Source organism: Triticum urartu, chromosome 1A (assembly GCF_056163025.1).
Source record: "Triticum urartu cultivar PI428250 chromosome 1A, HENAU_Tu73, whole genome shotgun sequence".
Lineage (NCBI taxonomy): Eukaryota > Viridiplantae > Streptophyta > Magnoliopsida > Poales > Poaceae > Triticum > Triticum urartu.
The window spans coordinates 394,582,517-394,654,605 of record NC_141873.1 but is presented as its reverse complement, the minus strand read 5'-3'; positions in this window follow the sequence as shown (position 1 = coordinate 394,654,605).

Sequence of the window (72,089 nt, the reverse complement as noted above, 5' to 3'; positions counted from 1 at the left end):
TCAATGCTACCTCTTGAGCACTTGCGTTGGTTTTCCCTTGAAGAGGAAAGGGTGGTGCAGCAAAGTAGCGTAAGTATTTCCCTCAGTTTTTGAGAACCAAGGTATCAATCCAGTAGGAGGCCACGCACGAGTCCCTCGCACCTACACAAAAAAATAAATCCTCGCAACCAACGCGATAAGGGGTTGTCAATCCCTACACGGTCACTTACGAGAGTGAGATCTGATAGATATGATAATATAATATTTTTGGTATTTTTATGATAAAGATGCAAAGTAAAATAAAAGGCAAAGGAAATAAATAGGTATTGGAAGATTAATATGATGGAAGATAGACCCGGGGGCCATAGGTTTCACTAGTGGCTTCTCTCAAGGGCATAAGTATTCACGATGGGTAAACAAATTACTGTTAAGCAATTGACAGAATTGAGCATAGTTATGAGAATATCTAGGTAGGATCATGTATATAGGCATCACGTCCGAGACAAGTAGACCAACTCCTGCCTGCATCTACTACTATTACTCCACACATCGACCGCTATCCAGCATGCATCTAGAGTATTAAGTTCAAGAGAACAGAGTAACGCTTTAAGCAAGATGACATGATGTAGAGGGATAAACTCATGCAATATGAAATAAACCCCATATTGTTATCCTCGATGGCAACAATACAATACGTGCCTTGCTGCCCCTACTGTCACTGGGAAAGGACATCGCAAGATTGAACCCAAAGCTAAGCACTTCTCCCATTGCAAGAAAGATCAATCTAGTAGGCCAAACCAAACTGATAATTCGAAGAGACTTGCAAAGATAACCAATCATACATAAAAGAATTCAGAGAAGATTCAAATATTGTTCATAGATAAACTTGATCATAAACCCACAATTCATCGGTCTCAACAAACACACCACAAAAGAAGATTACGTCGAATAGATCTCCACAAGAGAGGGGGAGAACTTTGTATTGAGATCCAAAAAGAGAGAAGAAGCCATCTAGCTAATAACTATGGACCCGTAGGTCTGAGGTAAACTACTCACACTTCATCGGAGAGGCTATGGTGTTGATGTAGAAGCCCTCCGTGATCGATGCCCCCTCCGGCGGAGCTCCGGAACTGGCCCCAAGATGGGATCTCATGGATACAGAAAGTTACGTCGGTGGAATTAGGATTTTGGCTCCGTATTTGGTAGTTTGGGGGTACGTAGGTATATATAGGAGGAAGGAGTACGTCGGTGGAGCAACAGGGGGCCCACGAGGGTGGAGGGCGCGCCTGGGGGGGGGGGGGTAGGCGCGCCTCCTACCTCGTGGCCTCCTGGTTGATGTCTTGACGTAGGGTCCAAGTCCTATGGATCATGTTTGTTCCGAAAATCACGTTCCCGAATGTTTCATTCCGTTTGGACTCCGTTTGATATTCTTTTTCTGCGAAACCCTAAAATAGGCAAAAAAACAGCAATTCTGGGCTGGGCCTCCGGTTAATAGGTTAGTCCCAAAAGTAATATAAAAGTGTATAATAAAGCCCAATAATGTCCAAAACAGAGTATAATATAGAATGGAACAATAAAAAATTATAGATACGTTGGAGACGTATCAATCAACAATAACACCTTTTTGGAAGTGCATAGCATCTTGTGTGTATGGGTGATCAAGATGAAGGAACTGCCGATGTTGGTCAAAGTATACATACTTGTCACCCTTAGCTAGCCAAATGAAAGTCACACACTCTCGACACACTGGGCAAGGCCACTTCCCCTTTACACACCAACCAGAAAATATCGCACGTGCCGGTAGGTCATGTAGCGATGTGTGGTACCAGATATGCATATTGAAGTGCTTCTTTGAAACGGCATCGTATGTCCGGACCCCGTTGTTCCAAGCAACAAGTAAGTCGTCCACCAATGGCTCCATATACACACTCATATGCTTCCCGGGATAGTTAGGACCTGGAATTATCAACGTTAGGAACATGTGATGTCGTTGCATGCAAACGCTAGGGGGCAGATTCAGGGGGATAACATATACTGGCGAACAACTGTATATGGCAGCCATCAAACCATATGGATTGAACCCGTCGGTTGTTATCCCAACAACTACACTCTTCCAGTCATCTGTTTTCTTATGAATTTCAAAACATTTCTTCCATGCTTCACCATCCCATGGGTGTTGCATCTTTTTTGTATTGTACATCTTCCCTTCGGCGGCCCATCTCATATATTGGGCAGTTTCCTCGGTCATATAAAGCCTCTGGATCCTTTCTGTGAATGAAAGATATCGAAGGATATTGACGGCAATTGTGAGCTGCCTCTTGCTACCATCATCATCTATTACCTCAATATACCTAGAGGATTTGCACTTGACACAATAATTCGTATCTTTATGTTCATTTCTAAATAACATGCATCCGTTTGGACAAGCGTATATTTGCTCATACGACATCTTAAGTGAAACGAGGATTTTGTTCGACTCGTACATGTTCTTTGGCAATATATTTTCTTTAGGCAACATGCTAGCAATAACTGACAATAACTCATTGAAGCAAATTATGCTCATGTCATGGTTTGCCTTCAGGACCATTAGGCGTGCAATACAATCTAGTTGAGTAACCTCTGTTTCGGCGTGAAGCGGTTTTTGTGCCGCAAACAAAGCTGCATGATACTCTTCAGGGCTTTCCGGCGGCTCCTCGGAGTTCGGGTCCTCCCGCGGATCCGCACGGCGGATGTCATCTAACAGGTTTTCAATCCGAGTATCATATTTGCCGGTGCGTTGTCGCACCTCCTCCGCCCTGGACTGCTATGTCTCACCGTGAAAGATCCACCGGTAATAGCCTGGCGTAAACCCATATTTGCCTAAGTGTTTACTCATAGTAATCTTATCTCTTTCAGTATGGTTATCACACTCCATGCATGGGCACCAAATTCCACGAACTGGCGTTTCTCCAGCAAATACTAATTCCAAGAAATCATTGGTCTTCGACCTCCACTCAGGGGTCATACCCTCCATGCTGGGATGTCCAGTGTACATCCACTCACGTTCTTCCATCCTCTGATATAAAGTGAAACACACACATAATTTTTTTATGTAAGAAGTGGTTCCATCAAGTTTTACGACATGCACTGAGCTATGTAATAGGTAAAGATAGGTCCTAATCCCACCCGAGAATGTGTAGGCTGGGTCCGCTTTCATTACGTACTCTGACGCAAGACAAAATTTCGGCAGCACCTCCCCACTGTTCTCCAAATACACGTCTCAGCAATAAGCCAAAAGGATGTGTATCTAGAGAACAACAAGGAGACACTGTCGAAATTCTGTCTCGGATCTAAGTACATCATGAAAGCGACCCGCCTACACATCCTCGGGTTGTCCATGGAAAACGTGGACAATTCGAAAGAGTTGAGGTTATAAATATGCAAAGACTTGCATATTTATAGATACAACCCTTCTGAACGGGAGACACCTAGGTTATGCGACTACTTAGGTGATCTACAAATAATGAAAACCTACACATGAACGGGAAGAGATTCCCCTTGAAGCGTGCAACAGAATTCACTCTCTCTATTGTCAAAATAGATGCATGTCCTGCATGAAAGAATGAAGTTGTGTCAATCATATGTCAAACACACAAACATCAATAACACTCACTCACACACCCCCCACACACAAACACACTCACATATCCATGCACACACAACACACACTCACTCACACATGCACACACACACACATCAATATATAGCACCCCTCTCCCCCACACACACACTCACATGCACCATTCATTCTATATGCACATATATACATACCTAAATATGAAAAACCATTCATTATATATGCACACATACACCAACATCACTCACTGACACACACATGTACAAAGCACACACTCACACACATATGATGGGCCTCGCCTGGTTCTAGAGACCGGCACCCCTCTGGTGGCCCCGACGGTCCAGGGCGTTGATCGGCACCGAGAGGGTGTAGTCCATGGTGAATAACTGCTCCTCCGTGTTAGTGCATGTCATCGCGAGATGACATACCAAGTCTAGGCCAAAGCCACAACAAGATCCCATCCATGTAGACCCGTCGCGTCTGTTTCCCCCCTCCAAGTGCCGGCTGCGGTGTCGTCCGTGAGGGGGGCCACACCCCGGAGACATGTGCCGCCTCTTCAGACATGCCACCACACCGTACGACATGTATGAGGGCCCGATGCGATGCTTCGGTGGCATTGCTACCCCCAGGGCCCCCGTCCCGCCTAACCCTGTAGCGTTCGACCACGGGATCTAGCCCTTTGACTTGGCATGAACGGGCTTTGACCAGTGGAACTCTCCACCCGGTTGTGTTAGGTCAGCCCATAGGAACACTTTGGAGCAGCATCCGGGCCAAAGCCACAGCAAGATCCCATCCGTGTAGACCCGACGCATCCGTTTCCCCGTGTGTGTGGTTTGTGAGGCACGTGCCACGTCAAAGACATGCGTTGCTTATTCAAATAGCACACCACCCTTGCATGCATATGCATGGGCCACACGCATGTAGGGGTGCCCTCCCCCTCGGGCTGTCTCTATATTGAGCACCCATCCGGTGGCCCCGGCGGTCTAGGGCATTGTTCGGCACCGAGAGGGTGTACTCCACGGTGAATAACTGCTTCTCCGTGTTAGTGCATGTCATCGCGAGATGATGCTACCTCTTGAGCACTGCGTTGGTTTTCCCTGAAGAGGAAGGGATGATGCAGCAAAGTAGCGTAAGTATTTCCCTCAGTTTTTGTGAACCAAGGTATCAATCCAGTAGGAGGCTACGCGCGAGTCCCTCGTACCTGCACAAAACAAATAAATCCTCGCAACCAACGCAAATAGGGGTTGTCAATCCCTATAAGGCCACTTACGAGTGAGATCCGATAGATATGATAAGATAATATTTTTGGTATTTTTATGATAAAAGATGCAAAGTAAGATAAAGGCAAAGTAAATAGCAAAGGAAATAACTAAGTAGTAGGAGATCAATATGATAAAGATAGACCCTGGGGCCATAGGTTTCACTAGTGGCTTCTCTCGAGAGCATAAGTATTCTACGGTGGGTGAACAAATTACTGTTGAGCAATTGACAGAATTGAGCATAGTTATGAGAATATCTAGGTATGATCATGTATATAGGCATCACGTCTGAGACAAGTAGACCGACTCCTTCCTGCATCTAGTACTATTACTCCACTCATCGATCGCTATCCAGCATGCATCTAGAGTATTAAGTTAAAAACAGAGTAACACCTTAAGCAAGATGACATGATGTAGAGGGATAGACTCATGCAATATGAAGAAAACCCCATCTTGTTATCCTCGATGGCAACAATACAATATGTGCCTTGCTGCCCTTACTGTCACCGGGAAAGGACACCGCAAGATTGAACCCAAAGCCAAGCACTTCTCCCATTGCAAGAAAGATCAATCTAGTAGGCCAAACCAAACCGATAATTCGAAGAGACTTGCAAAGATAACCAATCATACATAAAAGAATTTAGAGAAGATTCAAATATTATTCATAGATAGACTTGATCATAAACCCACAATTCATCGGTCTCAACAAACACACCGCAAAAAGAAGATTACATCGAATAGTTCTCCACAAGAGAGGGGGAGAACGTTGTATTGAGATCCAAAAAGAGAGAAGAAGCCATCTAGCTACTAACTATGGACCTGTAGGTCTGAGGTAAACTACTCACACTTCATCGGAGGGGCTATGGTATTGATGTAGAAGCCCTCCGTGATTGATGCCCCCTCTAGCGGAGCTCCGGAACAGGCCCCAAGATGGGATCTTGTGGATACAAAAAGTTACGGCGGTGGAAATAGGGTTTTGGCTCCGTATCTGATCATTTGGGGTACGTGGATATATATAGGAGGAAGGAGTACGTCGGTGGAGCAACAGGGGGCCCACGAGGGTGGACGGTGCGCCTAGGGTAGGCAGGCGCGCCCCCTACCTCGTGGCCTCCTGTTTCTTTTCTTGACGTAGGGTCCAAGTCTCTCTCGTCTTATTCGTTGAGAAAATAACTTTCCCGAAGGTTTCATTCTGTTTGGACTCCGTTTGATATTCCTTTTCTTCGAAACCCTAAAATAGGCAAAAAAACAACAATTCTGGGCTGGGCCTCCGGTTAATAGGTTAGTCCCAAAAATAATATAAAAGTGGATAATAAAGCCCAATAATGTCCAAAATAGTAGAGAATATAGCATGGAGCAATCAAAAATTATAGATAGGTTGGAGATGTATCAAGGATTCCCAAGCTTAATTCCTGCTCGTCCTCGGGTAGGTAAATGATAAAAACAGAATTTTTGATGCGGAGTGCTACTTAGAATAATTTTAATGTAATTCTTCTTAATTGTGGTATGAATATTCAGATCTGAAAGATTCAAGACAAAAGTTCATATTGACATAAAAATAATAATACTTCAAGCATACTAACAAAGCAATTATGTCTTCTCAAAATAACATGGCTAAAGAAAGTTATCCCTACAAAATCATATAGTCTGGCTATGCTCTATCTTCACCACACAAAATATTTAAATCATGCACAACCCCGATGACAAGCCAAGCAATTGTTTCATACTTTTGACATTCTCAAAACTTTTCAATTTTCACGCAATACATGAGCGTGAGCCATTGATATAGCACTATAGGTGGAATAGAGTGGTGGTTGTGGAGAAGACAAAAAGGGAGAAGATAGTCTCACATCAACTAGGCATATCAACGGGCTATGGAGATGCCCATCAATATATATCAATGTGAGTGAGTTGGGATTGCCATGCAATGGATGCACTAGAGCCATAATTATATGAAAGCTCAAAAAGAAACTAAGTGGGTGTGCATCCAACTTGCTTGCTCATGAAGACCTAGGGCAATTTGAGGAAGCCCATCATTGGAATATACAAGCCAAGTTCTATAATGAAAGATTCCCACTAGTATATGAAAGTGATAACATGAGAGACTCTCTACTACGAAGATCATGGTGCTATTTTGAAGCACAAGTGTGGTAAAAGGAAAGTAACATTGTCCCTTCTCTCTTTTTCTCTCCTTTTTTTATTTGGGCATTTTCTCTTCTTATTTTTATGCCCTCTTTTCTTTCTCGCTCTTTTTTTATTTTTCGTCCGGAGTCTCATCCCGACTTGTGGGGGAATCATAGTCTCCATCATCCTTTCCTCACTGGGACAATGCTCTAATAATGATGATCATCACACTTTTATTTTTCTTACAACTCAACAATTACAACTCGATACTTAGAACAAAATATGACTCTATATGAATGCCTCCGGCGGTGTACCGGGATATGCAATGATGCATGAGTGACACGTATGAAAGAATTCTGAATGGTGGCTTTGCCACAAATACGATGTCAACTACATGATCATGCTAAGCAATATGACAATGATGGAGTGTGTCATAATAAACTGAACGGTGGAAAGTTGCATGGCAATATATCTCGGAATGGCTATGAAAATGACATAATAGGTAGGTATGGTGGCTGTTTTGAGGAAGGTATATGGTGGGTGTATGATACCGGCGAAAGGTGCGCAGTATTAGAGAGGCTAGCAAAGGTGGAAGGGTGAGAGTGCGTATAATCCATGGACTCAACATTAGTCATAAAGAACTCATATACTTATTGCAAAAATCTACAAGTTATCAAAGCAAAGTATTACGCGCATGCTCCTAGGGGGATAGATTGGTAGGAAAAGACCATCGCTCGTCCCCGACCGCCACTCATAAGGAAGGCAATCAAAAAATAAATCATGTTCCGACTTCATCACATAACGGTTCACCATACGTGCATGCTACGAGAATCACAAACTTCAACACAAGTATTTCTCAAATTCACAACTACTCAACTAGCGCAACTTTAATATCACCATCCTTATATCTCAAAACAATTATCAAGTATCAAAATTATCATAGTATTCAACACACTCATAAGAAAGTTTTTATTATTAATCTTGTATACCAAGCATATTAGGATTTTAAGCAAATTACCATGCTATTTAAGAATCTCAAAATAATCTAAGTGAAGCATGATAGATCAATAGTTTCTATAAAACAAATCCACCACCGTGCTCTAAAAGATATAAGTGAAGTACTAGAGCAAAACTATATAACTCAAAAGATATAAGCGAAGCACATAGAGTATTCTAACAAATTCTAAATCATGCATGGATCTCTCAAAAGGTGTGTACAGCAAGGATGATTGTGGTAAACTAACAAGAAAAGACTCAAATCATACAAGACCCTCCAAGCAAAACACATATCATGTGGCGAATAAAAATATAGCTCCAAGTAAAGTTACCGATAGAAGTAGACGAAAGAGGGGATGCCTTCCGGGGCATCCCCAAGCTTTGGCTTTTAGGTGTCCTTAGATTATCTTGGGGGTGCCATGGGCATCCCCAAGCTTAGGCTCTTGCCACTCCTTTTTCCATAATCCGTCAAATCTTTACCCAAAACTTGAAAACTTCACAACACAAAACTTAAAGTAGAAAATCTCTCGAGCTCCATTAGCGAAAGAAAACAAAAGACCACTTCAAGGTACTGTAATTAACTCATTATTTATTTATATTGGTGTTATACCTACTATATTCCAACTTCTCTATGGTGTATAAATTTTACTAGCCATAGATTCATCAAAATAAGCAAACAACACACGAAAAACAGAATCTGTCAAAAACAGAACAGTCTGTAGTAATCTGTAGATAGCGCAAGATCTGGAACCCCAAAAATTCTAAAATAAATTGATGGGCGTGAGGAATTTATCTATTAATCATCTGAAAAAATATTTAACTAAATATCACTTTCCAAATAAAAATGGCAGTATTTCTCGTGAGCGCTAAAGTTTTTTTTTACAGTAAGTTCAACAAGACTTTCCCCAAGTCTTCCCAACGGTTCTACTTGGCACAAACACTAATTAAACACAAAAAACACAACCAAAACAGAGGGTAGATAAATTATTTATTACTAAACAGGAGCAAAGAGCAAGGAATAAAAAGAAAATTGGGTTGCCTCCCAACAAGCGCTATCGTTTAACGCCCCTAGCTAGGCATAACAAGCAAGAATAGATCTAGGTATTGCCATAATAGTAAGATAGATTATTAAAACTAATTTCATATTCTCTAAGTTTGGCAGCAAGTTTTCTTTGAGGCAAGCAAAAGTAATCAAAAGGGCTAAATTTAATGGGACAAAAGTCCCCAAGATCAACCTTGGGAGGTATAGGTTCCTCCTTTGGTCCTTCATATTGCACAACCAATTCATCATTATAAGCATTCTTTTGACAGAACTTTGTGAGCCTATATTCAAGAGAATATCCTAGTTCATTATTTCGAATAGCCAAATCATCATTAAGTTCAGAGATTCTTTCAACTAAAACATTGGTAGGCACCCTTTTTCTAAGATTTTCATTGAAAGCAACATAGTCTAGAGATTGAAAACACATTATTTCCTCTTGATCAAAGAGGATAGACTCTATGGGTGGACGGCAAGCGTCCATCCTATAGTGTGCAAAGATTTCTTTGGCCTCTTTTATTATGAATCTAAACTCATGAGCCAAAAATATAGTAGCGGCACGCTTAACAGAAGAATGCTCAATATTAGAAAATTCCAGAAAAATCCTTTGTATGGAAGGATGCATGTGCATGAATTGTCTTTCAAGTTCAACTACAAGCATGGCAATAGCATCCGCAAGACTACTAGTTCGGTGAAGGATAGAACTACCCATAGAAGGTAAAGCACTGGCACAAGTAAAGAAATCTTGAATAACTCCTTTTCCAATAATATTACCACTACCAACACGAGATCTTTTTATATGTGAGATAGTGGGTTCTTTAGTAGGAGCATCAGAATTGTTATCGACAATAGTTTCCCCAATTTCAGACATAGAGGCAGAAGGTAAAGGACTAGCCATAACGACAAGCAAACAAACTAACACACAAGCAAACAGAAAGCAAGCGGGAAAAAAGAGGCAAATAGAGAGGGAGGATAGAGAGAGAGGGCGAATAAAATGGCAAGGGTGAAGTGGGGGGAGAGGAAAACGAGAGGCAAATGGCAAATAATGTAATGCGGGAGATAAGGGTATGTGATGGGTACTTGGTATGTTGACTTTTGCGTAGACCTCCCCGGCAACGGCGCCAGAAATCCTTCTTGCTACCTCTTGAGCACTGGGTTGGTTTTCCCCGAAGAGGAAGGGATGATGCAGCAAAGTAGCGTAAGTATTTCCCTCAGTTTTTGAGAACCAAGGTATCAATCCAGTAGGAGGCTATGCGCGAGTCCCTCGTACCTACACAAAACAATAAATCCTCGCAACCAATGCAAATAGGGGTTGTCAATCCCAATAAGGCCACTTACGAGAGTGAGATCTGATAGATATGATAAGATAATGTTTTTGGTATTTTATGATAAAAGATGCAAATTAAAATAAAGGCAAAGTAAATAGCAAAGGAAATAACTAAGTAGTAGGAGATCAATATGATAAAGATAGACCCGGGGGCCATAGGTTTCACGAGTGGCTTCTCTCGAGAGCATAAGTATTCTACGGTGGGTGAACAAATTACTGTTGAGCAATTGACAGAATTGAGCATAGTTATGAGAATATCTAGTTATGATCATGTATATAGGCATCACGTCCGAGACAAGTAGACCGACTCCTACCTGCATCTACTACTATTACTCCACTCATCGATCGCTATCCAGCATGCATCTAGAGTATTAAGTTAAAAACAGAGTAACGCCTTAAGCAAGATGACATGATGTAGAGGGATAGACTCATGCAATATGAAGAAAACCCCATCTTGTTATCCTCGATGGCAACAATACAATATGTGCCTTGCTGCCCTTACTGTCACCGGGAAAGGACACCGCAAGATTGAACCCAAAGCCAAGCACTTCTCCCATTGCAAGAAAGATCAATCTAGTAGGCCAAACCAAACCGATAATTCGAAGAGACTTGCAAAGATAACCAATCATACATAAAAGAATTTAGAGAAGATTCAAATATTATTCATAGATAGACTTGATCATAAACCCACAATTCATCGGTCTCAACAAACACACCGCAAAAAGAAGATTACATCGAATAGTTCTCCACAAGAGAGGGGGAGAACGTTGTATTGAGATCCAAAAAGAGAGAAGAAGCCATCTAGCTACTAACTATGGACCCGTAGGTCTGAGGTAAACTACTCACACTTCATCGGAGGGGCTATGGTGTTGATGTAGAAGCCCTCCGTGATCGATGCCCCCTCCGGCGGAGCTCCGGAACAGGCCCTAAGATGGGTTCTCATGGATACAGGAAGTTAAGGCGGTGGAATTAGGGTTTTGGCTCCGTATCTGATCGTTTGGGGGTACGTGGATATATATAGGAGGAAGGAGTACGTCGGTGGAGCAACAGGGGGCCCACGAGGGTGGAGGGCGCACCTAGGGTAGGCAGGCGTGCCCCCCTACCTCGTGGCCTCCTGTTTCTTTTCTTGACGTAGGGTCCAAGTCTATCTGGTCTTATTCATTGAGAAAATCACGTTCCCGAAGGTTTCATTCCGTTTGGACTCCGTTTGATATTCCTTTTCTTCGAAACCCTAAAACAGGCAAAAATAATAGCAATTCTGGGCTGGGCCTCTGGTTAATAGGTTAGTCCCAAAAATAATATAAAAGTGGATAATAAAGCCCAATAATGTCCAAAACAGTAGATAATATAGCATGGAGCAATCAAAAATTATAGATACGTTGGAGACGTATCAGATGACAGACCAAGTCTAGGCTCGTTCTGTCACGGGATCACCCACCGAAGACTCTGTCTCGGGGATGGACGCAGCCGGTCTTTGATGTTCCCGCCCGTGTGTGTGGTTTGTGAGGCACGTGCCATGTCAAGGACGTGCATTGCTTATTCAAATAGCACACCACCCCTGCATGCATATGCATGGGCCACACACATGTAGGGGTGCCCTTCCCCCTCGGGCAGTCTCTATATCGATCACCCATCCGATGGCCCTGGCGGTCAAGGGCATTGTTCGGCACCGAGAGGGTGTACTCGACGGTGACTAACTACTTCTCCGTGTTAGTGCATGTCATCGTGAGATGATAGACCAAGTCTAGGCTCGTTCTGTCACGAGATCACCGAATACAATGTCTCAGGGACGGACGTAGCCGGTCCTCGACGCTCCCGCTCGTGTGTGTGGGTTGTGAGGCACGTGCCATGTTGATATGTCCATTTTGCATCATGCTTTTATATCGATATTTATTGTATTGTGGTCTGTTATTACACATTATGTCACAATAATTATGCCTATTCTCTCTTATTTTACAAGGTTTACATAAAGAGGGAGAATGCCGGCAGCTGGGATTCTGGGCTGGAAAAGGAGCAAATATTAGAGACCTATTCTGCACAGCTCCAAAATTCCTGAAACTTCAAGGAAGTCATTTTCAGAATATATAAATAATACTGAGCGCAGGAAGTTCCGGAGGGGGGCACACCCTCCCGCGAGGGTGGGGGCGCGCCCTACCCCTCTGGGCGCGCCCCCTGCCTCGTGGCCCCCTGGTGGCCCTCCGATGCCCATCTTCTGCTATATGGAGTCTTTCGTTGAGAAAAAAATCATAAGCCAGCTTTCGGGACGAGACTCTGCCGCCACGAGGCGGAACCAATCTAGGGCTCCGGCGGAGCTGTTCTGCCGGGGAAACTTCCCTCCGGGAAGGGGAAATCATCGCCATCGTCATCACCAACGATCCTCTCATCGGGAGGGGGTCAATCTCCATCAACATCTTCACCAGCACCATCTCCTCTCAAACCCTAGTTCATCTCTTGTATCCAATTCTTGTCTCCAAGTCTGGGATTGGTACCTGTGGGTTACTAGTAGTGTTAATTACTCCTTGTAGTTGATGCTAGTTGGTTTATTTGGTGGAAGATCCTATGTTCAGATCCTATATGCATATTAATACTCCTCTGATTATGAACATGAATATGCTTTGTGAGTAGTTACGTTTGTTCCCGAGGACACGGGAGAAGTCTTGCTATTAGTAGTCATGTGAATTTGGTATTCGTTCGATATTTTGATGAGATGTATGTTGTCCCTCCTCTAGTGGTGTTATGTCAACGTCGACTACATGACACTTCAGTATTATTTGGGCCTAGAGGAAGGCATTGGTAAGTAATAAGTAGATGATGGGTTGCTAGAGTGATAGAAGCTTAAACCCTAGTTTATGTGTTGCTTCGTAAGGGGCTGATTTGGATCCATATGTTTCATGCTATGGTTAGGTTTACCTTAATACTTTTGTTGTAGTTGTGGATGCTTGCAATAGAGGTTATTCATAAGTGGGATGCTTTTCCAAGTAAGGGCAGTACCCAAGCACCGGTCCACCCACATACCAAATTATCAAAGTACCGAACGCGAATCATATGAACGTGATGAAAACTAGCTTGACGATAATTCCCATGTGTCCTCGGGAGCGCTTTTCTCTATATAATAATATGTCCAGGCTTGTCCTTTGATACAAAAGGAATTGGTCCACCTTGCTGCACTTTATTTACTTTTGTTACTTGTTGCTCGTTACCAATTATCTTATCACAAAACTATATGTACCTATAATTTCAGTGCTTGCAGAGAATACCTTGCTGAAAACCGCTTATCATTTCCTTCTGCTCCTCGTTGGGTTCAACACTCTTACTTATCGAAAGGACTACGATAGACCCCCTATACTTGTGGGTCATCACACGTCAAGGACGTGCGTTGCTTATTCAAATAGCACACCACCCCTGCATGCATATGCATGGGCCACACGCATGTAGGGGTGCCCTCCCCCTCAGGCGGTCTCCATATCGAGCACCCATCCGGTGGCCCCGACGGTCTAGGGCGTTGTTCGGTACCGAGTGGGTGTTCTCCATGGTGAATAATTGCTTCTCCGTGTTAGTGCATGTCATCGCGAGATGACAGACCAATTCTAGGCTCGTTCTGTCACGGGATGGCCCACCGAAGACTCTGTCTCGGGGGCGGACGCAGCCGGTCCTCGACGTTCCCGCCCGTGTGTGTGGTTTGTGAGGCACGTGCCATGTCAAGGACGTGTGTTGCATATTCAAATAGCGCACCAACCCTGCATGCATATGCATGGGCCACACGCATGTAGGGGTGCCCTCCCCCTCGGACGGTCTCTATATCGAGCACCCATCCGATGGCCCCGGCGGTCTAGGGCATTGTTGTTCGGCACCGAGAGGGTGTAGTCCATGGTGAATAACTGCTTCTCCATGTTAGTGCATATCATCGCAAGATGACAGACCAAGTCTAGGCCCGTTCTTCGAGATAGTGTATGGGTATCGAGAGGGAATGTGTCTGGTTTGTGCAGGAAGTGCGGGTCCTGTTGCTCCGTTGGCCTCGAAACTTCTTGTGTTCTCAAAGGAGGCCATCGCATGTATATGCATGGGCTATCTGGTGGCCCCTGCGGTCTAGGAAGTTGACCGGCACCGAGAGAGGGGTAGGCCACGGTCAACAACTGCTTCTTCTCGTGTTTTTTACTTTACACTCTTTAATGTTCTCTCTCGGTGCCGGTCTAGAAAGTTGACCGGCACCGAGAGAGGGCGTAGGCCACGGTCAACAACTGCTTCTTCTCATGTTTTTACTTTACACTCTTTAATGTTCTATCTTGGTGCCGGTCTAGAAAGTTGACCGGCACCGAGAGAGGGGGTAGGCCACGGTCAACAAAGGCTTCTTCTCATGTTTTTTACTTTACACTCTTTAAAGTTGAGTTTTGAACAAATCTAACCCAAAAAGCATATATATATATATATATATATATATATATATATATATATATATATCTATGAGTGCATCAAAAGTCTTTTATTGAAAAAATTCATCAAAAGTCATGGAATTTCCATACTTTGGTCGTAATAGCATATGAAATATGAGATACAAAAAAGATAGTGCAAAACAAAAACAAAAAGAGAAGGGAAAAAATTTAGAGCAGTGGTTACCGAGGGTCGATTCTCGGCTCTCGGCACTGGCCACCTTTTCCGAGAGGCGCTCTCGGTAAAGGATCTAACCTATATCTCTTTCCTTCTTGTGCAGTCTCGATAATATGTATTATACTTTTTTTGTTGTTGTCTTCCATGCTTGGCAAACAACCATAGCACATCATAATTACCGTCTTGTGTTTTCTTCTTCAGATGGGCCTCGTCCGGTTCTAGAGACTGGCACCCCTCCGATGGCACCGACGGTCTAGGGCCTTGTTCGGCACCTAGAGGGGGTAGGCCACGGGGAATAACTGCTTCTTCGTGTTAGTGCATGTCATCGCGAGATGACATACCAAGTCTAGGCCCGTTCTGTCCCGGGATCACCCACCGAAGACTCTGTCTCGGGGACGAACGCAGCTGGTCCTCGATGATCCCGCCCGTGTGTGTGGTTTGTGAGGCACGTGCCACGTCAAGGACGTGCGTTGCTTATTCAAATAGCACACCACCCCTGCATGCATATGCATGGGCCACACGCATGTAGGGGTGCCCTCCCCCCTCGGGCGGTCTCCATATCGAGCACCCATCCGGTGGCCCTGGCGGTCTAGAGCGTTGTTTGGCACCGAGAGGGTGTAGTTCACGGCGAATAACTGCTTCTCCATGTAAGTACATGTTATCGCGAGATGACAGACCAAGTCTAGGCTCGTTCTGTCACGGGATCACCCACCGAAGACTCTGTCTCGGGGACGGACACAACCGGTCCTCGACGTTTCCACCCGTCTGTGTGGTTTCTGAGGCACGTGCCATGTCAAGGATGTGTGTTGTTTATTCAAATAGCACACCCTCCCTACATGCATATGCATGGGCCACACGCATGTAGGGGTGCCCTCCCCCCTTGGGCGGTCTCTATATCGAGCACCCATCCGGTGGCCCTGGCGGTCTAGGGCATTGTTCGGCACCGAGAGGGTGTAGTCCACGGTGAATAACTTGTTCTCCGTGTTAGTGCAAGTCATCGCGAGATAACATACCAAGTCTAGGCTCGTTCTGTCATGGGATCACCCACCGAATACTCTGTCTTGGGAACGGATGCAGTCGGTCCTCGACGTTCCCGCCCGTGTGTGTTGTTTGTGAGGCACGTGCCACGTCAAGGACGTGCGTTACTTATTCAAATAGCACACCACCCCCGCATGCATATGCATGGGCCACATGCATGAAGGGGTGCCCTCCCCCCCCTCGGGCGGTCTCCATATCAAGCACCCATCCGGTGGCCCCGGCTTTCTAGGGCGTTAATCGGCACCGAGAGGGTGTAGTTCACGGCGAATAACTGCTTCTCCATGTTAGTGCATGTCATCGCGAGATGACAGACCAAGTCTAGGCTCATTCTGTCACGGGATCACCCACCGAAGACTCTGTCTCGGGGAAGGACGCAACCGCTCCTCGACGTTTCCGCCCGTGTGTGTGGTTTGTGAGGCACGTGCCATGTCAAGGACATGTGTTGCTTATTCAAATAGCACACCACCCCTGCATGCATATGCATGGGCCACACGCATGTAGGGGTGCCCTCCCCCCTTGGGCGGTCTCTATATCGAGCACCCATCCGGTGGCCCCGGCGGTCTAGGGCATTCTTCGACACCGAGAGGATGTACTCCATGGTGAATAACTGCTTCTCCATGTTAGTGCATGTCATCGCGAGATGACATACCAAGTCTTGGCTCGTTCTGCCACGGGATCACCCACCGAATACTCTGTCTTGGGGACGGACGCCGCCGGTCCTCGATGTTCCCGCGCGTGTGTGTGGTTTGTGAGGCACGTTCCATGTCAAGGACGTGCGTTGCTTATTCAAATAGCACACCACCCCTGCATGCATATGCATGGGCCACACGCATGTAGGGGTGCCCTCCCTCCTCGGGCGGTCTCCATATCGAGCACCTATCCGGTGGCCCCGGCGGTCTAGGGCATTGTTCGACACCGAGAGGGTGTAGTCCACGGTGAATAACCGCTTCTCCATGTTAGTGCATGTCATCATGAGATGACAGACCAAGTCTAGGCCCGTTCTTCAAGATTGTCTATGAGTGCATCAAAAGTCTTTTATTGAAAAAATTCATCAAAAGTCATGGAATTTCCAAACTTTGGTTGTAATAGCATATGAAATATGAGATACAAAAAAGATAGTGCAAAACAAAAACAAAAAGAGAAGGGAAAAAATTAGAGCAGTGTCTACCGAGGGTCGATTCTCTGCTCTCGGCAATGGCCACCTTTTCCGAGAGGCGCTCTCGGTAAAGCATGTAACCAAGATCTCTTTCCTTCTTGTGCATTCTCGATAATATGTATTATACTTTTTTGTTGTTGTCTTCCATGATTGGCAAACAACCTTAGCACATCAGAATTACCGTCTTGTGTTTTCTTCATCAGATGGGCCTCGTCCGGTTCTAGAGACCAGCACCCCTCCGGTGGCCCCGAAGGTCTAGGGCGTTGTTCGGCACCTAGAGGGGGTAGGCCACGGGGAATAATTGCTTCTTCGTGTTAGTGCATGTCATCACGAGATGACAGACCAAGTCTAGGCCCGTTCTGTCACGGGATCACCCACCGAAGACTCTGTCTCGGGGACGAATGCAGCCGGTCCTCGCCGTTCCCGCCCGTGTGTGGTTTGTGAGGCACGTGCCACGTCAAGGACGTGCGTTGCTTATTCAAATATCACACCACCCCTGCTTGCATATGCATGGGCCACACGCATGTAGGGGTGCCCTCCCCTCCTCGGGCGGTGTCCATATCGAGCACCCATCTGGTGGCCCCGGCGGTCTAGGGCGTTGTTCGGCACCGAGAGGGTGTAGTCAACGGTGTCGGATTTCGGGTTCCGGCAGACCCTTGAGGTTCGAACACTGGGGTGCGCGTGGAGATTTCGCCTCCTACCTACCTGCACTCCTCCGCCTCGCTAAGATCTAAGCTATGGGAAGAACAACACGAGAGACACAGGGTTTATACTGGTTCGGGCCACCGTTGTGGTGTAATACCCTACTCCAGTGTGTGGCGTGGTGGATTGCCTCTTGGGCTGATGATGATGAACAATACAAGGAAGAACAGTCTCGTGAGGGTCTGTTCTTGGCTAGGGCGATGAACTGCTGGGAGGAGTTCAGTCACCCTTCTCTCTCTGTCTCCGATTGTTGATGCCCCTCTCTGATTCTCCTTCTCTCTCTCTCTCTCTGATTCTGATTCTCTCTGATTCTCCTTTGCTGATCCTCCTTCTCTCCTGGGGGTGGCTAGTGCTATTTATAGAGGCCCTGGTCCTCTTCCCAAATATCGAGTGGGAAGGGAGCCAACAATGGCGGGCTAATTTGAAGGGGGACAGCTAGTACCAGCTATCCTGACAAAAGTAGTCTTTGCCTGCACAAAGCTCTGGTGGTGACGCCGTCTTGGGCTCTACGATGACCTCCATCTTGCAGTCCTCCTGGTCTTGGTCTTGTTGCACCGAAATGGCAACCTTTTCCTGATGCCTCGGTACTCTGCGGCCGCGCTTGCTCCCTTTGCACCAAAGAGGAAAGGAGGACACTGCGCGGGCTGGCGCTCGCCTGGCGCCCTTGGTCGTCATGGCTTGCATCACGGGCACCTCATGAGGTACCCCGCCTTGATCTCTCTGCCTCCTCGCGAGCCAGCCTGGTGAGGCCGTGCCTGAGGAAGCTCCGCGTCGTCCGCCCCGCGAGGCTTGGTCCCTCGCGAGGGTCTTGGGTCAAGCCCCTCGCGAGGGTCTTGGGTCTGTGTTGGTGAAGATGGGCCGTGCTGGGCCCCCCTTTGAGCCACGCCGTAGGCCACAGGCAGGCAAGTCTGGGGACCCCCGTTCCCAGAACGCCGATAGTAGCCCCCGGGCCCAAGGCGCGCCCGGACTTGGCCGTGCAGGGAGGCGGAAGGGCGAGGGCGAAGCACCGCGGGCCCTAACAGCCTGCGGCGTTGGGCGCCGCGTGGCGGTTGATTGGACGTGGGCGTCTCCACTTCCCCATGGCGCCTCGGCAACTGCACGGATTGGACAAGTCCCTGCATGCAAAGCGGGTCATGATTACCTGCGATCGTGGAGGTCGGCGGTTGGCCTTCGCCGGCTATAAGTATGGAACGGTGCGTGCCCTTCCAGTCCATCCCTTCTTGCTTCTCCTTCTTCCCGATCCTTGCTCCATCTTGCTGCGATGGCCCCAATCCGCCGGTTCTCGACGGCAGAGAAGGAAAAGGCTCCCCGAGAGGAACCAGTCCCGCTCCCGCCGAAGAAACGGCTCGTCCTCCGCGGCTCGGACGAGGGGGCTCATCAGGTGGTGTCGAGGCCCTGGTGCGAGCAGGCACCGCCGGGGTTCCCGCTTCCCTTGTACGCCCACAACGAGGGCCCTGAAGGAGCTGATGCTGATCGCCCCGGGCGGCGCCGGCGTCTACGCTGACGGGTCACGAAGGTGTGGGTCGTCCCCCCTGGGGTTCACACCGAGGGCTCCTCCCGAGAGTTCGTGTTTCACGCCGCCATGCCTCCTCAGTCTTGGATTCGCCTTCCTTCCTTCTTCGCCTCCATCACCCCGCAGGGAGAGCCCCTGGAGCTTTGGCTGCAGCACGCCGGCTGCAGCACCCTCGCGACCGAGGCAGAGGTCGCGGTCGTTGACCCGGGCGAGGTCTTCATGACTCGGGGCTGGACCGAAATCGCCCGGGTTTGCAGGACAAGGGGCGCCTTCGCGATCCACTTGGATGACGACGGTGCTTGGGTGATGTTCTTCAAGGTCTTCGATGCGAACGGGCGCTGGCTGGAGTGCTGCCCCGGGAGAGGTGGCTGGGACCCTGCTGCAGCGAGGACTGGGCCCGCTGACCGCTCCCTTGGCGGCTCCTCAGGCGGTGGAGGCGTCGGAGGTTCCAGCGACTCCAGCGAGCTCTTCGCGACTCCAGAGACGAGCGACGACAGCTACGAGCCCCCGAGCCGGTGTCGCTCCTGGAGCAGGGCGGGCTCGTCAGGCCGCCGCCGACTCTGATCTGGATGGGGTTGGCGCCGGTGCTTGACGGCCCACTGTTGATGATGGCGTCTTCTGCAGGGGCGCGCGTAGTTAGTGTCCCTTTAGGATCTGTTCCCTGCGAGGAATCAAAGACGTGTCCCATGGGGGCTTGTAAGGTGCCTGTGATCCTGTTTTGTTAATATAACCCTTGTCATAGAATTGTGCGAGTTGCTCATTCCGTCTTAGCTCAGTCCTCCCTTTCGAACCTCACGAGGGCTTGGTGCTCTGCGCCGACAGGTCCCAGTCCCAAGGCGGCTTCAGCCGTCGCTGGTATGCCAGGTCGCGATGCCCTCGTCAAGGCCAGGAGGTGAGCGACCCGGAGTCCGGTAAGAGCCCCTGAGTCTCGATGCTCAGGAGGTCCCCTTTGGCGCTCAAGCAGCCGTCGTTCTGTGAGAAAGGAGAGCGGTGTCGCTGACACGGGATTGCATTAGGTGCGGGGGTGGTGCCACGGTAGCTGGCGCTTCCGGGTGGTGACTTATCTCGAGAATCAGGGGCCGCTCTCTAGTGCATCGCCAGGTCCGTGCATCAGCAGGCGCGAGGTTGCTCGGTGAGGTCCTCGCATGTCCCTCCCCTCTCGCATTTGCTCCCCTTTCTGCTCTACGTCCTCGGGTCCCGGCCCTCGAGCGAGTCTCAGCCGTCACTGGTATGCTAGGTCGCGATGCCGTGGACAAGGCCAGAGGGTGAGGGCTGGAGAGCCAGTAGGAGCCCTGAGTCGCGGTGCTCAGGCACCCCCCCTTTAACGTGCAAGCGGTTCGTGCGGATGAGAGTGAAGGAGACACCGCAAGGGCCTCGCCTGACGCAGCTCCTTCAGGAGATCCTGTAGACCCATCATAGAAAAAACAAGGGGTTGCCATGACAATTGACAGTCAGTCGTTGGTTGCTTCCGAGGGGTACGAGGCACTGAAGGCTTGACGAGGTGGCGCCATGCGGGGCTGCCGTGGCCAGAGCTCAGCCATTCAGGTTTGTCGGTGTTGCAGGGACGGACCCATGCGCAAGCGTCGTGCCATTTGAGAGTAGTTCCGTTAGTTGGCGTCAGTTGAGCGGGCAGCTAGGTCAAACACATTAGCCGCGAAGGAGTGGATTCATCCAAATAGATGCTGGGAAGGCGGACATCACTGGGCCAGTCCCGAGCGACTTGGGGATGATGCAGCCCGAGGGGCGCCCCTAACAAGGTAAGCTAACAACATGAAATAAAAGGGATACATGCCGCAGGGACGGACCCACGTGGCCTGGGAATAATGCAGCCCTGGGGGGCGCTCCCAGCTGGAAGTGAAACTTCAAAGATGTCACCTGATGACGTTGAGGACGAAGGGGTGTTGGTGTAGCAGACTCGGTGGGCTGCGGAAGCCGATCCTCATGAGCACCCAGGACCGGGGGCCTCGGGAGGCTCCGGGGGTGCTGGCGGCTCCCCACGGACCATCTCCATCTCCGCCAGGGCTGCGGAACGCCTGGCCTCTTGTGCCTCCATGATGCCCCTCATGAGGCGCTGGTACGTGGCAGCCGCGTTCGGCAAGCCGTAAGGCATGCGAACGTAGCTGTGGGGTGGACCTCCGCAGCGCCCCACTCGCGACGACCAGAGGTGCTCCAGAGAGGCGACTCGGTTGAGCCCTAGTATGTCGATGCAGACGCGCAGCCCACCATCCTCGCCTGGATGGGGAGCCACTGCTGGTAGATGGCGGCCGCCTTTCATGACCCTTGACTCCTGTAGCTCCTGAATGGCCTTGCTGACGAACTCCTGAGGGTCTGGTTCTCCTTGCCTTACTCCTTCTTGAGGGAAACGTGCGTCGAAACACGCCTCCATGTGGTGCCCAAACGCCTCCCTCGTGACCCTAGCCAGGTCGGTGGCCCTCCAGGGGAGAGCCCTCGAGCCCTGCCTGAGGAGGGCGCCGGGCGCGCTTTCCTATGCGATGGAAGGAGGTTCCCCTTGGGCAGGCACGGGCCCAGAGGGGCCTGCCTCCTGAGGGGCCGGGCCGGACAATGTCTTCTTCTTCTTGGGGGCGGTCTCGGGAAGCCTCCTGCTTCCGCGATCCGGGTCTTCCTGTGACGGGGCCTGAAAGGCTCGTTCCAGGGAACACACCGTGTCCTTCTCTTCACAGGGCACCGTGATGACTCCGCCACTTCCTGGCATCTTGAGGACGTTGTAGCCGTGGTGAGTTACGACCATGAACTTGGCCAGCGCTGGGTACCCAAGGATGGCGTTGTACGGCAGGCGAATGTGAGCGATGTCGAAGTCGATGAGCTCGGTGCGGTAGTTGTCGCGTGCCCCGAAGGTGACAGGGAGGCGGACCTGCCCAATCGGGACCGTGGAGCCATCGGTGATTCCGGAGAAGGGCTTGGTTGGCTGAAGCTGGCTGTAGGGCACTTGGAGATTGTTGAATGTTTCCACAGACAGGACATTGAGCCCTGCCCCGCCATCGATGAGGGTCCTGGTGACCACCACGTTGCTGATGATTGGGGAACAAAGCATTGGGAGGACTCCGGCTGTAGCCGCACACTTGAGCTGATCTGCTGAGCTGAACGTGATGGCGCACGCCGACCACCTGAGAGGGCGCGTGGCCTCAAGCCTGGGGAGGACTGCATTCACTTCACGGGCGAACTGCTTGAAGATGCGTTGAGAGGCTGGGGCCCGAGCCCGCCTAGGATGCAGGCGATCGCGTGCGGCTCCTGGAAGCCCCCAGCCCCCTCGTCTTGGTGGCGGTCCTCGTTTCTCCTTGGCTGCGGTGGCAGCGGAGGGACGCCTGCGTTGCCTTGCGGGCGATCCTCGCGAGGCTGATCCCTCCAGTCTCCCTCGCGAGGCGGGTCTTGCCAGCGATCCTTGCGAGGTTGATCGCACCACCCTTGGCGCGGGCCACGGTCTTCCCAGCGTCCTGTGTTCCTTCCTCCTCCTCGACCGTAGCCCCGGTCACCGCGGTCGGGGCGACAGCCGATCCTTCCTTCCCGCACGGCTCGGAGCTCTTGACATTCGTTGGTGTTGTGGGTGTGGAGGTCATGGTACACACAGTACCGGCTGCCCTTGGAAGGTTCGGGCTGATCTCTGCCCCCCTTGGTGTCTGGTTCTGCCGTGAGCACGGCAGCCCCCTTGCGCTTCACATCCTTGGCCTTGGGCTTCTTCTCTTCTGGGTCTGCGGCAGGCAGCTCGCGGAGGGAGAGACGCCCTTCCTCAGCCCTGGCGCACTTGGTTGCCAAGTTGAACAGCTCCAAGGAAGTGCACAGGTCTTCATGCATCGCCAGCTCCTCCTTCATCTTGACATCGCGCACGCCGTCGGAGAAGGCTGAGATGATGGCCTCCTCAGTCACCTTGGGAATCTTGAGGCGTGCGTTGTTGAAGCGCTGGATGTACTTCTGCAGGGTCTCCCCGGGTTGTTGCTTGATGCGGCACAGGTCGCTCACGGCGGGTGGCCGGTCGCGAGTACCTTGGAAGTTGGCGATGAAGCGGGTGCGCATCTCGTCCCAGGAGGAGATCGTGCCTGGAGCCAGGTTCAAGAGCCAGGTGCGGGCCCCGTCCTTGAGTGCCATGGGAAACCAGTTCGCCATGACCTTCTCGTCTCCATTGGCAGCTTCGATTCCCAGCTCGTAGAGCTGGAGGAACTCCGCAGGGTCAGCCGTGGCATCGTAACGAGGAGGCAGGTCTGGCTTGAACTTGCCGGGCCACGCGATGCTGCATAGCTCGGTGGTGAAGGCACGGCAGCCTGCTGTGGCCACGGGAGGCCTTGCGTGACGGAGAGCTTGGTCTTGCATGTCCCCACGCGCTTCAGCTGGGTCTTGACGTGCGGGAGCAGGAGCATGGTCGCGACGTGCTGGAGCAGGGAGCGCCCGGGCAGCTTCTTGCGGGCGAGGGACTTCCTGGCAGCTCTGCTCTTGCTGCGCTAGCACCTGACGGAGCGGGTTCCGCCCAGGGGCCACGCGCCCTGGAGCCATGGCGCCTTCTTGAGGAGGAGGCGGCCGGGGCACCGCCGGAGCTTCGTCGCCCGCGCGGGGCGGGGTGCGGTGCAGTGGCACAGACGACGTAGGAGAGCCCCTGCGGCGCGGACGAGCTCGGCGACACGGTCGAGCCATTCTTCGTAGACGTCGTCGACGGGATGGTAGCGCAGGAGCTCGTTTGCCGCGATGAGCGCAGCTTGAGCCTCCATGGGTGCGCAGAGTGCGCGGGACGAAGAACCAGCTGGGGTGAGCGAGGGAGTTGCGGTGCGGCCGCCTTGCCGCACGGGCGGATGCTGAGACGATGCTTGCTGCTCGTCCCCCATCGGGCCGGTGGCGGCGTTGACGGCAGGTGACGGGGAACGGCGAGGACGCCCGCTGACAGGAGCCGTCTGGGCGACGCGGGAAGCGAGAGCGGCCCAGCGCTCGGCGCGGGCCCGGCCAGCGTCAGACATGGGCGCGATGGTCGGAGGAGAACGGGGTGGTGGAAGATGAATTCCGGCGCACCCCTACCTGGCGCGCCAGATGTGGGATTTCGGGTTCCGGCCGACCCTTGAGGTTCGAACACTGGGGTGCGCACGGAGATTTCGCCTCCTACCTACCTGCACCCCTCCGCCTCGCTAAGATCTAAGCTATGGGAAGAACAACACGAGAGACACAGGGTTTATACTGGTTCGGGCCACCGTTGTGGTGTAATACCCTACTCCAGTGTGTGGCGTGGTGGATTGCCTCTTGGGCTGATGATGATGAACAATACAAGGAAGAACAGCCTTGCGAGGGTCTGTTCTTGGCTGGGGCGATGAACTGCTGGGAGGAGTTCAGTCACCCTTCTCTCTCTCTCTGATTGTTGATGCCCCTCTATGATTCTCCTTCTCTCTCTCTGATTCTGATTCTCTCTGATTCTCCTTTTCTGATCCTCCTTCTCTCCTGGGGGTGGCTAGTCCTATTTATAGAGGCCCTGGTCCTCTTCCCAAATATCGAGCGGGAAGGGAGCCAACAATGGCGGGCTAATTTGAAGGGGGATAGCTAGTACCAGCCATACTGACAAAAGTAGTCTTCGCCTGCACAAAGCTCTGGTGGTGACGCCGTCTTGGGCTCCACGATGACCTCCGTCTTGCAGTGCTCCTGGTCTTGGTCTTGTTGCACCGAAATGGCAACCTTTTCCTGATGCCTCGGTACTCCGTGGCTGCGCTTGCTCCCTTTGCACCAAAGAGGAAAGGAGGACATTGCGCGGGCTGGCGCCCGCTTGGCGCCCTTGGTCGTCATGGCTTGCGTCACGGGCACCTCATGAGGTACCCCGCCTTGATCTCTCCGCCTCCTCGCGAGCCAGCCTGGTGAGGCCGTGCCTGAGGAAGCTCCGCGTCGTCCGCCCCGCGAGGCTTGGCCCCTCGCGAGGGTCTTGGGTCTGTGTTGGTGAAGATGGGCCGTGCTAGGCCCCCCTTTGAGCCACGCCGCAGGCCGCAGGCAGGCAAGTCTAGGGACCCCCGTTCCCAGAACACCGACAAACGGTGAATAACTGCTTCTCCGTTTTATGCATGTCATCGCGAGATGACAGACCAAGTCTAGGCCCGTTCTTCGAGATAGTCTATGGGTATCGAGAGGGAATGTGTCCGGTTTGTGCAGGAAGTGCGGGTCCTGTTGCTCCGTTGGCCTCGAATCTTCTTGTGCTCTCAAAGGAGGCCATCACATGTATATGCATGGGCTATCCGGTGGCCTCGGCGGTCTAGGAAGTTGACCGACACCGAGAGAGCGGGTAGGCCACGGTGAACAACTGCTTCTTCTCATGTTTTTTTACTTTACACTCTTTAAAGTTAAAAAAGAAAAAAACTATATAAAAAAACTATTTAGAAATAAATAGAAGAAAATAAATAAAGCAGAAAAGAAAAAACTATATAAAAGAACTACTCAGAAATAAATAGAAGAAAATAAATAAAGCAGAAAATAAAAAAACTACTCAGAAATAAATAGAAGAAAATAAATAAAGTAGAAAAGAAAAAACTACTCAAAAATAAGTAGAAGAAAATAAAGAAAGCAGAAAGAAACTATATAAAAACTACTTAGAAATAAATAGAAGAAAATAAATAAAGCAGAAAAGAAAAAAACTACTCAGAAATAAATAGAAGAAAATAAATAAATTAGAAAAGAAAAAAACTATATTTAAAACTACTCAAAAATAAATAGAAGAAAATAAATAAAGCAGAAAAGAAAATAAACTATATAAAAAATTGTTGGGGCACTGTCCAGTGGGCCTGCTAGGCCTTGGGCGTGAAATTCAGGCCCACCAGGCCAAGCAGGCGCACAGGACAACGCGCCTTAGTTAGGCCCAGAAGCCTGCTTTACAAAGGAGTTTGATAGAGCAGCCGCGGCTGGGTTTATAAACCAGTGCGGCTGCCCTTCGCCCGGCGAGGTGGGACTAAATTAGAGAAGTGGTTACCGAGGGTCGACTATCGGCTCTCGGTAATGGCCACCTTTCTGAGAGTTACTCCCGGTAAAAGTGTAATCTAGATCTAGGGGGACATATTTTCCGAGAGTTACTCTCGGTAAAAGTGTAACCTAGATCTAGAGTTGATTTCTTTTCTGAGAGCTGCACCGACACGCACTCGGTAAAGGTGACGTCGACTACTTAAGCATATTCCCCTGTTGTTTCTTCTCTCTGCTCCCCATCGACCGGCGCCCCTCCACTCCTCTCCTCTCCTCTGCTCCCCACCGATCGGCGCCCCTCCACCGGCCGGCGCCCCCTCCACCGCCGCCCCCACACCACACCGAGCTCCTCCCTCCGGTGAGCCCCCCTCCTCCTCTCCATGTGTGCATAGATAGATGGATGGATTGATAGATGGATGCATAGATAGATGGATGGATTGATAGATGGATGGATGGATTGATAGATGGATGGATGCCATGTAGATACATTTTTCTATATCAAAATAAAAAATGTAGATAATTGTTGATAATGTTGTATGCATGGATGCTATGTGTGGATGTGACCGATGAGATACGTGAGAGAGTGTTGATGAGAGTTGTTCTTTGGAGGAAGAAAAATCAACTTTTGAACGATGACGGTGATCTGTGTGAGCTCCTCCTCATGTTATATCTTGATAACGCACGAGGGGCTCACCCAGCTCAACCATCACCAAAAGTTGAAATACCCGTGAGAGAGTGTCCACCATATATACCATCACCAGCGAGAGTGTCCACCGTATATACGTGAGAGAGTGTCGTTGAGAGTTGTTCTTGGAGGAAGAAAAATCGACTTTTGATGATGGCGGTGATCTACGTGAGCTCTTCATGTTATATCTTTCATGTTTGATTCTTATGTTATTTTCCATTGTGTGATGAAAGGCGTTAGCATCGATCGATTCTTTTGGCTATGGCTTCCTCCAACGGCGAAGCTTCCATTAGGGTCGACTCCACGGACACGGAGAAGAGCGCCGAGGAATGCTTGGAGGAACTCCTTGAGAAGAACCCACAGCTGATCATAATGAAGTTTTTTGTGGATCTGGCCAAGAAGAATCCCCCAGCTAAGGAGGGCAAGGCTCCACCACGTAAGAAGCCATTGAGTCCACCGACCATCATTCCCGACGACGCTTGGTCCTCCACTGTGGGGGATGCCCCCACGTGCTTTGAATCGATGATCACTGGTTTCACCAACTACACCTCGGAGTAGTCACCTAGATAGTTTGACGTTGATTTAGTTGTATCCTTAAGTACCTGGTGATATGGACTTGGATGGCCACTTGCGATGCTTTTGATTGTATGACTGATGAATGCTTATGTTGCTTATGTATGATGTGCATTATTTCTTGTTCTTTTGTAGATGAAGTGGTATGTGGTGTACAAAGGACGGTGTCTAAGAGTCTATGATTCATGGTCGGAATGGAATGAACAAATACTTCGTTATGAAGGCAACTCCCACGAATCATTCGACAATAGAGAGACGGCAGAGTATCATTACAATCAGTATTTGCTTAAGAAAAAGAGAAAAACTGATGAACGGAATGGTGCAAGCCAGACAAGGCTTAGTTGGTTCAGTGGATTGAGGAACTTCATAATTCTCTTTCAGTTTGTCATAATTGTGGTGTTGCTTTTTGTCATATGGTGCATGCATGTAGACCACTTTGTTGTTTAATTAGTAAGTAGGCACTTGTACTAAAGAGCTACTTTGTGATTTGAAATGAAGCTTGTGTGAACTATTTATGGATTAATGCTTATGTGAGTTTGTTGTTAACCAGTGTGAATTGAAATGCAAGTTTGAGTATTGTATAAATTTTTTTGCTGCACCAACTCGAGCAAAAAACAGTATGAACAGAACTGGGAAAAATTTACCGAGGGCGGTACTCGGAAAAGAGGCATGCGCTGGGAGCTGAAGGCACTTGGCTGTTGCAGTTATGCCGAGAGGACTCTCGGTAGAGCAGTGGTTACCGAGGGTCGTTTCTCGGCTCTCGGTAAAGGCCACCTTTTCCGAGAGTCGCTCTCGGCAAAGCATCCAACCTAGATTTCTTTCCTTCTTGTGCATTCTCAATAATATGTATTAGACTTTTTTTGTTGTTGACTTCCATGCTTGGCAAACAACCTTAGCACATCATAATTACCATCTTGTGTTTTCTTCTTCAGATGGGCCTTGTCCGGTTCTAGAGACCGACACCCCTCCGGTGGCACCGACGGTCTAGGGCATTGTTCGGCACCTAGAGGGGACAGGCCACGGGGAATAACTGCTTCTTCGTGTTAGTGCATGTCATCGCGAGATGACAGACCAAGTCTAGGCCCGTTCTGTCATGGGATCACCCACCGAAGACTCTGTCTCGGGGACGAACGCAGCCGGTCCTCGACGTTCCCGCCCGTGTGTGTGTGCTTTGTGAGGCACGTGCCACGTCAAGGAGGTGTGTTGCTTATTCAAATAGCACACCACCCCTATATGCATATGCATGGGCCACACGCATGTAGGGGTGCCCCCCTCGGGCAGTCTCCATATCGAGCACCCATCCGGTGGTCCCGGCGGTCTAGGGCGTTATTCGGCACCAAGAGGGTGTAGTCCATGGTGAATAACCGCTTCTCCGTGTTAGTGCATGTCATCGCAAGATGACAGACCAAGTCTAGGCTCGTTCAATCACGGGATCACCCACTGAATATTCTGTCTCGGGGACGGACGCAGCCGGTCCTCGTCGTTCCCGCCCGTGTGTGTGGTATGTGAGGCACATGTCACGTCAAGGACGCGCGTCGCTAATTCAAATAGGACACCACCCCTGCATGCATATGCATGTGCCACATGCATGTAGGGGTGCCCTCCCTCCCGTCGGCGGTCTCTATATCGAGCACCCATCCGGTGGTCCCGGTGGTCTAGGGCATTGTTCGGCACCGAGAGGGTGTAGTCCATGGTGAATAACTGCTTCTTTGTGTTAGTGCTTGTCATCGCGAGATGACAGACAAAGTCTAGGCCCGTTCTTTGAGATAGTCTATGGGTATCGAGAGGGAATGTGTCCGGTTTGTGCAGGAAGTGCGAGTCATGTTGCTTCGTTGGCCTCGAAACTTCTAGTGCTCTCAAATGAGGCCATCACATGGATATGCATGGGCTATCCCGTGGCCCCGGCGGTCTAGGAAGTTGACCGGCGCCGAGAGACGGGGTAGGCCACAGTCAACAACTGCTTCTTCTCGTGTTTATTACTTTACACTCTTTAAAGGTCTCTCAGTGCCGTTCTAGGAAGTTGGCCAGCACCAAGAGAGGGGGTAGGCCACGGTCAACAACTGCCTCTTCTCATGTTTTTTACGTTACACCCTTTAAAGTTGAGTTTTGAACAAATCTAACCCAAAAAGCATATATATATATGTGAGTGCATCAAAAGTGTTTAATCGAAAAAATTCATCAAAAGTCATGGAATTTCCAAACTTTGGTCGTAAAAGCATATGAAATATGAGATACAAAAAAGATAGTGCAAAACAAAAACAAAAAGAGAAGGGAAAAAATTAGAGCAGTAGTTACCGAGGGTCGACTCTCGGGTCTCAGTAATGGCCACCTTTTCCGAGAGGCGCTCTTGGTAAAGCATCTAACCTAGATCTCTTTCCTTCTTGTGCATTCTCGATAATATATATTATACTTTTTTGTTGTTGTCATCCATGCTTGGCAAACAACCTTAGCACATCATAATTACCGTCTTGTGTTTTCTTCTTTAGATGGGCCTTGTCCGGTTCTAGAGACCGGCACCCCTCTGGTGGCACCGACGGTCTAGGGCGTTGTTCGACACCTAGAGGGGTAGGCCACGGGGAATAACTGCTTCTTCGTGTTAGTGCATGTCATCGCGAGATGACAGACCAAGTCTAGGCCCATTCTGTCACGCGATCACCCACCGAAGACTCTGTCTCGGGGACGAACGCAGCCGGTCCTCGATGTTCTCGCCCGTGTGTGTCGTTTATGAGGCACGTGCCACGTCAAGGACGTGCGTTGCTTATTCTAGTAGCACACCACCCCTGCATGCATATGCATGGGCCACACGCATGTAGGGGTGCCCTCCCCCCTCGGGCGGTCTCCATATCGAGCACCCATCCAGTGGCCCCGGCGGTCTAGGGCCTTATTCGGCACTGAGATGGTGTAGTCCATGGTGAATAACCTCTTCTCCGTGTTAGTGCATGTCATCGCGAGATGACAGACCAAGTCTAGGCTCGTTCTGTCATGGGATCACCCACCGAAGATTCTGTCACGAGGACGGACACAGCTGGTCCTTGATGTTCCCGCCCGTGGGTGTGGTGCGTGTCACGTCAAGGACATGCATTGCTTATTCAAATAGCACACCACCCCTGCATGCATATGCATGGGCCACACGCATGTAGGGGTGCCCTCCCCCCTCGGGAGGTCTCTATATCGAGCACCCATCCGGTGGCCCCGGCGGTCTAGGGCATTCTTCGGCACCGAGAGGGTGTAGTCCATGGTGAATTACTGCTTCTCCATGTTAGTGCATGTCATCGCGAGATGACATACCAAGTCTAGGCCCATTCTTCGAGATAGTCTATGGGTATCAAGAGGGAATGTGTCCGGTTTGTGCAGGAAGTGCGGGTCCTGTTGCTCCGTTGTCCTCGAAACTTCTTGTGCTCTCAAAGGACACCATCACATTTATATGCATGGTCTATCCGGTGGCCCCGGCGGTCTAGGAAGTTGACCGGCACCGAGAGAGGAGGTAGGCCACGGTTAACAACTGCTTCTTCTCGTGTTTATTACTTTACACTCTTTAAAGTTCTCTCACAGTGCCGGTCTAGAAAGTTGACCGGCACCGAGAGAGGAGGTAGGCCACGATCAACAACTGCTTCTTCTCATGTTTTTTTACTTTATACTCTTTAAAGCTCTCTCTCGGTGCCGTTCTAGGAAGTTGGCCGGGACCGAGAGAGGGGGTAGGCCACAGTCAACAACTGCTTCTTCTCATGTTTTTTTACTTTACACTCTTTAAAGTTCTCTCTCGGTGCCGTTCTAGGAAGTTTGCCGACACCGAGAGAGGGGGTAGGCCACGGTCAACAACTGCCTCTTCTCATGTTTTTTTACTTTACACTCTTTAAAGTTGAGTTTTGAACAAATCTAATCCAGAAAGCATATATATATATATATGAGTGTATCAAAAGTCTTTTATCGAAAAAATTCAACAAAAGTCATGGAATTTCCAAACTTTGGTCGTAAAAGCATATGAAATATGAGATACAAAAAAGATAGTGCAAAACAAAAACAAAAAGAGAAGGGAAAAAATTAGAGCAATAGTTACCGAGGCTCCACTCTCGGCTCTTGGTAATGGCCACCTTTTCCGAGAGGCGCTCCTGGTAAAGCATCTAACCTAGATCACTTTCCTTCTTGTGCATTCTCGATAATATGTATTATAGTTTTTTTTGTTGTCTTCCATGCTTGGCAAACAACCTTAGCACATCATAATTACTGTCTTGTGTTTTCTTCTTCAGATGGGCCTCGTCTGGTTCTAGAGACCGGCACCCCTCCGGTGGCACTGATGGTCTAGGGCCTTTGTTCGGCACCTAGAGGGGGTAGGCCACGGGGAATAACTGCTTCTTCACGTTCGTGCATGTCATCGCGGGATGACAGACCAAGTCTAGGCCCGTTCTGTCCCGGGATCACCCAACGAAGACTCTGTCTCGGGGACGAACGCAGCCGGTCCTCGATGTTCTCGCCCGTGTGTGTCGTTTATGAGGCTCGTGCCACGTCAAGGACGTGCGTAGCTTATTCAAGTAGCACACCACCCCTGCATGCATATGCATGGGCCACACGCATGTAGGGGTGCCCTCCCCCCTCGGGCGGTCTCCATATCGAGCACCCATCCAGTGGCCCCGGCGGTCTAGGGCCTTATTCGGCACCGAGATGGTGTAGTCCATGGTGAATAACCTCTTCTCCGTGTTAGTGCATGTCATCGCGAGATGACAGACCAAGTCTAGGCTCGTTCTGTCATGGGATCACCCACCGAAGATTCTGTCACGAGGACGGACACAGCTGGTCCTCGATGTTCCCGCCCGTGGGTGTGGTGCATGTCACGTCAAGGACATGCGTTGCTTATTCAAATAGCACACCACCCCTGCATGCATATGCATGGGCCACACGCATGTAGGGGTGCCCTCCCCCCTCGGGAGGTCTCTATATCGAGCACCCATCCGGTGGCCCCGGCGGTCTAGGGCATTCTTCGGCACCGAGAGGGTGTAGTCCATGGTGAATTACTGCTTCTCCGTGTTAGTGCATGTCATCTCGAGATGACATACCAAGTCTAGGCCCGTTCTTCGAGATAGTCTATGGGTATCAAGAGGGAATGTGTCCGGTTTGTGCAGGAAGTGCGGGTCCTGTTGCTCCGTTGTCCTCAAAACTTCTTGTGCTCTCAAAGGACACCATCACATTTATATGCATGGTCTATCCGGTGGCCCCGGCGGTCTAGGAAGTTGACCGGCACCGAGAGAGGAGGTAGGCCACGGTTAACAACTGCTTCTTCTCGTGTTTATTACTTTACACTCTTTAAAGTTCTCTCACGGTGCCGGTCTAGAAAGTTGACCGGCACCGAGAGAGGAGGTAGGCCACGATCAACAACTGCTTCTTCTCATGTTTTTTACTTTATACTCTTTAAAGTTCTCTCTCGGTGCCGTTCTAGGAAGTTGGCCGGGACCGAGAGAGGGGGTAGGCCACAGTCAACAACTGCTTCTTCTCATGTTTTTTACTTTACACTCTTTAAAGTTCTCTCTCGGTGCCGTTCTAGGAAGTTTGCCGACACCGAGAGAGGGGGTAGGCCACGGTCAACAACTGCCTCTTCTCATGTTTTTTTACTTTACACTCCTTAAAGTTGAGTTTTGAACAAATCTAATCCAGAAAGCATATATATATATATATATGAGTGTATCAAAAGTCTTTTATCGAAAAAATTCAACAAAAGTCATGGAATTTCCAAACTTTGGTCGTAAAAGCATATGAAATATGAGATACAAAAAAGATAGTGCAAAACAAAAACAAAAAGAGAAGGGAAAAAATTAGAGCAGTAGTTACCGAGGCTCCACTCTCGGCTCTTGGTAATGGCCACCTTTTCCAAGAGGCGCTCCTGGTAAAGCATCTAACCTAGATCACTTTCCTTCTTGTGCATTCTCGATAATATGTATTATAGTTTTTTTTTGTTGTCTTCCATGCTTGGAAAACAACCTTAGCACATCATAATTACTGTCTTGTGTTTTCTTCTTCAGATGGGCCTCGTCTGGTTCTAGAGACCGGCACCCCTCCGGTGGCACTGATGGTCTAGGGCCTTTGTTCGGCACCATAGGGGGTAGGCCACGGGGAATAACTGCTTCTTCGTGTTCGTGCATGTCATCGCGAGATGACAGACCAAGTCTAGGCCCGTTCTGTCCCGGGATCACCCAACGAAGACTTTGTCTCAGGGACGAACGCAGCCGGTCCTCGATGTTCTCGCCCGTGTGTGTCGTTTATGAGGCACGTGCCACGTCAAGGACGTGCATTGCTTATTCAAGTAGCACGCCACCCCTGCATGCATATGCATGGTCCACACGCATGTAGGGGTGCCCTCCCCCCTCGGGCGGTCTCCATATCGAGCACCCATCCAGTGGCCCCGGTGGTCTAGGACCTTATTCGGCACCGAGATGGTGTAGTCCATGGTGAATAACCTCTTCTCCGTGTTAGTGCATGTCATCACGAGATGACAGACCAAGTCTAGGCTCGTTCTGTCATGGGATCACCCACCGAAGATTCTGTCACGAGGACGGACACAGCTGGTCCTCGATGTTCCCGCCCGTCGGTGTGGTGCGTGTCACGTCAAGGACATGCGTTGCTTATTCAAATAGCACACCACCCCTGCATGCATATGCATGGGCCAAACGCATGTAGGGGTGCCCTCCCCCCTCGGGAGCTCTCTATATCGAGCACCCATCCGGTGGCCCCGGCGGTCTAGGGCATTCTTCGGCACCGAGAGGGTGTAGTCCATGGTGAATTACTGCTTCTCCGTGTTAGTGCATGTCATCTCGAGATGACATACCAAGTCTAGGCCCGTTCTTCGAGATAGTCTATGGGTATCAAGAGGGAATGTGTCCGGTTTGTGCAGGAAGTGCGGGTCCTGTTGCTCCGTTGTCCTCGAAACTTCTTGTGCTCTCAAAGGACACCATCACATTTATATGCATGGTCTATCCGGTGGCCCCGGCGGTCTAGGAAGTTGACCGGCACCGAGAGAGGAGGTAGGCCACGGTTAACAACTGCTTCTTCTCGTGTTTATTACTTTACACTCTTTAAAGTTCTCTCACGGTGCCGGTCTAGAAAGTTGACCGGCACCGAGAGAGGAGGTAGGCCACGATCAACAACTGCTTCTTCTCATGTTTTTTACTTTATACTCTTTAAAGTTCTCTCTCGGTGCCGTTCTAGGAAGTTGGCCGGGACCGAGAGAGGGGGTAGGCCACAGTCAACAACTGCTTCTTCTCATGTTTTTTACTTTACACTCTTTAAAGTTCTCTCTCGGTGCCGTTCTAGGAAGTTTGCCGACACCGAGAGAGGGGGTAGGCCACGGTCAACAACTGCCTCTTCTCATGTTTTTTTACTTTACACTCCTTAAAGTTGAGTTTTGAACAAATCTAATCCAGAAAGCATATATATATATATGAGTGTATCAAAAGTCTTTTATCGAAAAAATTCAACAAAAGTCATGGAATTTCCAAACTTTGGTCGTAAAAGCATATGAAATATGAGATACAAAAAAGATAGTGCAAAACAAAAACAAAAAGAGAAGGGAAAAAATTAGAGCAGTAGTTACCGAGGCTCCACTCTCGGCTCTTGGTAATGGCCACCTTTTCCAAGAGGCGCTCCTGGTAAACCATCTAACCTAGATCACTTTCCTTCTTGTGCATTCTCGATAATATGTATTATAGTTTTTTTTGTTGTCTTCCATGCTTGGCAAACAACCTTAGCACATCATAATTACTGTCTTGTGTTTTCTTCTTCGGATGGGCCTCGTCTGGTTCTAGAGACCGGCACCCCTCCGGTGGCACTGATGGTCTAGGGCCTTTGTTCGGCACCTAGAGGGGGTAGGCCACGAGGAATAACTGCTTCTTCGTGTTCGTGCATGTCATCGCGAGATGACAGACCAAGTCTAGGCCCGTTCCGTCCCGGGATCACCCAACGAGGACTTTGTCTCGGGGACGAACGTAACCGGTCCTCGATGTTCTCGCCCGTGTGTGTCGTTTATGAGGCACGTGCCACGTCAAGGACGTGCGTTGCTTATTCAAGTAGCACACCACCCCTGCATGCATATGCATGGGCCACACGCATGTAGGGGTGCTCTCCCCCCTCGGGCGGTCTCCATATCGAGCACCCATCCAGTGGCCCCGGTGGTCTAGGGCCTTATTCGGCACCGAGATGGTGTAGTCCATGGTGAATAACCTCTTCTCCGTGTTAGTGCATGTCATCGCGAGATGACAGACCAAGTCTAGGCTCGTTCTGTCATGGGATCACCCACCGAAGATTCTGTCACGAGGACGAACATAGCTGGTCCTCGATGTTCCCGCCCGTGGGTGTCGTGCGTGTCACGTCAAGGACATGCGTTGCTTATTCAAATAGCACACCACCCCTGCATGCATATGCATGGGCCACACGCATGTAGGGGTGCCCTCCCCCCTCGGGAGGTCTCTATATCGAGCACCCATCCGATGGCCCCGGCGGTCTAGGGCATTCTTCGGCACCGAGAGGGTGTAGTCCGTGGTGAATTACTGCTTCTCCGTGTTAGTGCATGTCATCGTGAGATGACATACCAAGTCTAGGCCCGTTCTTCGAGATAGTCTATGGGTATCAAGAGGGAATGTGTCCGGTTTGTGCAGGAAGTGCGGGTCCTGTTGCTCCGTTGTCCTTGAAACTTCTTGTGCTCTCAAAGGACACCATCACATTTATATGCATGGTCTATCCGGTGGCCCTGGCGGTCTAGGAAGTTGACCGACACCGAGAGAGGAGGTAGGCCACGGTTAACAACTGCTTCTTCTCGTGTTTATTACTTTACACTCTTTAAAGTTCTCTCACGGTGCCGGTCTAGAAAGTTGACCGGCGCCGAGAGAGGAGGTAGGCCACGATCAACAACTGCTTCTTCTGATGTTTTTTACTTTATACTCTTTAAAGTTCTCTCTCGGTGCCGTTCTAGGAAGTTGGCCGGGACCGAGAGAGGGGGTAGGCCACAGTCAACAACTGCTTCTTCTCATGTTTTTTACTTTACACTCTTTAAAGTTCTCTCTCGGTGCCGTTCTAGGAAGTTTGCCGACACCGAGAGAGGGGGTAGGCCGCGGTCAACAACTGCCTCTTCTCATGTTTTTTTACTTTACACTCTTTAAAGTTGAGTTTTGAACAAATCTAATCCAGAAAGCATATATATATATGAGTGTATCAAAAGTCTTTTATTGAAAAAATTCAACAGAAGTCATGGAATTTCCAAACTTTGGTCGTAAAAGCATATGAAATATGAGATACGAAAAAGATAGTGCAAAACAAAAACAAAAAGAGAAGGGAAAAAATTAGAGCAGTAGTTACCGAGGCTCCACTCTCGGCTCTTGGTAATGGCCACCTTTTCCGAGAGGCGCTCCTGGTAAAGCATCTAACCTAGATCACTTTCCTTCTTGTGCATTCTCGATAATATGTATTATAGTTTTTTTTTGTTGTGTTCCATGCTTGGCAAACAACCTTAGCACATCATAATTACTGTCTTGTGTTTTCTTCTTCAGATGGGCCTCGTCTGGTTCTAGAGACCGGCACCCCTCCGGTGGCACTGATGGTCTAGGGCCTTTGTTCGGCACCTAGAGGGGGTAGGCCACGGGGAATAACTGCTTCTTTGTGTTCGTGCATGTCATCGCGAGATGACAGACCAAGTCTAGGCCCGTTCTGTCCCGGGATCACCCAACGAAGACTCTGTCTCGGGGACGAACGCAGCTGGTCCTCGACGTTCCCGCCCGTGTTTGTGGTTTGTGAGGCACGTGCCACGTCAAGGACATGCGTTGCTTATTCAAATAGCACACCACCCCTACATGCATATGCATGGGCCACACACATGTAGGGGTGCCCTCCCACCCCCTCGGGCGGTCTCCATATCGAGCACCCATCCGGTGGCCCCGATGGTCTAGGGCGTTATTCGGCACCGAGAAGCTGTAGTCCATGGTGAATAACAAATTCTCCGTGTTAGTGCATGTCATCGCGAGATGACAAACCAAGTCTAGGCTCGTTGTGTCACGGGATCACCCACCGAAGATTCTGTCTCAGGGACGGACGCAGCCGATCCTCGACGTTCCCGCCCATGTGTGTGGTATGTGAGGCACGTGTCACGTCAAGGACGTGCGTTGCTTATTCAAATAGCACACCACCCCTGCATGCATATGCATGGGCCACACACATGTAGGGGTGCCCTCCCCCCCTCGTGCGGTCTCTATATCGAGCACCCATCCGGTGGCCCCGGCGGTCTAGGGCATTGTTCAGCACCGAGAGGGTGTAGTCCACGGTGATTAACAGCTTCTCCGTATTAGTGCGTGTCATCGCAAGATGACAGACCAAGTCTAGGCCTGTTCTTCGAGATAGCCTATGGGTATCGAGAGGGAATGTGTCCGGTTTGTGCAGGTAATGCGGGTCCTGTTGCTCCGTTGGCCACGAAACTTTTTGTGCTCTCGAAGGAGGCCATCGCATGTATATGCATGGGCTATCCGGTGGCCCCGGCGGTCTAGGAAGTTGACCGGCACCGAGAGAGGGGGTAGGCCATGGTCAACAACTGCTTCTTCTCATGTTTATTACTTTACACTCTTTAAAGTTCTCTCTCTGTGCCGGTCTAGATAGTTGACCGGCACCGAGAGAGGGGGTAGGCCACGGTCAACAACTGCGTCTTCTCATGTTTTTACTTTACACTCTTTAAAGTTCTCTCTCGGTGTCGTTCTAGGAAGTTGGCCGGCACCGAGAGAGGGGGTAGGCCATAGTCAACAACTGCCTCTTCTCATGTTTTTTACTTTACACTCTTTAAAGTTCTCTCTCGGTGCCGTTCTAGGAAGTTGGCCGACATCGAGAGAGGGGGTAGGCCACGGTCAACAACTGCCTCTTCTCATGTTTTTTTACTTTACACTCTTTAAAGTTGAGTTTTGAATAAATCTAACCCAAAAAGCATATATATATATATATGAGTGCATAAAAAGTCTTTTATCAAAAAAAATCATCAAAAGTCATGGAATTTCCAAACTTTGGTCGTAAAAGCATATGAAATATGAGATACAAAAAAGATAGTGCAAAACAAAAACAAAGGGAGAAGGAGAAAAAATTAGATAAGTGGTTACCGAGGGTCGATTCTCGGCTCTCGGTAATGGCCACCGTTTCCGAGAGGCGCTCTCGATAAAGCATCTAACCTAGATCTTAACCTTTCCCCTTTCTTTTGTATCTTCATTCCCCTCTCCTATCTATTCCCTGTGCCACCGACGCCGCCGACGCCGAAATCGCCACCGCCACCGCCAGCCCTCAACCCCCACCAACTACCACCGCCACCCCTCCTCCACCTCCCCCAATTGCGTTCACTGCCCCCAACTATCGCCGCCACGGTGTTTCATGGCCGGTGGATGGCGCGACGGCTCTTCCACGCGACCCAACGACGGCCGCCGTAGCGGAGCTCCTTCGGTAGCGCGGCAGCTGGAGATGCCCTCAGGTGTGTACACCCATCCCACTGAAAACGTATGCAAATTTTGTTGAAGAAGATGAGAACTGGGAAAGTTCAGTTCATAGGTGCTCCACTAGGGGCTAGTAATTTAGTTCATAGGGTATTTTTAGGTGCTCCACTAGGTCCATGGTGATCTAGTTCTAGGTATTTTTAGGTGCTCCACTAGGATGTCTGAGTTGCACAAATGTTGTGAGTTGCACATGTTTTTTGCTTTTATTTTGAAAATGACCCCCTCTTGGATGCTTGTCATGCTCCGCCACTGCCAGTAGGGGTTACTAATTGCAAGTAGGCACCATCTTGCTGAGGAATTTAATACCATGGAAAAACTGGCTACAAAACAACCAAACCTGAAATGGTGGGTCAAGTTCATTATAATATGCTGCTGTATACTACTGTAATGTACAATTTTCAGCCTATTTTTCATGTTTTTGAGGAGTTGATATTGTCCAGTGCATGATAATATGCTCATGTTGCTTATGTATACTTTTCAGCTATTGTAATGTATAGTTTTCCGCCTATTTTTCATATATTTGAACAGTTCATATTGTCCAGTGCATTATAATATGCTCCTGTTGCCTATGTACTCTTTTCAGTCAATTTTTCATGTATTTTGGACAAGTGGTATGGTTAATATTCACCATATATGTTTTGTTTTTCAGATTCTGATGGGAGGAATGGTAGTAACTACTGGAGAGTCCTGACTGGTACGACCGAGTCGTCCACCTCCCATCAGGCCACACCCGAGGCATCATCATCATCGGATGGCGATGTCGGAGTGGACTTCGATGCACCAGATCTGCTCGCTACCGAGTCGGGCGACATGGAGGCCTCGGACGGCTCGGGGTATACCTCGAGCAACACTTCCAAGAGGAAGAAATCCGGGCGTGGTCCGGGGAAGGTCCCGGAACCAACTACTGCCAGCAACCATCCTGTCATTTGCCCGACAGGAGAGGGGTAAGCAAGCATTTCATTTGCATCATATTTTGGATGCCACAGCTTTGACGCTCACATATGCTTGTCTTTTATATCATGCAGTCAGTGGGAATTTATCCCGACACAACCTAAGGGGGCACGCCTGTCGAACCACGTCATCCGGTCCATCTTGAGGAAGCACTTCCCTGGATTGTCCAAGCCAGGTGATGATGATCCGCCGTCGCCAGGTTTAACATCAGAGCATTACCTACACAACAAGGATGAGCATGATGTCACCATGGGCACTCGGGTCATCAATGCTTTTTTGTAAGTATCTTCGCTCCGACCATTGCATTTTTCCATATCCAAATCGTTGCTTGTGTGGATGGTGAGAAGATGCCATATGCTTTCTTGTAGCAAACATTTGCTTGCGTGGATGGTGAGCAGCAGAAGGCGATCAAAGGCATCATGAAATCTGCCCGAAAGATACTCTCTGACCTCAACCACACGCCGCGGTACAAAGCCGTGATGCAGTGTCGGCCGCTCGATGAGAAGGGAGAGAAGATGACAAGGAAGACTGCATGCCAGACCAACCTGTCGTGAGAAGAATACCTGTCAGTGGTAAGTGACTACATCGGTTGCTAGTACTTTGATTCATCCCTCTTGTTCCTCAATTATTCGATTTTGTCTGACTAGGTGACGAAACCCTTAATGAAGGACGATTGTTGGGAGGCCCTGGTTGACATGTGGTGTGACCCAACATGGCAGGTGAGGGAGTCCAGGATTAGGGGGTCTCTAGATAGCCGGACTATATCCTTTGGCCGGACTATGAAGATACAAGATTAAAGACTTTGTCCCGTGTCCGGATGGGACTCTCCTTGGCGTGGGAGGCAAGCTTGGTAATACGGATATGTAGATATCCTCCCTTGTAACCGACTTTGTGTAACCCTAGCCCCCTCTGGTGTCTATATAAACCGGAGGGTTTAGTCCGTAGGACAACAGACAATCATACCATAGGCTAGCTTTTAGGGTTTAGCCTCTACGATCTCGTGGTAGATCAACTCTTGTAATACTCATATCATCAAGAACAATCAAGCAGGACATAGGGTATTACCTCCATCAAGAGGGCCCGAACCTAGGTAAACATCGTGTCCCCTGCCTCCTGTTACCATCCGCCTTAGACGCACAGTTCGGGACCCCCTACCCGAGATCCGCCAGTTTTGACACAGACATTGTTGCTTTCATTGAGAGTTCCACTATGTCATCATCATACGGAGGGATGGCTCGTCTCATTGTCAAGGACAACATCACCTCTGGGGGAGCCCTGGCTGCAGGCCAAACTCTCTGACTAGGCAGCTTCGTCATGACCGCCCGCTCGGCCGCTGCGCCGATGATGACTTCTCGGGTCATTGAAAATAGCCTCCACATCGGCTCGAAATTCACCGAGCAGATGGATCGAATGGAGCTCTCCTCTTTGAGCGAGCTCTTGGATCGCATCGCCGCTCTGGGAGTCGCTACGGACTATGATCGGATCGGGGTTAAACCCGACCAAAGGGAGATTAACTCTCCGCCGGTCAACCATCAGATAGCGGTGGTGGAGGAGCAATGCGGCAATTCTCCCTCTATCCTGAGGACGAACTATGTCCGGATTCCCGAGCTCTCCGAGCCGGATACCCGCCCACGGGAGGACTTCTCCCTAACCCTGAACCTAGAATGAGGTTGCATACCGAAGCTGCGGGGCAACATCCCGGAGCCCAAACTTCCAAGATCGGAAACTCCCCCGCCCCGGGGTCTCAGATTGGGTCAAGGTCTGGACTTAAATCCACCCACCCACCCAGATACAAACGATCTTTCCCACATTAGGCAAGAGCCCCAAGAGACAGTACATCACTATTGGGCCAGATTCCTCCTTGTAATGAATAAGGTCAAGGACTGTCGCGAGGAAGACGCAATTTCGTTCTTTTGCAACAATTGCACGGACAAGGGAATCCTCAACGCCATAAGTCGCCGTGACATAGCACACTTCGCTGACTTGGCGGCCATAGCATGGAAGTACTATGCGATGGAAAGCTCCTGGAAAACCCAAACAAAATTTTGGGATAATCCGGCTCTGACAAAACCCCCAGTTCGAACTAAAAGGGTGCACTCTCATAAGTCGTCCAACTCAATTACAAAGGAGCAAAAGCCCACTATAGGGCGTGGAACTGTATTGGAGGGATGGCTTAACGGGCCCTGCAAAATTCATAGTACAGCGGATACCATACCAACACACATCCTTAGAGCATGTTGGGTACTCCGGCAGGTGGCCAAGAGCGATGAGGATCTCCTCATCCAAAACACCTCAGAGCACCATCCCATGGATAACAATACAGTATTAACAGTCTTCAAGACCTTCGCCTCAAAAAACAGGCGTAAGCAAGCACTCCGCAGCCTTGCCGAAGTCTGCCACCTGGCAGCAATAAATCCATGGAGCGACACGGCCATCACCTTCAGTGCCAGTGACGAACCTAAATTCCGAATAGCCCGAGCACCAGCCGCCTTGGTCCTCGGTCCAATTGTGGATGGCTTTCGGCTCACCAAAGTGCTCATGGACGGCAGCAGCGGATTAAACCTCATTTATGAGGAGACTCTTCAAAAAATGGAAATAGATAGAAACCGCATTGAGCAAAGCAGCACGACCTTCCGAGGAATCATCCCTAGTCGGGAGGCACGTTGCACTGGGAAAATCACACTAGATGTGGTATTCGGCACTCCGGAGAATTACAGGTCCGAAGAAATTACATTCCAAGTGGCCCCGTTCAGTAGCGGATACCACGCCCTTTAGGGCGGGAGGCATTCATGATCTTCCAAGCCATACCCCATTACGGGTACATGAAGCTCAAAATGCCTGGGCCCAACGTAATAATCACTCTAGCTAGTGATCCAGACATAGCACTCCATGCCGAGAACAAAACAGCTGCACTGGCCCTCGAGGCATTATCCGAAGCCCTTGTGGCGGAGGAATTAACCGCGCTGCGCTCCACAGTGGACAGGGACGACATGATACTAGACAAAAGAAGTCCACTTCTTTTAAGCCAGCGAATGAAATAGTCAAATTCCAAGTCCATCCAACGGACCCCACAAAAACAGCATCCATCGGGGCACAGTTAAACCCCGTTGTAGACGCCGCACTACGGGAGTTCCTACGCGAGAATTGGGACATATTCGCCTGGCATCCTTCAGACATGCAAGGATTCCCACGCAGGCTGGCCAAGCATAGCCTTAACATTCTAAAGGGATTCAAGCCGGTCAAGCAGACTCTTCGGCATTTATTTGAACCTAACCGACAAGCCATGGGAGAGGAGCTAGCCAAGTTACTGGAGGCCGGATTCATTAGAGAAATAAAGCATCCGGACTGGCTAGCAAACCTGGTGATGGTACCAAAGAAGGACAAATCCTGGCGCCTATGCGTCGACTTCAAGGACCTTAATAAGGCTTGCCCAAAGGATCCCTTCCCCCTCCGTCGCATCGATTAAATTATTGACGCTACCGCAGGACACGACTCATTGTGCTTCCTCGATGCATACTCTGTTTACCACCAAATTAAGATGGCGGAGTCCGATCAAGCCGCAACGACATTTATCACTCCATACGGCCCCTTCTGTTTTAACACAATGCCCTTCGGGCTCAAAAACGCCGGCACAACGTATCAACGCATGATTCAGACATGTCTGGAAAAGCAGATTGGCAAAACATTGGAGGCATACGTCAACGATGTGGTCGTTAAAACCAGACACGTCGACTCCTTAATAGATGACTTGAGGATCACGTTCGACATTCTCCGAACATACGACATTAAGCTCAATCCAGAAAAATGCGTTTTCGGCGTACCCGCCGGAAAGCTCCTGGGCTTTATCGTCTCCAGTAGAGGAATTGAAGCAAATCCGGCTAAGATCCGGGATCTGTCACAGTTGGCTATCCCAATTGACCTCAAGCAAATCCAGAAGTTAACTGGATGCGTGGCGGCCTTAAGCCGCTTTATCTCCCGATTAGGAGAAAAGGCACTCCCCCTCTATCGCCTTCTTCGGTGCACCAAACACTTCGAGTGGACGGATGCAGCCACGGCCGGATTGGAAGAAATAAAAGCCATCTTGGCCACCAACCCAATCTTGGCCGCACCAAATGTCGGCGAACCAATGCTGTTATATATAGCGGCAACTCATCAAGTTGTAAGCGCAGTGCTCGTCGTCGAACGTGAGACGGACGGACAAAAATTCCCACTTCAAAAGCCGGTATATTATGTATCCACTGTCCTCACTCCATGCAAATCACGGTACCCACATTATCAAAAGATAGCATACGCGGTATTCATGGCATCCCGGAAATTACGACACTACTTTCAAGAGTGTTCGATTATGGTGGCCTCAGAAGTACCACTCAACGACATAATAAACAACCGCGATGCCACGGGCCAGATTGCCAAATGGGCTATTGAGCTCCTCCCATTCGACATAACATATAGACCACGGAGACCAATTAAGTCGCAAGTACTGGCCGATTTCGTCGCCGAATGGACAGAAGCCGAACTCCCTAAAGAGTACGGCGCATACTCCAATTGGATCATGCACTTCGATGGCTCTAAAATGCTGGTTGGTCTGGGGGCTGGCGTCATCCTGACGTCCCCCACCGGAGATACAGTGCAATACGTACTCCAAATACTATACACAGACTCCAATAACGCAGCCGAATACGAGGCCCTATTACACGGTCTCCGGATGGCAGTTTCCATGGGCATTCAATGCCTGGAGGTGCGTGGGGACTCGAACCTCGCAATATCTCAAATAAATGGAGACTTTGATGCCAAGGATCCGAAAATGGTGGCATATCGCAACGGCGTCCTCAAAATGTCAGCCCGGTTCGAGGGGCTTGAATTCCACCATGTGGCTCAGGAAAACAATCAGGCGGCGGATATCCTCGCCCGTATCAGTGCTAAACGCGACCCTGTCCCACCTAACATCTTCCTTGAAAAACTGTTTAAGCCATCCGTGGTATGGGAAGGGGACACCAGTAACAATAGTCCAGACCCGACCACAACATCAGATACCGAATACTCTGACACAATCGGAGGCTCTTCCATCGAAATAACACCTTCAGCCCACGTGATAATGGCCGTCATCGCCCCGTGGACAGAACCATTCTTGGCCTACCTAACCAGGCAGGAACTACCCGAGGACCAAAATGAGGCACGATGCATAGTGCGGCGATCTAAAGCCTACAAGGTCCACGAGGGAGAGCTTTATAAGAAAAGCACTACCGGAATCCTTCAAAGGTGCATCTACGAAGAGGAAGGGCGGAAGCTTTTGGCAGAAATCCATGCTGGACTCGGTGTCCATCACGCCACAGCCCGAGCCCTTGTAAGCAGGGCCTTCCGTATAGGTTTCTATTGGCCGACGGCCCGAGCAGATGCACAGCATCTGGTCCAACATTGCGTCGGTTGCCAGCTTTTTGCAAACCAAAGCCATATGCCGCCTACCGCTCTCCAAACAATCCCCATCACTTGGCCCTTTGCGGTCTGGGGGCTTGATATGGTTGGACCCCTTAAAGGGGGAACCCATAAGGAAAAAATACTTGCTGGTCATGGTGGATAAATTCACCAAATGGGTAGAAGCCAAACCTGTCAAAACGGTTGAATCTAGTCTGGTGATAGACTTCATATCTGGGGTTGTACACCATTATGGCATCCCCCACAACATGATCACTGACAACGGCACGAACTTTACAGCCGACGAGGTGAAACTTTGGTGCAGCAACATGGGCATCAAGCTCGATTATGCTTCTATCTATCACCCGCTAACTAACGGTCAAGTCGAGCGCGCAAATGGTCTTATCATGAGCGGCATCAAACCCAGATTAGTGCGGTTCTTAAAGGAATCAAACACGCACAGGGTAGAGGAGCTCAACTCCGTACTATGGGGGCTGCGGACCATGCTGAATCGCAGTACCGGATACACACCGTTTTTTATGGTGTACGGCTCAGAGGCGGTTCTGCCTTGCGACATAATTCATGACTCACCTCGAGTGCGCATGTACGAATAAAAAGAGGCCGAGCTCGGTCGGCAGGATAGTTTGGACGCCTTGGAGGAGGAGCGCAACGTGGCAAAAGCCTGTTCCGCATTCTATCAGCAACAGGCTCGAAGATATCAAAGCAGAGAAGTACGGGCCAAAACCTATAACGTTGGCAAACTAGTTCTACTCCTGCTGGAGAAGAAAAAGAACAAGCTCAAGCCCAAAGGGGAAGGTCCCTTCATTGTTGACCAGGTTCTGACCGGTGGAGCGTACCGTCTGCGGGATGCATCGGACAATCGACTCGACCCAAACCCATGGAACGCAGCCAGACTCCGAAGATTCTACGCCTAGTGCCAGACTCTATGTTCGCCTCCTTACCTCCGTCAATTTTTTGCATATCAATTATCTGTATTTTCTCTCTTTCTCTCTTTTTATTCTCCTCAAGGCCTTAAAAGGCTAAACTTGTGTCTTGGTTACACAATCTTGACGCGCTAACCGCGCTCATTATACCTGGGGGCTTTTCACACAGAAGCTTAATATAACTATTTTTCTAGGCTTTATGCCCCGCACATGTGTTATTCTTCCACATGTACCTTTTTTCGCCATTATATGCATCAATATGACTTAAGTTTTGGCCAAGCTGGGTTGCCTGGCTCTTGTATTTATGCCCTACGTTCCCGTTAATTCGGCTAGGGCATAAGGGGAGCACCTCTGCGATTGTTACTGCCAGGTCAGCCGGATGTGTACCTTAGACTGGGTGAAGCCGAAAGCTAGCATTCTTAAGGGAATATTTGGTCGGTGAACAAAAGATGACTTTTATTTAATTTAACACATGCCCCCAGATGTTTATAGCCCGCGTCTCTTTTCGCAGTTCGGACATGCACATTAGGGCATGCGTACCCAGGGAAAGGAACCCTTAACGGAACTATTCTCCCTGGAAGATGTTTCTTACTATCCATGTAATATAACATAGCTAGTTGGGTACTTGTCTGTTCAAGCACTTATGACCCCTATGCCTGGTTTCCATGCATGCCCCGGTTTTTACATGACCGAGCGGGTATTCGGATACACTCCGGACTATCGAGTCCAGAGGTTGAAGCGAAAAGGTCCGCCATGACAAATGATTTACAATCCGGCTAGGGACATTATATATGTCACTTGAAGTACACAGTCACTAAGACTGATTAAATTCTTCTTCTATACCATCCAACAGGTTGTCTAGCCTACAATCCTGTTGGGAATACTTTGCGGCTAATTCTACTTGGTCATACACCAAACTGACGGGGATCTCTTTCCCATCGGGCCCCACAGGTCCGACCTTGGCCATGTGGTTTGGGTCAGCTTTGGTATATCGCGTCTTCACCATAGCCCAGGCTTCCCTTGCACCTTGTCGGCAAGTCGATATCTTCCATAGCCGGAAGCGCCGCCGCGCTTCCTTGAGCTTCTCTATAAGCTCCCCCATGCCTCCTGGCGGGGACGCGGATGGCCACAAGGCTTGGGCAATGCCCTGCATCACCTGCCAAACTTGTTCGTGCAGTTGTGCGAGCTCTGGTAAAAGATCACCTGCAGACCCGGGCATCTCCTCCGCAGGATGATCCGTCAGCATACCTGCAGACATAACTCTATTAGCCGGCTTCTTTGCCGAACTCCTTCCAAAGTTTGTTCAAGCACTTACTGAAAATGTCGCGTAGAAGCCGCTTATTCTCCTTCACGGAGTGCGCAAGCTGGGCTCGGACATCTTTCAGTTCCACGCCCAGCTAGATATTGGCGTCTTGGAGATTATTTTTCTCCTGCCTGACTCGCGTAAGCACGCACTCGCCAGCATTTAGCTGTCGATCAACACGTTCCGCATTCACCGGCACGGCCTCCGGATTCACCCCGGGGTCATCTACAGCATCTATTGTTAGATTTGCATGCATGCCGCATACTATCTGGTACCTGTATTTTTTGCAATAGAAACAAGTGTTACCAGAGGGGCCCTTCTCGGACTCCTTCAATGCGGCAACAGCGGCCCCTAGCTGGGCCTTGCACTCTTCCAGCTCTTGAGACAATTGGGAATTCTTCTCTGAAAGAACCTGCACAAATAATGATCCTTAAATCAGTTGCGCCAACTATTTCAAGTCTTAGGAGCTACTGATATATATAATCGTCAGATTTTCTTACCCGTATATCCTTTATATAATCGTCACATGGAAGAGTAACCCATGACTCTAACTCTTTGTGCATTTGCAGTCCAAAGCAAATTTTAAATATGCACAAATTTTGGGGGAGCTCTTACTTATCACATACTTCTCAAAGCGACGATATATTTCATGCTTATTATCTTTTGTCGAAGCTTTGATCTATATGTTGTCATCAATTACCAAAAAGGGGGAGATTGAAAGTGCAACTATCCCTAGGTGGTTTTGGTAATTCATAACAACATATAGCTCATTGAGCTAATACTATTCCAAGATAATTATTTCAGGAAAGCTCAATGATTGGCATGGCATGGATGTGAAAGTGGAACCCTCAAAATGCTAAGGACAATGGATTGGCTCAAGCTCAAAAGCTCAAGACTCTTCATTTTATATTTTAGTGATCCAAGATCACATTGAGTCCATAGGAAAAGCCAATACTATTAAGGAGGGATGAGGTGTTGCTTAATGAGCCTCTTGCTTCATGTGCTTAGTGATATGCTCCAAAACCCTCAACTACTTTCCCATATCCACATATGACCTAAACTCTAAGCCAAACTCGGTCCTACCGATTCTTCCTATCCGGCGCCATCGAGTTTCACTTGTCATTAGCCACTGCCAAACCCTAGCAATTCGGTTCTACCGATAAGGATCTCGGTCCCACCGAGATGGGGTTGCAAACTCTCTGTTTCCCTTTCGTAACTTTTCGGTCCCACCGAAAGAGCGAATCGGTCCCACCGAGATTGCAATGTAAACTCAGTGTTTCCCCTTTGTAACTTTTCGGTCTCACCGAGTTCCACTCGGTCTCACCGAAAGAGCAAATCGGTCCCACCGAGTTTGCCTGACCAACTCTCTGGTTAGCTAATTACCAAATTCGGTCTCACCGAGTTTGTGTAATCGGTCTCACCGAGATTACGTTATGCCCAAACCCTAACCGAATCGGTCCTACCGAGTTGCATGTCAGTCCCACCGAAATTCCTAACGGTCACTAGGTTTACTATTTCGGTCAGACCGAGTTTTCTGATTCGGTCCCACCGAGATTGGTAAATTGTGTGTAACGGTTGGATTTTGTGTGGAGGCTATATATACCCCTCCACCTCTTTCTCATTAAGTGAGAGAGCCATCAAAACACACACATCATTCCAACTCATATGTTCTGAGAGAGAACCACCTACTCATGTGTTGAGATCAAGACATTCCATTCCTACCATATGAATCTTGATCTCTAGCCTTCCCAATTTGCTTTCCACTCAAAATCTTCTTTCCACCAAATCCAAATCCTATGAGAGAGAGTTGAGTGTTGGGGAGACTATCATTTGAAGCACAAGAGCAAGGAGTTCATTACCTACACACCATTTGTTACTTCTTGGAGAGTGGTGTCTCCTAGATTGGCTAGGTGTCACTTGGGAGCCTCCGACAAGATTGTGGAGTTGAACCAAGGAGTTTGTAAGGGCAAGGAGATCGCCTACTTCGTGAAGATCTACCACTAGTGAGGCAAGTCCTTCGTGGGCGATGGCCATGGTGGGATAGACAAGGTTGCTTCTTCGTGGACCCTTTGTGGGTGGTTGCTTCTTCGTGGACCCTTCGTGGGTGGAGCCCTTCGTGGACTCGCGCAATCGTTGCCCTTGGGTGGAGCCCTGTGTGGACTCGCGCAACCGTTACCCTTCGTGGGTTGAAGTCTCCATCAACGTGGATGTAGGATAGCACCACCTATCCGAACCACGGGAAAAACATCCGTGTCTCCAATAGCGTTTGAATTCTCCAAACCCTTCCCTTTATATTCTTGCAAGTTGCATGCTTTACTTTCCGCTGCCAATATACTCTTTGCATGCTTGCTTGAATGGTGTGATGATTGCTTGACTTGTCCTAAAATAGCTAAAATCTGCCAAGAACTAAAATTGGGAAAAGGTTAAGTTTTTATTTGGTCAAGTAGTCTAATCACCCCCCGTCTAGACATACTTCCGATCCTACAAGTGGTATCAGAGCTTTGTTCTCCATTTGCTTGATCTCCATAGCTTTTGGTGGTCATAGCCTTGGTTTCACAACCTAGGAGAGTATGGCGTCTAGCGAGGGAAATTATCACCATAGAGGTCCTTACTTTGATGGTACTAATTTTGCTAGTTGGAAGCATAAAATGAAAATGCATATTCTTGGACATAACCCCGCTGTTTGGGCTATTGTGTGTGTTGGTTTGCAAGGTGACTTCTCTGATGGGAGAGAACCAAACCGTGAAGCTACCGCGGATGAGTTGAAGATGTTGCAATACAATGCTCAAGCTTGTGATATTCTCTTCAACGGATTATGCCCCGAAGAATTCAACAAAATCAGCCGCCTTGAGAATGCAAAGGAAATTTGGGACACTTTGATTGATATGCACGAAGGTACCGACTCCGTCAAGGAATCCAAGTTGGATGTGCTTCAAAGCCAACTTGACAAGTTCAAGATGAAGGATGGTGAAGGTGTCGCTGAAATGTACTCTAGGCTTGCTCTCATCACAAATGAGATTGCCGGCTTAGGAAGTGAAGAGATGACCGATAGATTCATCATCAAGAAGATCCTAAGAGCCTTGGATGGAAAATATGATACCGTGTGCACATTGATCCAAATGATGCCCAATTACAAAGATCTCAAGCCAACGGAAGTGATTGGAAGAATTGTTGCTCATGAGATGTCACTTAAGGATAAAGAGGAACTTCACAACAAGTCAAGTGGTGCCTATAAAGCCTCATGTGAAGCCCCTACATCATCAAGTGAGAAACAAGACTTCAATGAAGAATTGAGCTTAATGGTGAAGAACTTCAACAAGTTCTACAAGAGTAGAAGCAAAGATAGAAGCTTCAAGTCAAGGTCCTACAATGACAAAAGATCTTCTAGTCGAGAGCGAAACTGTTACAATTGTGGAAGACCCGGACACTATTCAAATGAGTGTACGGATCCCTACAAGAGAAGAGAAGATTCTCCAAAAAGAAGAAGCAAAGGATCACCACCAAGAGAGAGAAGGAGTAGAGATGATCGTTATGAACGAAGATACTCACGGAGAAGTAAGGATTCGGAAAGGAAGGAAAAATCATCAAGGAGCTACACAAGACGAAGACATCAAGCTCATGTTGGTGAATGGGTATCCGGCTCCGACTCCGACAGCCACTCTGAGAGAAGTTATCACTCCGACTCCGAAGATACTCAAGATGAAGGTGTTGCCGGTCTAGCACTTGTGTCAACCAACTCCTACGACATATTTGACTCACCAAATGAAGGAATTGGAAGATGCTTCATGGCCAAAGGACCTAAGGTAACACACCCCGAGTATGTTGATTTCAATAGTGATGAAGATGACTTGTTAGGTGATGATTTGCTTGGTGACAACTCTAGTAATGAATACTATGATGAAAGACCAATTAATCATGCTAATCAAGATAAAACGAATGACAATGATAAGGAGAAGATTGAGGCTCTAACTAAAGAACTAAAAACTCTTAAGTTAGCTCATGACACTATCTTCGAAGATCATCGAGAACTTTTAAGAGCTCATGAGAAGCTACGCTTTAAAAAGCTCAATCTTGAGAAAGAGCATGAGTTCTTAAAGGAAATCAATGATGATCTCCGCAAGAAAAGTTCTTCTTACATTGCCAAGCGTTTACTCTTATCCACTTACATGCCTCAAGTCAAATCTAACAAGAAAGATTCTTCCGCTAGTAGTAACAATGATCATGCTAAATCCAATATTGTTGCTTCTAGTAGTTCTCTTGATTCCAATAATGATTCTCTTAGCCAAGTTACACTTGAGCAAGAAAATAGCTTATTGAAGGGAATTATAGAGAAAGGAGTGTACAAAAGCCTTGCCGGGAGTAAGCAATTCGAGGAAATTGTGCGCAAGCAAGGAATGCACCGGAAGAATCAAGGTATTGGTTTTGAACGAAAGTTCAATGCCAATGGAGTTGAATGGGAAGAAGATAAATACCCCAAGACAAAGTTTGTCCCTCAACAAGAGAAGTTTTTCAAGGGGACACAAGCTCAAGATGATCTTCCACCACAAGACTACGAGAAAAAAGGCAAGGACAAGCTTCAAGAGGAAATTGATGCATTTGAAGAAGCTCCTAAGACCTTAGTCAAGTGGATTCCCAAGACTACTTCAAGTTCCACCTCATCAAGTACGACTACAACTCCAAGGATTCCCATCAAGATGATGTGGATCCAAAAGAAGAAGAACTAGAGAGTTCTTGAGGGTGACTCCGCCAACATACTTCACTCTTATGATTTTGGCAAGAACAAGTGCAATCAACTTCCACATCTTGCACTAGTTCAAGGAGTCACAAACCCTCTTGTTGGTAAGACAAGGGACAAGGTAACCTAAAAGTTTTCATGGACATCATCTTTTGTGTGCATCACTCTATGTCTATGGATATCCTTGTTTGTTCCTTGTGGGACTAACCCATGTAGGTATTGAAAGTGCAATTCACTCAAATGGATAGCTCCAAGAGATCTACATCAACATTGAGCATCCATATCTTCAATGTCTACATGAAGTCATCATCGACAAAACCCAAGGTTAGTTCATCCCTCTTAGGGGGGATATCACATCTAGGGGGAGCTTTACTCTAAGACTGAGCTAAAGCAACTCTAAAGATGTGAACAAAACAATGCTTTATGTAAAAGTGGTAACCCCACTTGAGCTTAAACGATGAGTATGACCTACGATCAAGTGTTCTCACTTGACTCCTAAGTCAATATACTCATATATAGATGACCTAGTCATCGCAAATTGCTTGATAGATGCTAGAATTGGTTGTGCATGCTTTGCCACATATTTCATTTGCTATCTTATTGTGTGAGCATGCTGATTGCATATTTTACTCATTCGAGGACATCCACTTGTTGCTTTGATTGTTCGGCTTTATCTTCTTTTGCCAAGTGGATGGACAAGAATGCCTAAGAACCTCCTCTAGCTATCTATGCTTTTCTCGTCTCAAACTCTATTCATGCTGCATCACAAAATTTGATCAAGTCAGATTCGAACCACTCTGTGTGAGGAGCGCTCGGAGTCCCCGATTCGTCATAGACTTCAACTTCCAAAACCTCTTTATGATTCTCGGTCTGACCGATACACCACTTTCGGTCCTACCGAGATCATTAAGTTGATCTAAGTTTTCAATCTCGGTGCAACCGATTTGAACCTTTCGGTCTCACCGAGTTTCAGTAACTGCACGCAGTTATGAATCTCGGTGCCACCGAGTTGTTCAACTCGGTCACACCGACAGGGTCGGGCTATATATAGTCACGGGCAAAATTTGGAAATTTCTCCGAACCCCTTCGCCCGCGCGATAGCCTGCTCTGCCCCCCGAGGTCTCCGGATCGTCTTCTCGCCGCCAGCAGCCTCCAGTCGCTGGTCTCCGTCGCCGTCAACGGGGTTTCTGCCCCGCCGTTGCCGCCGTAGCAAGTCCCCGCCGAACTAGGGTATGGACTTGATCTTTGTGCTATTCCTCAATCTGATTCCTAGCACATTGTGATCACATTGTTTCTGGCCACGTTTGATAAACTTCTATCCAGTCAAAACGCTCATAGATTAGGTTTGATTCGAAAATTCTAGGTTTAGGTTTCCGCCGAAACCATCTCGGACCCACCGAGTTGAAAAACTCGGTCCCACTGATTTGGCTTATGCCATTGCACAAGTGAGGCTCGGTCTGACCGAGAATTACTTATCGGTGTGACCAATTTTTGAACTCAGTGAAACCCTAGCAGTCTCGGTGCCACCGAACTGTGACTCGGTCTACCGAGTTCACTAGTTTAGGTTCCAAAACTGCTTCGGTATCACCGAGTTTGAAAATCGGTAGATCCGAGATGATTTCAGTGGGAAACTAAAACTAAGTTTTTGGATCATTCTTTTTGCAAAAATCTCTGCATTTTGTGATGCTCATGCACTCTATCTCCTCCATAATCTATTCACAGGGTCAGCAGTCAGTTTGCAACATGTCAGACCAGAGTGACAGCCAAAACTTGTCAGAGCAGCAAGTGCAGCTGAGTGAGGGCACTAGCCCCTCAAGTTCCTCAGATGATGGCAGCAGGAGCACACCCAGCAACCTGCCTAAAGCTGCCACGAGACAAAGGAAGAAGAAAACCTCAGATTCTGAAGATGAGGACTATGTGGCAGAGGAAGAGGCCACTTCCAAGAGAGTTGAGCCAGCTCAAGGCTCAAAGCCAGGCCTGAAAATCAAAAGGCCAGCAGGCAGGCAGCCCATGTCAAAGGCTAGAGCCTCCACTGAGAAGCCTGCTCCCATTGAGCCCGTTGCAACTGAGGGCAAGAAAAGGAAAGAGAGAGTGAAGAAGACTGTGGCTAGAGTGCTTGGGAAGGCCTCCATCATGGTAGAAGAGGAGGAGGAAGAAGAGGCAGTTGCACCAGCGCCCAAGGCAGCCAAACTTATGGGAGATGCCATAAGGTCAGGGGGAGCTGCATCCAAGCCCAAGGAAGCACCTAAGGCTGCATCTAAGCCTAAGAGTGCACCAAAGAGAAACACAAGAAGCATCCCAGCCACTGAGAAGAACAAGGCCCCAGTGCCTGAGACTATTGCAGAGGAAGAGGAAGAGAGTGTCCTTCGGAAGCTCAAGCCCAAGATCCCAGACCACAACGACGCTCATCCTGTGGCTGAGGATATGAAGCTAAGGAGAGACTCAGGGCTCAGGAAGTGGAGAGAAGCAGATCCATATGCTTCTAGGAGAAGGACTGCAGTGGACTACAGATTTCATACCAAGGAGCAGCAAGATTTCTATGAGACAGTGCTACTTGACAAGAAGCCAATCGTATGTGACATGAGATGGGTCGACTGGACCTATATCAAGGACAATGAAGAGTACTACCCAGGAGTTCAGGACAGCTTCAAGGCGTGTGGAGTAGAGGACTTTGTTGGGCAGAAGCTCACAAAGTGGAACGAGGAACTCATCATGCAGTTCTACTCCACAGCTCACTTTTATCCAGATGGGAGGATTACATGGATGTCAGAAGGTACAAGGTACAACTCTACTGTTGAGGAATGGGCGAAGCTGATCAATGCCCCAGAGGAGCAAGCAGATGACTTGGACATTTATGCCAAGAAAAAGATGGACCGCAACTCCATGTCCAACATGTACAAGGAGATTCCGAATGAAGCACTTGACACGTTCAAGTTTGGCTCAGTGCATTATCTGCTCTTAGGATTGCCTACGATCAACTGGATCCTTAGGCACACCCTTCTGCCCAAGTCTGGAGATCACAAGATGATCAGAGGTCACGCGATCAATTTGCTTCATGTTTTTGACGTGCCTCAAAAATTCAAAGTTATGAGCCTTATAGTGGAAACAATCAAAAGGACTGCGGCAGATCAGAAGAGGAGCTGTGGATATGCCCCTCAGATTCAGGAGCTCATCAACTCCAAGATGGGCACGGGCGTATATTTGTTGGATAAGGAACACCTGCCCATCCGTCCATATTTCGAGAACAATGAAGTTGTGATGACAGAGAATGAACCATCATCTGCCCATGCACAAGCACAGAAGGAGAAGGCGAAGAAGGAGAAAGCTGCCAGGATGCCTACTCAAGCGGAGGCATCTGATTACTTCCTGAAAACCAAACAAGAGCAGCTCAGTTACTTGATTGCGTCCACCCTGCGGATTGAGCAGAGTATAGCCACCCTAACTCAGAACTAGGCGAGTTTAGAGAGGATCATGGAACAGAGGTTCTATGACTTGGACATCAAGGTAACAGAAGTTCAGTCTGCAGTGGAGCAGCTCCAGGACGACATGAATGAGAGGAGAGGCAGGACCACGACTCATGCTTTTGCGAGGGTGCCACGAGGTCTGAGGTCGTCTGCACTGCCAGTTGCTGACACCAGAGCTACAACGTCTGCACCAGCCACAGCCTCCATTCCACCAGCTCCAGCATCCACTTCAGCCTCGACTCCGACCACGTCTACCGAAGGCTTTGTCCTTGGAGTGCTCCGGACTCCACCACCACCTGAAGATCAAGCCTGAGCGTCGATCTAGTGCTATGCATTTTCTAGGAACTTTTTGGTAACTTGTTGCCAAAGGGGGAGAAGATGTATAGATCATAGGCTTCGAGAGAGAGAGTGTTGCTTTTCTCTCTTGCTTTATTTGGTGGTTTTTCGAACTTTGTTTGCTTGTGTGTGAGATACTACGTCCTTATGCCTGTGAGACATCGATGATCATGTGCTTGATCATAAGCTACACTTAATGTTTGCTTAATGCTTGCTTAAATATTATCATTCTATCTATCGTTTGTGATCATTCACTATTCTTGGTGATGAGTGCATGCATTTCAATCTTATCATTTTGAGCGCTCCACCAAGATGTATGTCACATGGAAGAGTAACCCATGACTCTAACTCTTTGTGCATTTGGAGTCCAAAGCAAATTTTAAATATGCACAAATTTAGGGGGAGCTCTTACTTATCACATACTTCTCAAAGCGACGATATATTTCATGCTTATTATCTTTTGTCGAAGCTTTGATCTATATGTTGTCATCAATTACCAAAAAGGGGGAGATTGAAAGTGCAACTATCCCTAGGTGGTTTTGGTAATTCATAACAACATATAGCTCATTGAGCTAATACTATTCCAAGATAATTATTTCAGGAAAGCTCAATGATTGGCATGGCATGGATGTGAAAGTGGAACCCTCAAAATGCTAAGGACAATGGATTGGCTCAAGCTCAAAAGCTCAAGACTCTTCATTTTATATTTTAGTGATCCAAGATCACATTGAGTCCATAGGAAAAGCCAATACTATTAAGGAGGGATGAGGTGTTGCTTAATGAGCCTCTTGCTTCATGTGCTTAGTGATATGCTCCAAAACCCTCAACTACTTTCCCATATCCACATATGACCTAAACTCTAAGCCAAACTCGGTCCTACCGATTCTTCCTATCCGGCGCCACCGAGTTTCACTTGTTATTAGCCACTGCCAAACCCTAGCAATTCGGTTCTACCGATAAGGATCTCGGTCCCACCGAGATGGGCTTACAAACTCTCTGTTTCCCTTTCGTAACTTTTCGGTCCCACCGAAAGAGCGAATCGGTCCCACCGAGATTGCAATGTAAACTCAGTGTTTCCCCTTTGTAACTTTTCGGTCTCACCGAGTTCCACTCGGTCTCACCGAAAGAGCAAATCGGTCCCACCGAGTTTGCCTGACCAACTCTCTGGTTAGCTAATTACCAAATTCGGTCTCACCGAGTTTGTGTAATCGGTCTCACCGAGATTACGTTATGCCCAAACCCTAACCGAATCGGTCCTACCGAGTTGCATGTCAGTCCCACCAAAATTCCTAACGGTCACTGGGTTTACTATTTCGGTCAGACCGAGTTTTCTGATTCGGTCCCACCGAGATTGGTAAATTGTGTGTAACGGTTGGATTTTGTGTGGAGGCTATATATACCCCTCCACCTCTTTCTCATTAAGTGAGAGAGCCATCAGAACACACACATCATTCCAACTCATATGTTCTGAGAGAGAACCACCTACTCATGTGTTGAGATCAAGACATTCCATTCCTACCATATGAATCTTGATCTCTAGCCTTCCCAATTTGCTTTCCACTCAAAATCTTCTTTCCACCAAATCCAAATCCTATGAGAGAGAGTTGAGTATTGGGGAGACTATCATTTGAAGCACAAGAGCAAGGAGTTCATTACCTACACACCATTTGTTACTTCTTGGAGAGTGGTGTCTCCTAGATTGGCTAGGTGTCACTTGGGAGCCTCCGACAAGATTGTGGAGTTGAACCAAGGAGTTTGTAAGGGCAAGGAGATCGCCTACTTTGTGAAGATCTACCGCTAGTGAGGCAAGTCCTTCGTGGGCGATGGCCGTGGTGGGATAGACAAGGTTGCTTCTTCGTGGACCCTTTGTGGGTGGTTGCTTCTTCGTGGACCCTTCGTGGGTGGAGCCCTTCGTGGACTCGCGCAACCGTTGCCCTTGGGTGGATCCCTGTGTGGACTCGCACAACCGTTACCCTTCGTGGGTTGAAGTCTCCATCAACATGGATGTAGGATAGCACCACCTATCCGAACCACGGGAAAAACATCCGTGTCTCCAATAGCGTTTGAATTCTCCAAACCCTTCCCTTTATATTCTTGTAAGTTGCATGCTTTACTTTCGGCTGCCAATATACTCTTTGCATGCTTGCTTGAATTGTGTGATGATTGCTTGACTTGTCCTAAAATAGCTAAAATCTGCCAAGAACTAAAATTGGGAAAAGGTTAAGTTTTTATTTGGTCAAGTAGTCTAATCACCCCCCCTCTAGACATACTTTCGATCCTACAGCGAGTCACTGCGGGTTCGGCATGGCGTCCCGGAGGCCTTCCCTGTAAAACACCATATGTGTACGGTAGGTGAAGTGCATAAAAGGGGATCCTTCTCGGAAGTTGGGACTCCGGTTTTTTCTTACATGCGATGCAGGGAGTTCCCCAGGATAGTCGGCTATGATGGCCACCATGGCGTCATCGTAGCTCAATTGATAGAACGTCCTATCTATCAGCTCCACAAATATGTCCGGATCCTCTTTGAGTCCAGGATCGAGGGCCCGGTCAGGGTCCTCCGGTTGTCGAGGTGGGCTGTTGACCTCCCTTACAGCTTTTCGCAGTTCCTGCCGTGAAACGGTAAGGTGAGTGTTTACGACAAAGAATGCGGGGAGGTTGGGAGTAAAGAGTGACAGCTCACCCAGCTTGGAGGGTTGTACATGGAGAATCCATCTCGTGGCTTGATATGGATGAACTCCTCTTCCTCTCCCTTGAACAACTCGGACAGAATTTTTGCTAGAGCAGCAGCAGAGTCCGGTCCCTTACGCCCGCAACGGGTGGCATCATCTTCCCCTTTAAAGCACCACAGGGGGTGCCCTCGATATTGAAGTGGCTGCACCCCCCGCATTATGCATATTGACATAACCTCGATTATTGTCAATCCTGATTGAGCCAACACTTTAATCCGGTCCGTCAGGTAAAGGACTTCTTCGTTATCTTCCTCCTGGGGGCTCCGTGGGCACCAGCTTCGGCGTTTCTTCATAGGAGCATTGTGGAACTCGGGAAGACCCCTCCGAATAGGATCTGGAATGGGGACATCCTCCATGTAAGACCACTCCGAAGGCCAGCCTTCGGACGTCTTCTTCGGGGTACCGGACAGGTATCCGGTCCCGGCGATGCGCCATATTTCGGCTCCGCCCACTTGATATAGTGACCCCTCCTGTGTACGGGGCACAAGGCAGAATAGCCTCTTCCACAGCTTGAAATATGCATCGCAGCCCAGAAACAGCTCACAAAGGGCAACATAACCAGCGATGTGTAATATGGAAGCAGGGGTGAAATTATGCAACTGGAGGCTGTAAAACTCCAGGAACCTGCGGAGGAACGGATGGATTGGAAATCCAAGTCCCCTTAGTAAATAAGGGATAAGGCATACCCGCTCCCCCTTGGAGGGATTGGGGAAGCTCTCCGCTTGCTCCTTGCCATCATAGGTGGCGAGCCCGGCTCGAACGGGGACCATATATGCTGGAGGGAGAAATCCCTGGGTCTGCAACTCTACTAATTGGCTGTGCGGGATGGAACACTTCTCCTAGTCACCGGGCTTAGGGCTACGGGAGCGGGAGGAGGAGCTGCGATATTCGGCCATGTTGGAATGGATTTTTTCCGAGCGCGCTCCGATGGATACTCGCCGTGGGAGGATGGTGTGCTTTGGATCTAAGAATCCCTGTCCCTTTAATAGATAGTTTATTTACATGGCTAGGGTGGCGAATGTAAAAATGCCCTGGCTCCTCGCATTCGCTCGACACGTGGAAGATAGCCCTTATTGGGCGCAGAAGGCAGGAAGTACAGCATTTATGGGGAGCCGGACACTACTCAGCAGATATTCAGAATTTGGAGAAGAACCTGCCTTGCAATGCCGAAGACAATCTGCGCGCCGGACTCATCATCATTGAAGCCTGGTTCGGTGGCTACTGAGGAAGTCCTGGATTAGGGGGTCTCCGGACAACCGGACTATATCCTTTGGCCGGACTATGAAGATACAAGATTAAAGACTTTGTCCCGTGTCCGGATGGGACTCTCCTTGGCGTGGGAGGCAATCTTGGTAATACGGATATGTAGATCTCCTCCCTTGTAACCGACTTTGTGTAACCCTAGCCCCCTCTGGTGTCTATATAAACCGGAGGGTTTAGTCCGTAGGACAACAGACAATCATACCATAGGCTAGCTTTTAGGTTTTAGCCTCTACGATCTCGTGGTAGATCAACTATTGTAATACTCATATCATCAAGAACAATCAAGCAGGACGTTGGGTATTACCTCCATCAAGAGGGCCCGAACCTGGGTAAACATCATGTCCCCTGCCTCCTGTTACCATTCGCCTTAGACGCACAGTTCGGGACCCCCTACCCGAGATCCGCCGGTTTTGACACCGACATTGTTGCTTTCATTCAGAGTTCCACTGTGTCGTCATCATAGGGAGGGATGGCTCGTCTCGTTGTCAAGGACAACATCACCTCTGGGGGAGCCCTGGCTGCAGGACAAACTCTTCGACTAGGCGGCTTCGTCATGACCGCCCGCTCGGCCGCTGCGCCGATGATGACTTCTCGGGTCATCGAAAATAGCCTCCACATTGGCTCGAAATTCACCGAGCAGATGAATCCAATGGAGCTCTCCTCTTTGAACGAGCTCTTGGATCACATCGCCGCTCTGGGAGTCGCTACGGACTATGATCGGATCGGGCTTAAACCCGACCAAAGGGAGATTAACTCTCCGCCGGTCACTCATCAGATAGCGGTGGTGGAGGAGCAATGCGGCAATTCTCCCTCTATCCTGAGGACGAACTATGTCCGGATTCCCGAGCTCTCCGAGCCGGATACCCACCCACGGGAGGACTTCGCCCTAACCCTGAACCTAGAATGAGGCTGCATACCGAACCTGCGGGGCAACATCCCGGAGCCCGAACTTCCAAGATCGGAAACTCCCCCGCCCCGGGGTCTCAGATTGGGTCAAGGTCTGGACTTAAATCCACCCACCCAGATACAAACGATCTTTCCCACATTGGGCAAGAGCCCCAAGAGACAGTACATCACTATTGGGCCAGATTCCTCCTTGTAATGAATAAGGTCAAGGACTGTCGCGAGGAAGACACAATTTCGTTCTTTTGCAACAATTGCACAGACAAGGAAATCCTCAATGCCATAAGTCGCCGTGACATAGCACACTTCGCTGACTTGGCGGCCATAGTATGGAAGTACTGTGCAATGGAAAGCGCCTGGAAAACCCAAACAAAATTTTGGTATAATCCGGCTCTGACAAAACCCCCAGTTTGAACTAAAAGGGTGCACTCTCATAAGTCGTCAAACTCAATTACAAAGAAGCAAAAGCCCACTACAGGGCGTGGAACCGTATTGGAGGGATGGCTTAACGGGCCCTGCAAAATTCATAGTACAGCGGATACCATACCAACACACATCCTTAGAGCATGTTGGGTACTCCGGCAGGTGACCAAGAGCGATGAGGATCTCCTCATCCAAAACACCTCAGAGCACCATCCCATGCATAACAATACAGTATTAACAGTCTTCGAGACCTTCGCCTCAAAAAACAGGCGTAAGCGAGCACTCCGCAGCCTTGCCGAAGTCTGCCACCTGGCAGCAATAAATCCATGGAGCGACACGGCCATCACCTTCAATGCCAGTGACGAACCTAAATTCCGAACAGCCCGAGCACCAGCCGCCTTGGTCCTCAGTCCAATTGTGGATGGCTTTCGGCTCACTAAAGTGCTCATGGACGGCGGCAGCGGAATAAACCTCATTTATGAGGAGACTCTTCAAAAAATGGAAATAGACGGAAACTGCATTGAGCAAAGCAGCACGACCTTTCGAGGAATCATCCCTAGTCGGGAGGCACGTTGCGCTGGGAAAATCACACTAGATGTGGTATTCGGCACTCCGGAGAATTACAGGTCCGAAGAAATTACATTCCAAGTGGCCCCGTTCAGTAGCGGATACCACGCCCTTTAGGGCGGGAGGCATTCATGATCTTCCAAGCCATACCCCATTACGGGTACATGAAGCTCAAAATGCCCGGGCCCAATGTAATAATCACTCTAGCTAGTGATCCAGACATAGCACTCCGTGCCGAGAACAAAACAGCCGCACTGGCCCTCGAGGCATTATTCGAAGCCCTTGTGGCGGAGGAATTAACCGCACTGCGCTCCACAGTGGACAGGGACGACATGATACTAGACAAAAGAAGTCCACTTCTTTTAAACCAGCGGATGAAATAGTCAAATTCCAAGTCCATCCAACGGACTCCACAAAAATAGCATCCATCGGGGCACAGTTAAACCCCGTTGTAGACGCCGCACTACGGGAGTTCCTGCGCGAGAATTGGGACATATTCGCCTGGCATCCTTCAGACATGCCAGGAATCCCACGTAGGCTAGCCGAGCATAGCCTTAACATTCTAAAGGGATTCAAGCCGGTCAAGCAGACTCTTCGGCGTTTCTCCGAACCTAACCGACAAGCCATGGGAGAGGAGCTAGCCAAGTTAGCGGAGGCCGAATTCATTAGAGAAATAAAGCATCCGGACTGGCTAGCAAACCTGGTGATGGTACCAAAGAAGGACAAATCCTGGCGCCTATGCGTCGACTTCAAGGACCTTAATAAGGCTTGCCCCAAGGATCCCTTCCCCCTCCCTCGCATTGATCAAATTATCGACCTTAATCCCGGCGCCGAGTTCTGCAGTGAGTCGGCGGAGGAGAAGTGGGGGACCTTCAAAGAGGTCTTCCAGGAGGTGCACGGGCAGGAAGCCGAACCTACGTCCAAGCCCCTTGATCCTGAGCTTCTCATCATTGCTGGCGAGGGGAAGGGCCATGGCCGCCACCTCCTCTACAACGGGGCGATCGCCACCTCGTCGCATCGCAAGCTGCACGAGATTTGCGCGTCGAGCACCAGCTCAACTCCGTCCATACGGAGTCGCCCAACTGCCGCATCACGTGAGATAGCGCGTCTCAAGGTTAGCATCCTAACCTTTCATTTATGTCCATGCCTCGAAATAGCACCGTTCCAACCTATATGAGCCTAATGCCATATTACATGATTTAATGGCGTAGCGGGCTGTTGAAGAGAAGCAAAGGCGGCAGGCTGAGCAGGATTCCAGAGAAAAGAAACGGGAAGACACGTACAAGAGGTTGAAACTGCTTGAGGATCAACTACAGGTAGAACATTATCTAAACTAGAGTAGAAGATTCATTACATAGGGACGAACCACCCTCATGTGAGTCTACTCTTATAGGTTCTTCTGCAATCTCGAAGCAGTGCAAGTGATGCCCCTCCTCCTCCTCCGGAATATTAACCCAATGGCCTCTCCTTCTCAAGATGACCTATATATGAACAAGTGTACTTCTATTGTGATGTGCACGTGTTTTGCAAGTAGTGACAATATGTATGAATTTGCGACTTGTGTGTGACGTCTACTAGGATAATACATTCGACTTGTGTGTGACAATATATGGACTATCCCTAATTATGCCTATATATGTGTGAACTAGATCAAATTATGCCTATATATGTGTGGACTAGATCAAATTATGCCTATATATGATCCTTCTGCCAAGTAGTTGTTTTTATCTGCAGGGATCAGAAAAGAAATAGCTTAAACAACAGAATGAATGGGAAAGATTTCCGAGAGTAACACTCGAAAAACTACATATTACCGAGAGCCCCTTTCGAAAACATGGTCGTATGGAAGACCTACTGTTGTGCCACAACTTTTCCGAGAGCAGCTCTCGGAAAGGAAGGCGACATTGCCGAGACCAGCTCTCGACAAAGCTATGTAAATTGCCAGGCCACGTTGTCCTACTAGTCAGGAGGATTGCCGAGAGCTGCTCTCGGCAACGATATCGTCTTTTTTTTTCAAAAATATTTAGCAAGTTATTTAAAACTTTTACTGATAAATATGACCAGTGGAACCACATGTCAGTTAGAAAGAACACTCACAAAAAAAGAAAATAGGATGTTGCATATGCTTTGCCGAGTGTCGTACTACGGCTCTCGGTAAAGTACGGAGTAACTGACGGAGTCGTCTGTTGCAGACGGGCATGCCACGTGGCTCCTCTTTGCCGTGAGCGGCTCTCGACGTCTGCAGGGTTTGTCGTGCGGTGCCTCTTTGCCGTGAGGCTGTGACGGCAAAGATTGGAGTTTGCCGTGAAGCTGGGTTTGCCGAGAATGACACTCGGCAAAGTTTGCTTTGCCGATTGTCCGTGTTTTAGCACTCGGCGAAGAGCATTACATCCGGCGTACGTGAAAATTCCAGTAGTGGAGAAGGCCATGTTTGATCAGGGCACCTCTCTTCAAAATTGCTCGCGGCTGCTGGTAATGTACTGCATCTGCTATGGTGTGGTTTGATGAATGGAACTGGGGTTTATATATTGTACCTGAAGCCTACAAGTACTTGATTTAAGTAGGATTAATTATTTGTGGACGGGGCTCCTGAAGTAATCGTGCAGCTGGAGACATATGATATGAAATTATTGTGTTGCATGAGACTGTACGTCGGCCGGCGAGATCATCTGAGAGCGACCCCTTCGGACATGTTGAGCGCCTCTTTTAGATCACATTGGCTGTAACGGATAACCCGAAGCAAACAAATTAAGCAACTACTGTGAGCTCAAACCCTGCCTATGGGGCACAACACGTTGGGCACGTAGTTTACTTGCTTGTAAGGACCAGGTAGTTTCCTAGCTAGTTATTTCCTAGTAGTTTTCTTAGCGTTGAGGAACTTGACTGGAGGTAGACTATAGCTATGCAAGCAATTACGTAGTACTCCCTCCGTAAACTAAATGGATAAGTTTGGTTACATGCATCGAGGCTAACCAGGCCCGAACGGTGTAGCATCTTTTTAGACCTCAGTTATTTGGTTTTCTGCATACACTGTTCAGCTCGCATAGCACGGTTCTTAAATCACCCCTGGGCCTGCCCCGTTGGGAACGGTCGAATCGACAGTTTTTCGAAAGCCAGACCGAGTGATGCTTCGAGGCGCACGTGGATGGCTCTCTGGAGACATGTGTCTCTGAGTTAATCCCTCCCTCCCTCCCTAATTTTCAGTCCCCTCTCTTTTTCCCTCTGCTCCCGTCGGCCGCGGTGCCGCCCCCGTCCGCGGAGTCGCCGGTGCTGTCGATCAAGAAGCGCCTTCTTCCGGCGGTGGGGCCGGCCACTTCTCCGCCGGTGTGCCCGTCGACCGCCGGTGTCCCCAGGCTTCCCGCGGGCCCAGGTTCACCGCCGACCGTGGCGCTCCGGTCCAAGAAGCCGGGGCACTCGACCAGGATGCGCGCGGGCACGTCCTCGGCCGCCTTGACGCTCCGCGCCGAGATTACCTCCCTAGGACCTCGCTTGGCCAGCACCCGCGCCGTCTTCGCCCCAATCCCCGATGTGGCGCCTGTGATGATGGCGGTGAGCGAGCCGAGGTCCGGGCAGGCAGCCGTGACCTCCTCGGCGGTGGACTTGGAGCCGAACCCGCTGGCGCACGGGGACTCCACTAGCACCACCAGCCGGCCAACGCTCCGGCGCCGCAAGTCTATCTTCTTGCTGGAGCCTGGAGCGGCTGAATATGGCACTCTTCAAGCCGCCGGACCTCAAGCAAGAAGGCTGAACTCTGAATATGGCACTCTCCAAGCCGGACCCTGGAGCGGCTGTAGCACACAAGCAAGCAGACTAAGAAGTAGCAGCTTGACCTCAAACAAGAATACTAAGAAGTACCAGCCTGAGCCCTCTGAACTCTGAAGTGTACGGGGTTTCATGCTGCTGCAGAACAACAACATCACGGGCGGCTGCCGCCGGAGCTGGGCGCGTCCACGGCCGCGATCCGGGCACGGCCACAGTGCCGTGCCTGGTGGAGTCCAGGTGCCGAGCGCACCCATGGTCGCCGGGAGCTGGCGGTGGACATAATGAGCAGAGGAACCTTCGGCGCGTTCAACGTGTTCGATGAAATGAGATGCCAAACCTGACGGGTGGTAAGCTTTGTTGTTAACTTCTAATCATATGTATGTATGCAACTAAATGCCGGGTGAAAATTGCATCTTGAGGACAAGACCCCTGATGCAGTCAACCAATCAACTGGTTATCTACGTTTTTTGCCCTGTTTTTCCTTACCCAGTCTCTACTCAGCCTGGCTCGTTTTTGCTCTCCTAGCCAGGCCCGGTGGAGAAACGAACCAAACACGCCCTATAAGAGTGCTTAGATCACTATTTTAGTAATCTAAACGTTCTTATATTAATTTACAGAGGGAGTAGTTGCTAGGAAGGTACTTTGCATGGTTGTAGTAGTAGTCCCGTAAGTAACGTAGGAATTTCAGTATGTGTGTGATGTGTGCACGTCCAGCCCGGCCTATGGCTTCTTCACTTGTAATCACGCCATTCCACTGATAATACAAAGTAGTACTAGCACAGCTTTCCTCACTCGTATGTGTGTGCGTGTGTATACAACATAGCAAGTCTGCTTCCCTAGTGTGCTTACTAGTTTACAGTGCATTTATCCAGCAATTGTTTATCTTCAGTTCTTGCATCCTCTTCGGTTGATTTGCCGAGAGTTAGCTAGTCTGTAGTTGGGCTAACAGCAGATCGAGTAATCAAGCTTGAGAGCGGCAACCCCGTAGGGAATGGAGGCGACTGGAGCGATTGGGGCAGCGACCCTGCCTCCCTCGCCACCCGATCCCCCGCCAGATGGAGGAGCACCGTGGTCGCCAGCGCCGGCCTCGGCGCGGGACTGGCATCTGCGTTGGCAGGTCCAGTTCAGGGAGGTCGCTGCCGGTGGATCGGGGTCTCCCAGACCTGGCTCGATCCATTTTCATCCGCCTTCGAGATGGATCATCCGCCTTCGAGGCGGATCGGAGGCCACTTTTAGGTGCTTGCAGATGAGTCGGATGATGAGGACAAGGAGGGCGCCGCGGCGTTCTCGCTGGTGAACGTGGCACCGGTGAAGCTGGGGAGTCGCGTGGAGGCTTCGGTGGCGGAAGGAGAGTCGCCATCGTTGCGATGAACACCATTGATGACCGTAGCGCTCCTGCGTCGGAGATCGGGTCGGTGGAGTTGGTTCGCCGGACTGTTCATCGGAGGACGGCGGCCTCCGCGATCCGTCCATGGAAAGGCCCTATGCCAAAGGCATGTATCAACTATCAAGCCAATCACTTTGTCAGATTTCATTTTCCCGGATTCTTGGACTCGAGTAACTAGAAAGAAGAAGAGGAAGGTTCGGCCGGTGGCGGCGCGCCGGCGCCGGTGACCAGCATGGCGACTGAGATCCGGGCGGCCAGGGCGTCGCGTTTGAATCAGATTCTGGGCCAAGCTGGGCCTGTGGCTAAACGGGCTGGATCTTGCATGACTGGGTATGTGGCCCAGCATGTGAGTGCTGAGGCAATGATCGACGTATCGAGGCGGATCGAACCGGAAAGAACTGGGTATGAGGCCCAGGAAAACACGGTTTCATCTTGCGTAGCCGCATGCACGAGTTCGCCCGGTCGTCGAGTCTTCTGCTTCCGCCGCCTAGTGTTCGTCCGCATTGCGCCGTTCCCGCGTTCCGTAAGTGTGGACCTGGTCGCGCCGCCCGTGTCCCTCCTCTCGCGGCCATGGCGAGGCGTGGAGGTGGTCCGCCGGGACCGAAGCCTCCGGTGCCCGTGCAGGCCGTTATGGGTCGCGACGGTGGTGCTCAGGGCTCTGGGCCGCCAGCGCCTGGGACGGCTGTGGTGGCTCCCGTGCCAGCTGCCGCGGGCCGCGGCGCGGGAGCGCAGGGCCCGAGGCCTCCGGCGCCCGGGACTGTCTTGGGGGCACCCTGGAAGCAGCTGAAGCCGGCGCGTGGGCAGCAGCCTCGGGCTGCGCCGCCGCCTCACTTCGTCGCGCGGCCGCCGTAGATACGGGCGGGGCCGGTGCAGACCACACAAGCACTACCGCCTCAGATTTCGCAGTCTGGGCCACCTGAGCATGTGGGTGATGGAGGCGCGGACATGCTCGTTTCCCGGCAAACCGTGGTGGTAATGGACCGCCTCGAGGACAATGGGGTGACGATGGTTACAACACTTATGGTGATGGCCAACATCATGGCTCGTCGTCGGCGGGCGGCGGCTGTGGATATGCTTGGCAGAGAGACCTTTTCGCGGCCCTCCGGGAGGCTTTGTTGAGCGGGCATCTGGCCCAGATTATCGGCAGAGAGGTGGTTACCGAGGTCGTCATGGTGGTCGCGGTGGTAGGAACAGCTACCGTCAGCCTCCTCTGCCTGTCGTTGTTGAGCCGACGGCCTCCTCTGAGGTGGTTGCTTCCGGGTAGACGCCGGAATTGTCCGGTCAGGTCATGGACATGGTGACGGCGCTGGCTAATGTTGAGGTGCCTGGGACTGAGCCCATGGTGACGGGCCCTGTCGGTGCCACTGACAAGTCTGATGGTGATCGAGCTTCCAAGCGGGCTCGTAAAAAGGAGAAGATGTTGTGTTATCGTTGTGGTGAGAATGGCCACTTTATTGCTGAATGCGCGACCGAGTTATGTGACACCTGCCTCAAGCCAGCGCATGATACGGAGGGTGCCCGATACTGCGTGAACAGATGCCGAGTATTACCATTTATGGAGTTTGTCGTGCCGAGTTGATGTTCTTTGAGTCTCCTGGTGCGAGGGAGATCCCAGAGGATCCCAGAGCATGGCAATAGGGGTTGTGAAAGTCACGAAGGGTGATGTGTCAGAGGCTTACTGAGTTAGCTCCAGGTGACTTTCAGTGGGAGCTTATCAGACTCGAGACCAATATGTATAAGGTGGACTTCCCTTCAGCAGAGGACTTGCAGCGACTTCTGAGTTTTGGGTTGTGCAGAGTGCCTAGCACAAAGTGCATCCTTGAGTTTCATGAGTGGAAGAAGGTAGAGCCACATGGCAAGCCTCTTACCTAGGTCTGGTTACGATTCTCGGGGGCTCCTTTGAAGCCGCTGCAGGATGCTCGGGTCGCTGCTAGCTTGGGGATTCTGGTCGGGAAAACTGAGAGGGTGGATATGGCCTTTACCCGAGCTAACGGGGTGGCCAGATTGCTGGTGAGTGTCCTAAATATTGAGTTTGTGCCTGACGTGGTTAAGTGGACACACATGGGCCTGATATACAACCTTGAGGTTGAGTTTGAGGACGCCGAGCTTTTCGCTGAGGCTCTGGCAGGGACTGATGTGGATATGCATGACACGGATGATGGTTCGGGTAATAAGGAGACGCGAGTGGACGATGTTGGGCGAGAGTTGCCCAATAGACCGGGTTCCACCTCATAGACGACTGGGGATGGGGATGCACCATCCTCTACGGTGCCTATGAACTCTCCGAGATTTGGTTCGCTTGAGCCAGTTTCTGCTCCTCCCAGACTTTGGAGCGATAGGGTGGAGTGTGATGATGTGCTAGAACGCATGCTCCCTCCCTTGGACTTTGCAGATGCAAATTGCTATGTGGATGGGTGCCTGGATGCGTTTTGTTGGAAATATGCCCTAGAGGCAATAATAAAATGGTTATTATTATATTTCTTTGTTCATGATAATTGTCTATTGTTCATGCTATAATTGTGTTATCCGGAAATCGTAATACATGTGTGAATACATAGACCACAACACGTCCCTAGTGAGCCTCTAGTTGACTAGCTCGTTGACCAAAAGATAGTCATGGTTTCCTGACTATGGACATTGGATGTCATTGATAACGGGATCACATCATTAGGAGAATGATGTGATGGACAAGACCCAATCCTAAGCTTAGCTCAAAGATCGTGTAGTTCGTTTGCTGTAGCTTTTCTGAATGTCAAGTATCATTTCCTTAGACCATGAGATTGTGCAACTCCCGGATACCGTAGGAGTGCCTTGGGTGTGCCAAACGTCACAACGTAACTGGTGACTATAAAGGTACATTATAGGTATCTCCGAAAGTGTCTGTTGGGTTGGCATGAATCGAGACTGGGATTTGTCACTCCGTATGACGGAGAGGTATCTCTGGGCCCACTCGGTAATGCATCATCATAATGAGCTCAATGTGATCAAGTGGTTGATCACGGGATCATGCATTACGGTACGAGTAAAGTGACTTGCCGGTAACGAGACTGAACAAGGTATTGGGATACCGACGATCGAGTCTCGGGCAAGTAACATACTGATTGACAAAGGGAATTGTATACGGATTGATTGAATCCTCGACATCGTGGTTCATCCGATGAGATCATCGTGGAGCATGTGGGAGTCAACATGGGTATCCAGATCCCGCTATTGGTTATTGACCAGAGAGGCTTCTCGGTCATGTCTGCATGTCTCCCGAACCCGTAGGGTCTATACACTTAAGGTTCGGTGACACTAGGGTTGTAGAGATATTAGCACACGGTAACCCAAAAGTTGTTCGGAGTCCCGGATGAGATCCCGGACGTCAAGAGGAGTTCCGGAATGGTCCGGAGGTAAAGATTCATCTATAGGAAGTCCAGTTTCGGCCATCGGGAAGGTTTCGGGGGTCACCGGTATTGTATTGGGACCACCGGAAGAGTCCCGGGGGGCCACCTATCCCGGAGGGCCCCATGGGCTGAAGTGGGAGGGGAACCAGCCCCTAGTGGGCTGGTGCACCCCCCTTGGGCCTCCCCCTGCGCCTAGGGTTAGAAACCCTAGGGGTGGGGGCGCCACCCTTGCCTTTGGGGGCAAGACACCCCTTGGCCGCCGCCCCCCTAGGAGATTGGATCTCCTAGGGCCGGTGCCCCCCTAGGCGCCCTATATATAGTGGGGGGAGGGAGGGCTGCGCATCCAAGCCCCTGGCCTCTCCCTCTCCCTCCCGTGACACTCCTCCGTCTCCTAGCGCTTGGCGAAGCCCTGCCGAGATCACCGTTGCTTCCACCACCACGCCGTCGTGCTGCTGGATCTTCATCAACCTCTCCTTCCCCCTTGCTGGATCAAGAAGGAGGAGACGTCTCCCAACCGTACGTGTGTTGAACGCGGAGGTGCCGTCGTTCGGCACTTGGTCATCGGTGATTTGAATCACGTCGAGTACGACTCCATCAACCCCGTTCTCTTGAACGCTTCCGCTCGTGATCTACAAGGGTATGTAGATGCACTCCTCTTTCCCTCGTTGCTAGATGGCTCCATAGATTGATCTTGGTGATGCGTAGAAAATTTTAAAATTCTGCTACGTTCCCCAACAGTGGCATCATGAGCTAGGTCTATGCGTAGTTACTATGCACGAGTAGAACACAAAGTAGTTGTGGGCGTTGATATTGTTAATTTGCTTGCCGTTACTAGTCTTATCTTGATTCGGTGGCATCGTGGGATGAAGCGGCCCGGACCAACCTTACACATACGCTTACGTGAGACCGGTTCCACCGACTGACATGCACTAGTTGCATAAGGTGGCTGACGGGTGTCTGTCTCTCCCACTTTAGTCGGATCGGATTCGATGAACAGGGTCCTTATGAAGGGTAAATAGAAATTGGCAATTCACGTTGTGGTTTTGGCGTAGGTAAGAAACGTTCTTGCTAGAAACCTATAGCAGCCACGTAAAAACTTGCAACAACAATTAGAGGACGCCTAACTTGTTTTTGCAGCAAGTGTTTTGTGATGTGATATGGCCAAAGGTTGTGATGGATGATGAATGATATATGTGATGTATGAGATTGATCATGTTCTTGTAATAGGAATCACGACTTGCATGTCGATGAGTATGACAACCGGCAGGAGCCATAGGAGTTGTCTTTATTTATTTATGACCTGCGTGTTAACATAAACGTCATGTAATTACTTTACTTTATTGCTAAAGTGTTAGCCATAGTAGTAGAAGTAATAGATGACAAGACAACTTCAAGAAGACACGATGATGGAGATCATGATGATGGAGATCATGGTGTCATGCCGGTGACAACGATGATCATGGAGCCCCGAAGATGGAGATCAAAGGAGCAAATGA